This window comes from Brassica napus, chromosome C4 (genome assembly GCF_020379485.1).
Source record: "Brassica napus cultivar Da-Ae chromosome C4, Da-Ae, whole genome shotgun sequence".
Classification (NCBI taxonomy): domain Eukaryota; kingdom Viridiplantae; phylum Streptophyta; class Magnoliopsida; order Brassicales; family Brassicaceae; genus Brassica; species Brassica napus.
The window spans coordinates 26,686,790-26,753,102 of record NC_063447.1 but is presented as its reverse complement, the minus strand read 5'-3'; the positions used below and the strand labels follow the sequence as shown (position 1 = coordinate 26,753,102).

General features: G+C 34.2%; 3 protein-coding genes and 3 long non-coding RNA genes across 13 annotated transcripts; all 6 read left to right on the top strand.

Annotated features, from left to right (window-relative positions):
- The first annotated feature begins 974 nt into the window (after positions 1-974).
- Positions 975-1,970, top strand: LOC106391019. The gene is made up of 2 exons (XR_001278404.3): positions 975-1,469; positions 1,600-1,970. It is a non-coding gene; the product is annotated as an uncharacterized LOC106391019 (long non-coding RNA).
- A 15,810-nt stretch (positions 1,971-17,780) lies between these two features.
- LOC106393126 (subtilisin-like protease SBT2.4) lies at positions 17,781-22,353 on the top strand. Its single transcript, XM_048753778.1, has 10 exons — positions 17,781-18,047; positions 18,182-18,326; positions 18,623-19,035; positions 19,283-19,378; positions 19,483-19,552; positions 19,634-19,916; positions 20,447-20,790; positions 21,154-21,421; positions 21,495-21,767; positions 21,857-22,353. Exons 1-10 carry the CDS (start codon positions 17,806-17,808, stop codon positions 22,264-22,266), a joined length of 2,544 nt encoding a protein of 847 aa, XP_048609735.1. The 5' UTR covers positions 17,781-17,805; the 3' UTR covers positions 22,267-22,353.
- Positions 22,354-26,526: 4,173 nt separating this feature from the next.
- On the top strand, positions 26,527-28,387 carry LOC106440276. Of its 4 annotated transcripts, none has more exons than XR_007322114.1 (4): positions 26,527-26,951; positions 27,104-27,479; positions 27,557-27,992; positions 28,086-28,387. It is a non-coding gene; the product is annotated as an uncharacterized LOC106440276 (long non-coding RNA). The 4 variants fall into 4 exon arrangements; XR_001287651.3 differs by having other exon boundaries at positions 26,535-26,951; positions 27,149-27,479; XR_007322113.1 differs by having other exon boundaries at positions 26,546-26,951; positions 27,287-27,479.
- A 2,070-nt stretch (positions 28,388-30,457) lies between these two features.
- On the top strand, positions 30,458-33,657 carry LOC125585181. Of its 2 annotated transcripts, XR_007322112.1 has the most exons (3): positions 30,514-32,269; positions 32,767-33,165; positions 33,229-33,657. It is a non-coding gene; the product is annotated as an uncharacterized LOC125585181 (long non-coding RNA). The 2 variants fall into 2 exon arrangements; XR_007322111.1 differs by having other exon boundaries at positions 30,458-33,165.
- A 5,846-nt stretch (positions 33,658-39,503) lies between these two features.
- On the top strand, positions 39,504-43,474 carry LOC106396956 (K(+) efflux antiporter 5). 4 transcript variants are annotated; one of them, XM_013837466.3, is made up of 21 exons: positions 39,504-39,684; positions 39,781-39,994; positions 40,075-40,121; positions 40,191-40,258; positions 40,339-40,420; positions 40,516-40,577; positions 40,672-40,747; positions 40,827-40,901; positions 41,003-41,074; positions 41,175-41,258; positions 41,331-41,399; positions 41,493-41,570; positions 41,676-41,764; positions 41,845-41,941; positions 42,017-42,070; positions 42,220-42,315; positions 42,395-42,583; positions 42,670-42,747; positions 42,818-42,862; positions 42,946-43,041; positions 43,140-43,474. In XM_013837466.3, exons 1-21 carry the CDS (start codon positions 39,589-39,591, stop codon positions 43,179-43,181), a joined length of 1,809 nt encoding a protein of 602 aa, XP_013692920.2. In that variant the 5' UTR covers positions 39,504-39,588; the 3' UTR covers positions 43,182-43,474. The 4 variants fall into 4 exon arrangements, with proteins under 4 accessions (XP_013692920.2, XP_013692919.2, XP_048609734.1 ...); XM_013837465.3 differs by having other exon boundaries at positions 43,131-43,474; XM_048753777.1 differs by having other exon boundaries at positions 41,845-42,070.
- An 11,494-nt stretch (positions 43,475-54,968) lies between these two features.
- On the top strand, positions 54,969-58,134 carry LOC106391151 (CSC1-like protein At1g62320). The gene is made up of 7 exons (XM_048755675.1): positions 54,969-55,285; positions 56,029-56,184; positions 56,262-56,397; positions 56,497-56,583; positions 56,675-56,794; positions 56,868-56,948; positions 58,057-58,134. The coding sequence occupies exons 1-7, from the start codon at positions 54,969-54,971 to the stop codon at positions 58,132-58,134; spliced, it is 975 nt and encodes a 324-aa protein (XP_048611632.1).
- The last annotated feature ends 8,179 nt before the right edge of the window (positions 58,135-66,313 follow it).

Here is a 66,313-nt window from a genome sequence, read left to right as displayed (position 1 = left end):
TCTCCTTCAAACGAAATCAGAAGGATCTCCCATGCCTCTTTAGCTTTACACGTCTAGTGTTAACATCCTAACACACACTACTAAAAGATTCCTAAGCTACCCGCTTATGTCTCTTTTCCATCAAGTACTTCAGCCACTGATTCAGCACAACCCAAGAACACTTCCAAGAGCTTCTCTCTCTCTCACTATAAGATCAGCCTATGTGTCTTTATCTCTCTACAGACGACTCATATCTATCTTATAGTTACTCTCCATGTTCCCAAAACCCTAGTCTCCAAGGAAACATTGATATGAACATCTTCCATATGAATAAGTGCAACTTTCCTTTTCTTAGAATGCACTTATTCATATTCCCTTAAGTCATAAACTTGCTCCTCAAGTTTATTCTTCTTTCCTTATCTCCAAGATATTCTCTTTCTCTCCAAGTCTACACGACTCTAGCTCAGCACCTTTCATCCATGTGGTCTTCACTTCACCACTCAATACGACGCCTGCTTCAGCAACTACGCCAGTGACTATTTCAAGGCAGACATCTTACATCTTCATGATGCATCTGTCTTTTGTCGGCCGGGTCTGTGATTTACTCAGATGATTTCGTTTTGGGATTTTATCTATTACAAAAAAAAAACATAATAGGTCCATTTTTATCTATTACAAAAAAACATAATAGGTTCATTTCATTAATTACATGTTATTTACGTTAATCTATTAAATATATAACATTTCTAAAACTCTTAATTATTATAAAGATATTAATAATAAATCAACTTTAACAGTAAATTTAAATTTTACTTTTATTTATAAAAAAAAGTTGCAAACAAAATCTAACAAAATCTTACTAATAATTTAAAATATTTTTGTAATTAATGTATTGATTAATTTCATAATTTATAATATATTATTATTATAAATTAATATTAAATAAATTTTTAATATAAAAAAAACTATATATTATTTTATAATTTCATAATTTTAGTCTGATTGGTGGATTATTTGTAAGGACGTGGACAATATTCAAACGCTAGATGCAAAGCTGTTTTGATAACTTGATTTGCTAACACCACCGTCAGTTTATTCTTACCTTCATCACCTTATCTCTTAAGAGTTGCACATATTTTTTTTATTTCTTTCACTAGAGAAACAGATGCTTATCATTAATTTGTTCCTACTATTGACCACTCTCTTCTGTTTTTCATTGTTTAAGGTATGTGCAGGTTGCAGAGTTTAAACACCTCCTCCGTGTTAAGCTAACACCAAAGAATGAATACTTATGTTTACCTGTTCTAAGCCATGACAGAACTCTCAAGCTTCCAAAAGAATATGATACTACAACCGTTTGGTGTTTGTGCACCAGTATTGGAAGGATCCTCGGTCAGTCTTATATGCTTGCTCCAACAGGATTGTGCATCGGTGGCACAAATTACATGGTAATCCAGTGAGAGCCATATTCTGTCATTCGAGGGAAGAAGGTAACATAACTGATTATGATGAATCTCTTACCTTTTTTTTGGTAAAAATCTTTTGCCTTTTTGTTCCAAGGCAGTTGTTTTCAATGAATTAGTTCTACTTTTTGCTTCACAGGATCTGGTGGTGTTTCAGTCAAGAAGACCACCCAACCTTTTGGTCTTTTCTGTGACAAACCAATGACTCCTGGACAATGCAATATGGTTGTACAGAGGCTTGGTGACTACCTGATTGAATCAGGGCTCTGAAACTCAAGCTGCTGCTATGTTCATGTCACCAATATTGTCTTCATATTGAGAGGAAAACTATTTATATTATGAAATAGGATCGATCATTTTAATATTCCAACTGTGTCTTACTTTCTATCATATGATGGATCTCGGGATTGTATGATTCTAAAGCAGTCTGGTATTGTCTTCATTTGTGTCAAGTAGGAAATTGTAATTCATGGCAGTGTCGTACCACAGCTTTTTATAGAGTTTATGATTAGTTTTGGAGATTAATTTTTCTGTGATGTGTTCAAAGAAAAAAAAATATTTCTGTGAATCCCAATGTAGAATTGATTCACAAGATCATAGACACATGTAATTACATACAGCTAACAAGTAATCTTTTTTTTTTTTTTTTTTGACTAAAGGCATAACTAACAAGTAATATCTGTACATCAATCCACTAAAGAAAGAAATACAAAATCTTAACTGTACCAATTTCTAGACAAAACCATTGAAAAAAATATCTCACATTTTTCCTACTATTGTTACATACTTACATTCACCCTGAAAATTCGTCAAAATATGCAAAAAAGATATGCACTACAATAAATTAAATAATAAAAATAAAAATGTTAACCTAATAAAAGGTTTAGAACATTAGTTAGAAATTCAGTCTACAAATTTACCAAATTTCTAAAGTATTATTATCAACTATAAATAATGATATAGATTTTTTTGTAGATTACGCAAGTTTCTAAAACAAAATAAAACAATAAATGAGTTCAGTTTTGTTCCTTTTACCCAACTATTTTATAATCGGAGAAACATAAATTTCAAAATTATTTTGTAGAATTTTTTTATATAAAAAATAATTTATAACTAAAAATAATAAGAAACAAATTTATAAAACACAATCCGCACTACGCGCAGACAAGAGATCTATTGGTATTGCTTCGTCAGATGTTGGGACGGGTACGGTCGGCACTGCACATAAGAAGACGGATGTGGCATCGTCGAAGGTGGTCAAGAAGGCGTGTGTTGGTTGAGATGTAGCAACAATTAATTTATGATCAGACTCTCAGTTTTAATAATGTTTATGAACCTTTGTGTGCTTTCAAGTCTTTAGTTATTTATGTTTTGGATATTCCCAATTATATGGACAATTTAAGTTTGTTTCCGACTATCTTTATTCGACTATGAATATAAGTTTCTTAACCAATAGAATAGCTTTATCCTGACTACTACGAGTATTAGGTGCCATTAGTAATGCATCATTACATGCATATACATATATATATATTTAGCATTCCGGTATAAGTTTTTTGTTTTAATACACGTGTTTAGATCTTATAGTTTTAAGTTATGCGAAAATGAATTTCTGTTGTGATTTACGTAGCTAGCTATAGGCCTGGGACGGATCTGGATATCCGGGAAATTCGGGGTATCCGGATCCGTCGGATCCGTGAACTTAATATCCGGATCCGGATTCGTGGTTTCCGGATATCCGGATTTCGGATATCCGTCCCGATATTCTATTACCCGCGGATATCCGGATCCGGATCCGTAAAAATAATTAAAAATAATATAAAATACTAATTTTTTAATATAATATATAAATCAAATATTTATAAATATATTTATATATGTCTATAATATTGTAAAAACTAAAATATAATATTATAAGATTAATTCATGTATAAATATCAATATATCAAATATAAATATTAATGAAATTTAAAAATTTAATGTGTTTTAAAAATACGGATCCGGATCCGGATATCCGGACCTAAAAATTAAGATATCCGGATTCGGATTCGGTTTGGACGGATCCAAGATTTTACTATCCGGATTCGGATCCGGACACCCCAGATATCCTATTTTCGGAGCGGATCCGGAGTGGATCTCAGATCGAATCCGGATCTCGGATAATAAGTCTCAGGCCTAGCTAGCTATATAGTATGATGAGCGTCCTCGGTTCCACTAAAGGCGTTTAATATATCAAGAAATATTCTATATCACATAATCTCGAAACACACATATACCAAAAGGATATTATTACAATACTCATTGTCCATAATAGATCCTTTGGGCCGCTTAGTTATTATTGGTTAACATTGTGGCTCATCCAATATACAAGTAGACAATAAGCTTTTTATAAAGATCCATTTAGGAAAACATACACCTTTGAATTTCCTTTGAGTTTTGTTTATATATATATATATATATATATAAGTTGAAAAAATCAAGGATATTAGATTTTAAAGTTTATTTAGATTTATATAATATATAGTTTACTGTAAACGATATATTTATATATCGTTTATATAATATATAAACGATATATATAGATTTATATAATATATAGTTTATATATAGAAATAAAGTTTATTTCTACAATATATATAGATTTATATAATATATAGTTTATATATATTAAAAATATATTTTCCGTATGGTTTTAAAGTCATTTGTATTGATTTTTATAACAAAATACAAGGAATGATGTAAGGCCAAATTCAATTCTTAATGTATAACTAAAACATAGGTTACATATGAGTCTATATGAGTCTGTTTATGTTGATGACAAAAAAAAAAACTAAAGCATAGGTTACTTAACAAAAGAAACACATCTAAAATATTTTAACAACAAAAAAATAATTTCAAAAATGATAGGTAATATTAAGATTTAAAAAAAATAACTAAGTTTCCATAAAGCATTGTTTATTTAGTATTCAATCACAGTAACTATACAAAATGTAACTAATATGTATATTATTATATGAAAAATTTAATATTAAATATTTACTCTAATTGTTTAAATTATTTTAAATTTTATATTAAACATTTACTCTAATTGTTTAAATTATTTAAAATTTTAATAATTCATCGAAGATATTAATGAAAAATCAATTAAAACTATAACTCGAAAATCATTTGTGCGCAAACTGTAGAATTAAAAAAAAAAAATTGAAGAAGATTATTGTTTGATTATTTCATATTATAAATTCATTGTACTCAACTCGTTAATATGTTAGTATGTATAACAATTAATAACAAACTAAAATGTATAAAATAAATCATTATATATTAATAATGTCAAACATAGCCAATAAAATTATAGAGTTACACAATATAAAACACCAAAGTATAAAGTCATCCCTTTAAGAAGAGCCTTATCGCAAAAAGTCTCTTTGAATCATATTTTAAAAAATGCCATAATATCAAATTATATATTTACTAAATGAAAAGTTACCCTCACGGACGTGCGGATCTCTACTTTAAATTTAAATAAATTTATTGATTAAGAAATTAAAGGTTGATTTAAAATAAATTAAAATAGTAATTAAGATTTTTCTAAATACCATGAAAATTTGTAAATAAGAAATTTTTATTATAAAATATCCTACAACAAGATGTTTTTAACCCACACAAGCAAAATTTCGAAATAAGGAAAAAATTAATATTGTAAAACAAGATATTTCATACTAAATTATGTATTTCTTATTAATGAGTTATTAGATATTTTTATTATAAGATAACTGATTTAACCAACATGATTTTGGAAACAAAAACTATAAATTTTTAATCAAGTTGAGATTTGAAAAGAAAATTATTTTTTTATTTAACAACACGTTTTAAATAACAGAGAATTGATATATGTTTTGACATTAAATATATTTCTTTTTGATATAGGTTTAAAAAGTTTATATATATATATATATATTAATGCACTCGATTTGATAAAATTATGTGCAGGTCACGTGTTATTAAATTGGGTTAGAATAACAAGTTCACGAGTCTTCTCGGGACTGGGCAAAATCAAAATATGAAGAACTTAACCGAATCTGCTCTGAATAAGTAATATGGAACCCGAGTTGAAACTGGCAAATTATCTAAAATGATTTTAAACTTTGATATTTAGAGAATCGGAACCGAAACCGATTCGGATCAAAATATTTTGGGTATCCAAATATATCTGAATTTGATTTATATACTTAAATATATTCATTATTTTTAAATTTAATATCCAAAAATATCTAAAATATATAAAAAAATTTGAAGTTGTCCAAAGAAAAATTACCACAAATACCACATTCATAGTACCACTTTTCATGTTTACATTAATCACTTTTACCTTCAACTTTAATGAAGGATAAAAGACATTTATACCCTAAGGTTAACTAATCTAGATTAGGATTTCGAGTTGAGGGGTGTGGTAGATTTTTTGGAAAGTGAAATTCAGGATTCTAATAAATATATAATAAATACTTTAAAAAATATTAAAAAAATCTAAAAATAGCTTCAAACATAATTTTCAATTTTCAAAAAAGAAATTTTGAAAAAAAAAATTCTAAAAAAACAATCAAAAAACAATTTATCAAAATGTTTGAAATTTGATAAAGTATAATTCGAAAACATAAAAAAAATATTTTTTTATTTTTATTTATTTTTTATTTATTTAAATAATTACTTTTTATATATATAGAGAACAAGTGTATAAGAGTCTTTTGTCATTTAATGAAGAATGTATTTTTGAAAATGTCCATTTAGTGGTGATAAAGATGAATACTAGTACCATAAAAGTGGTAAATATGAAATTTCTCAATGTCGAAAATACTTGAAAACATATACAAATAGTAAAAAGTAAATATCTAAAATATTCAAACAATATTCACAACACCAAAAATACTTGAAATATTTATAAATCTCCATCCAAATATTCAATTAAAATCAATTTTATCTTAATTTATAGGTATTTTGGGATACATTACTCAAATTTATATGTTGTATATGATTTTTATGTTTCAATTTTGAGAAATTTTAAGTATATTTGAATTTTAAAATTTTAAAAATAATTTAAATGGGTTATCAAAACTCAAACCAAATCCGAACCAGATTTGTAAATACCTGAATGAAGCTAATATTATCAATTCCAAAAACCGAAAACTTTAATAGATCATAATCAAACACGAATGTGTATCCGAATGCCACCCCTAAGTCTTCTGCTGACTTCATCACCCACACAATCGATAGTCTCAAAAGTAAGGATGGGCACAAGTTAAGTACTCACCAATTTTCAGGTATTTGCTACTTTGCTTGGCTCGTTCAAGTAGTTTGATTAGCATTTGTACTATGTTTGTTCGAATCGAGTACTCGAAGAAAAAAATTAATACTTTCAAATTACTTAACTTGACTTGTTACTTGTCAAATCAAATACTTGTCTATAAAATACTTGATTACTTGCAAGTATTTGAATTTAAAATCCATCAAACACATACTTTTTACCGGGAAAGAAGTTTTTTCAACGAGTAACCGTTATTTTAACGAGTAACAAGTATTTTAACGAAGTTTAGTTTTTTTTTTTTTGTCAGCAACATAAACAGACTCATATAGACTCATATGTAACCTATGTTTTAGTTATACATTAAGAATTGAATTTGGCCTTACATCATTCCTTGTATTTAGTTACAAAAAAAAAAACAAGTATTTTAACGAGTAACTAGATGTTGATCCGCGCAACCGTGCGGATATTTTTTTCAATTTATATACATAGATATTTATTTTAGATCATTGGTGGTATACATTTTTAACGTTAATCATATATTTAAATATTTATATAACAATTCAAATACAATAATTTCATAGTTTATATGCCAGAATTAATCAATTTCTTAAAATCGCCACATGCATTTGTCGCTTCTTATTATATATTTATCTTATTGTATTTGCATTTAGTTACTGAAAAAATTAATATATGCATGAAACAACATATATGAAAATTATTTTGTGTTTAATTTATACTAAATTCTGATCCACCGTCTTTCAAAGCTGGATTTTCTTTTAGTAATATTTTTTACGTTTGTTCATTTTAGATAATATATTATTGTATATACAAAATTTTAAGATATGTAAAATTTTTATACATGTATTATATAGTTTGCGAATATTAAGCCGTTCTGTCATCGTATTATATTTTTAACATAAATATTTATATTTATGAAAATGAATTTATCAATTTAATATAATTTTTCATATTTAGTTCAATATAATAGTTTATTTTAACATGATTTATTATTATTATAAAATATATAAAAATAAAATTTTATTTTATTTTTCATTTTATAAACGACAACTGGATATATATCAAGGAAAATTTGCCAAATATGACTCAAAACTTGATTTTGATTGCAAAAGTATACCGGACATTTAAATACAATTTTTCACTTTTTCACACCGCCAATAATCTCTCCTCTTACGATGAATCTTTTTTCTCCTTCATGTCGTATAGTATTTTAGTAGTTTAAACTGACTATCCGCTTCCTTTTTTTAAGATTTGAAACTGCGTCTCGTTGAACTCCGCCGCGGGTAAGTTATTTCTCTTGTCATAAGGCGTTTAACCGCCGTAAAACTCTAAAAATTGTAGTCTTGATTCTTCTTTTCCCGTCGATATTTGCAGATCTGTAACCACTGGTGTCGTAGGAGACCATATCTTCTCCGACTGTAAGTCATTCATCTTTTAAAGAAACAATTTTTTCTATATATTAAGATCTGCATGCTTAACAAGATGTTGAGATCTGTAAAAGATGATTGTTGTAGTGTAATACTGAAAGATAACTCAGACGACTTCCAGGAAGTCTTTTACGAAGTCTTACACTCTGAAAGACTTCTGGAAGTCTTCCAGACGACTTAAGACTTCATAGAAGACTTCCTGGAAGTCTTACAGATAGTAAGACATCGTCGAAGACTTCCTGGAAGTCGTCTGAGTAGTCTTCTCAGTAAAATTTACATGCAAGTCTTCCAGTATTTGTAGTTATAATAGTGCACTTGTTATGTGTTTGAGATGCTTGTTTTTGATTGTTTTGTAGGACGAAAAATGGATTTACCAGAACTCCCACTGAGGATACATACATTAGGGGAAGAGCCCCATGCAGGCAAGAGCATTTCGTATCATACTGATGACTCGAAATTGTTTGATGCTCTAAGGCAAGCTCTACATGCTGACGAATATGAGGAGCTGAAGGAGTCAAAGTTGCGAGTGTTCATCAAGTTCAATGAGCTAAATTTTGGTTGGGCTTCAAGGCTGGTTCATTATATGCTCGGTTTACAGCTTGACATCAAGAAGAAGTATAAGCTGTGGAGTCTCGTTGGTCCACAACCGGTGAGGTTTTCACTGTTAGAGTTTGAACATCTCACTGGTCTGAACTGCGATTACATCGAGGACCTGGAAAATCCAAGGTGTGAGGTTACAAAGGAGATGGCTGCTTTCTGGGAGATGCTGGGTGTTGATGTCGATGCTGGGCCAACTACTGAACAGATGGTAACAGCATTTGGGAGATGCGAAGAGTGGACTCAGGATGATCGCATGCGGCTCGGATACCTTGCCATTTTTATTGGATTCATTAAAGGGAGAAAGTACTCAACCGCTACACGAGCTAGTCTTGCAAGGCTAGTGATGGATTTAGAAAAATTTGAGAATTATCCTTGGGGGAGAGTGGCGTTTAAGTTCTCTAGGTGTGGGCGTACTATGCTCTGCCAGAATTTGGTGCTAGTTATGGGAATCCCATACCAAACAGACCATCTACGATGTTGCTGGCTTACAAGGGTGGCAAAGGACACAAATATTTTAAAGAGGCCATCAGCAGACAGGTATTTAAACTTTACTCCCTAAGACTTCACAGAAGACTTTAAATTATGTCGGCTGGGTGACTTAATTATAAATCTTCTGCGACGTCTTTTCTGGAAGACTTTCCAGGTGACTTAATTTAAAGTCTTCTTTGAAGTCTTTTTTGGAAGACTTCAGTCTTTGCTAATCCGTCAAATATCTAGGTTGATATCTTTTATTTACTGCAGACTAGCGTGATCAACTTTGTTCAGAAGAACTTTGGTAAAATGTTTCCGCGATGGGACTTTGATATAGAGGACTCGGCCGCGGAGAACATAATCAAAGTCATGTTTAATGCGAAACCTAGATGGAAGTGGACCATGGATTGCTGGGAAGTCACCGGTACTAAGCCGAGTGTGAAGAAGGAAGTGAGTGCAGCGGAGACAGAGAGTGGTGTGACGGAAGAAAGTGGAAGAAAGCTCGTAAAGAGGCTCGTAAAGAGAAGTCCGTTGAGGCACGTGCAGAGGCTAGTAAATTGGCTCTTACAGAGGCTCGTTCAGAGGGTTCTACGACTGTTGGTGGGATGACCAAAGAGGTGATTGAAAAAAGCTTCAGGGACATAGCTGATGCCATGAGGGATGGGTTTGGGATGTGCCTTAAAGAGATCAAGTTGTTGGGGGATAGGATGGAAGCTGTGGAGAAGAAGGTGGGAATCACCAAAAAAGTGACTGCATCTAATGATCTTCAAATCACAGCTTCAAATCCGCCTAAACGTGGCCACGAAGCCGGGGTTAGTACCAAAACCTCTCCCAAAATCACAGAGAAGAGAATCACTAGGCAAAGTGTTAGGAATAAGGACTGATGTGCTTTGTTTCTTGTGTGTGCTTGGATGAACCATTGTATGTCAGAACATGTGTGAATTGGATCTTTGGTTATTATTTGATGTGTGAATTGGATCTTTGATTAATATTTGATTTGATGTGTGAATTGGATTTTTGGTTAATATTTTATAAACCAATCTCGTACATCAAAATTGCAGAGTGAAAGTGTGAATGGAGCGAAAGCAGGACATAATGACGCCCAAGAACCGAGTTCCTCGAAAGAGTTGAGTCTTGTGATAGCAAAGAAGCCCGAGGTGAAACCTCCAGAACATAGTGGTGAACCTAGCGTTCTTGTATTGGACAAAAGAGAACCCACTGTTTCAGATGTACAGCATGGGGAAGCTAGAAGGCAGACAAAGAAGGCTAAGCCTATGGAATTTTTCCGTGGAAAGAGTGAGCGAGAAAGGAAACTTGCTGACTCTCAGCAATCTCCTTTTAAGGGAAACAGCACTGCCAAACTGATCATTCCAAACAAAAGGGTTGGCCAAGGCTATGATCCTTTTGCACCCTTTGACAAGAAGATGTCGAATGTGCTCACTGACTGGGTGAAATTTGATCCGTAAGTGAGAGAATGTCCCATAATATCTTTCTTTAGTCTACAAAAAATGATTGCTTTTCTACGTTTTTTGTTTGTAGTTATTATAAAACACCTCTGGCCGAAAAACCACGTAGATGTCCAAGTCGGTTTTATCACATCCTTTGAACCCCCTTAGAATGGCTGAACGACGGGGTAAGTCTTCTGCTATTTACTTACTAGTAAATCTTTTGTTATGTCTTCTCTAGAAGACTTAACAGACGACTTACGGCTAAGTCGTCTCATAAGTCTTCTGATAAGACTCTTTGACTTGTATTGTTTTATATGCAACATATGGATGTTTTTATTAATTTATTGAGGTAACGGTACCAAGATAATCCAAAAAAATTTCGGAGCGAGAGAATGTGCTTTCTTGATCATGTATTTTCTCGGCAGTGGTCCCACAAGTACCCAGAATTTAAGAGCGACGAGGGCGATCTCAACGGTTAAGGAAGAAGACTCCCTGGTGGGGCGTGGAATTATCATGCATGCATAGTACCAACATTTTGCCAATCTATGAATGTTTTGGGGGTGGATGTGGATGATATTTATGCGCCAGTGAACTTCAGGAACGAGCATTGGATTGCTATATGGATCTCGATCCCTAAGAACCACATAGTCGTCTGGGACAACATTATATCACATATTAGCCGTGAAGATCTCGATGTGGTAATGGAGCCTTTTGTCACAAAGGTCCCTTATCTGCTTGTTGAGTGCGCTGGCTCTGACGAACAACGTGTCCAACACACACTGGAGCCATACACATATGAGAGAGTTACCGTTGGAGTACCTCATTGTCGAGCTGGTGATTGTGGCATGTTCACTCTGAAGTACATTGAATGTCATGCTCTTGGGATGTCATTTCCTCCAGAGTTTTGTAATAAGAACGTGAAGGCTATAAGGGAGAAGATGGCGTTGGATATATTTAAGGAGACTCCTGAATGCCATTCAAAAGAGAACGAAGACAATGATGAGAACATGAGAACTTATGACGAGCAAGGTTAATGATGTATAAGGGAGAAGATGATGTTTTATTTGTACTTGAACTGTGCTTTTGTATGAAAGATTAGGAAAGATGTTTTTTTTGTAACACGGTCAGGATAGGATGTAGTATTTTGTACCTATCCTCCTACCAAACTATCATTTCTTAGGAAATTAGTTTGGTAGTGCAGTAACCTTTCTAGAATAATCTAATCTAATGGTGGACACACTTGTTGTCTTTTTAAGTTGTAATTTCACAATTAAAATATAAACTTCATAACACAGATAAGTTCAAAACACATAAAAATTAAAATATAAACTTCATAACAGATAAGAAGATAGATGGCAAGAAGGTCGGCGACGAGTTAAGTCTTATGGACGACTAACATGAAGGTCGTCGAGGAGTTAAGTCTTCTAGACGACTAACAAGAAGGTCGACGAGGAGTTAAGTCTTCTGGACGACTAACAAGAAGGTCGTTCACGTCAGTTCTTACATTGTGGACGTGTATGGTCAGTTTCTTTGCAGACCGAGCACCTATAAATCATGTGTTGCTTCTAGTGTGTGCGTCCTCTCATCTTAGATAGCTCCAACCAAGATTGCCATCTTGATTTCTTCTGTCTCCCCGGACCATGCTTTACTTCCGGAGGAAAGCATGTGTGTGCCTCAACTTATTGTCCAACACAAGGATATATATTCTCTGAGTATCCTGCAAACAAAGTATCATTTGAGTAGACTGGACATACAAGTGTGGAGATATGCAAACCAGCATATGATCCAGCTGCTATAGCATGAGAGCAACGTATTTTCTTGACTGCATAGACACAATCACACTTTTGATGTTCCAAATCAACAACACACTCTTTTTTGCCACCATTCACAAAGAATCTCCATCCATCAATTAGTTGGATAGACATCGTATCCGCTATCTCTGATCGAACAGCAAGCAAGTATTCACCCCCCCCCCGACTATGTTGAGTTGTGAGACTCAAAGCTTCTTCTCTCCTTTTCCAAACCCGCCTTGATAGCTTGTCCCTTATGAACTCCAACATGAACTGAATCGGAAATCCTCTAGCTCGCTTCAGTGCGGAATTAATAGATTCAGCGATGTTGCTCGTTTTTATGTTGTACCGGTCTCCCTGACAATGAACCCTTGACCATAGGGTCACGTCAGCATCTCCAAATACGTTGCAAGTTTCGGGTTCGCACTCTTTATCTCATCCATGTACGGGTCAAAACCGTAAAGTGTATGAGCATAAGCAGCAGCACATTTCACCAAGTACAAGATATGCTTCCCTTTATACTTTTGGACAATGTTCTGTTGAAGGTGATAATAACATATTCCTCGGGTAGCCAAAGGAAACACCTTATCACACGCCTCTTAATGGACGCGTGCCGGTCGGAGACTATCACCAGAGTATACTCATCAGATACACAACTCGCCAATTTTGTGAAAAGCCATTCCCAAGATTCATCATTTTCACCATCTACAATCCCAAAAGCCAATGGAAATATCTGAAAATTACCATCTTGCGCGGCTGCAACTAACATAACACCTTCATACTTCCCACTTAGGTGAGTCCGATCCACCACAATGATCCTTCTCTGATACTGAAAACCTCGGATAGAAGCTCCAAAGGAGAGAAATAGATACTTAAATCTATTCAGAGAATCAAGTTCTATACCAGTGACTGAACCCAGATTCAATGCTTTGATTTGCTCCAAATATGAATGCAGTTGCTCAAACCCATCTTCCGCTGATCCTCTCACCAATTCTTGCGCATATAACAATGCTCTGTATGAAGTGGTGTAATCAAGTGTCATGCCAAAAAATTTCTTTATTGCATCTTTGATATGATGCGGATTCAACCCATCAATGATTCCAACACGATCTATGAAAAGCCTACCAATATACTTCGGAGTACAATGTTTCCGCTGAGCAATTTTGTCTGCTACCGAACATGTATGCGTTTCCACATACTTGGTTACCCAAAACGTGTTTGTCCCATGTTTCACACTCGCTCTAATCTTCCATCCACAACCATTAACACGACATGTTGCCACAAGGAGAGTATTCGTTGACTTGTATATTCTGAAGGAGAATTTACGCCTCACCGCTGTCAACCGCATCTCTGAAATCAGTGCATTCGTACTAGCAAAACTCTGGTTGACATAGATCTTGCTAGCATTCCATCTTCCTCCTTCACCACCATATGTCCCTTTGAAATCATCCTCATCTCTAACTTTTCCATACTCATTGTAATCCTCAGCATCATCAACCGCTTCAGCAACATCAGCATCCTCCTCCCCATCATGATTTTCATCTTCAGCCATATCATCATCATCTTCATCCCCTTCATCAGCTTCATCCCCTTCATCATCTTCAGCCACATCATCATCTTCATCCCCTTCCTTTGGAACAGTTCTCATCTTGCTAAGGCTTGATACACAAAGACGTACTTCATGCGTTTTAGTTATCTCGAGCAAGTTTGGAACTTGTCTATCACTTGTAACATGAATAGGATGGGTGTCTGGAGCCATCTGTTGCATCATTGCTTCTGGTAATAAGTAGGCTAACTCCACAGACTCGGTGTTCATGTCCAAGTTATAATCTTCCTGAGCCATTGCATCAAGTTCAGCATGTGTCGAACTTTCACTCAAAAAGAACAGTCTCGCTCCTTTGAACTTATCAACCAAAAAATTCCAACAACCATCTTTCAACAACTATTCTCCATACACTGCATGTAACTGACGATCCATCAGCAAAAATTCAAAATATAACACATTAGCAAACATAGAACATGTATGAGTTAAAAGAACATTAGCTAGAAACTTTAATTAACATAAATGTTGGTAACCTCGTAAATATCACCAATTAAGTTATAAATTTCATTCAGTAGCCCAAATATTGACTAATAAACATGAATTAACAAGAAAATGTTAAAAAGTCTTTATAGTTTTAGAGAAATTGCAAGTTTATTAAACATTGACAGAGATGACATCTACAGAGGTCTTTTGGTAGACTTTTGTAGAAGTCGTCCATTTAGGTCATTTTTGCAATTAAAATTTTAGAAACAACGACTTCCAGAGAAGTCGTCTCTACAGCAGACTTCTTTGGAAATCTTTCTTTGTAAATATTGGCATACTTTTGTTTTAAAAAAATCTCGAAAAAACCAGAGACGACTTCCATGTAAGTCGTCTAGGATAAACATGTTAGTTTTGCATTTGACCGGATTGTGTCAGAAATTTGACTTTTCCTGGACAACTTACTCATAAGTCGTCCGGTTGAAAACCAAAAAATATCATTATTTTATTATAACTAGACGACTTCCATGTAAGTCGTTTCAGGTTAGATTTGCAATTGGAAAATAAAACTTATATTCTAGACGACTTACTTGAAAGTCGTCCGATCGACGACTTATACAGAAGTCGTCCAAGATAAGCAAGGTTTGACCAGAATCTCGGGATAAAATCTTAGACGACTTTCGTGTAAGTCGTCTAGAATAAATTAAATATTTAAGTTTTATTTTCCAATTACAAAACTAACCTAAAACGACTTACTTAGATGTCGTCTAGTTATAATAAAATATTGATTTTTTGGTTTTCTACTGGACGACTTACTTGTAAGTCAAATTTCTGACACATTCAGGTCAAATGCAAAACTAACCTGTTTATCCTAGACGACTTACATGGAAGTCGTCTCTTGGTTCTTCGAGATTTTTTGTAAACAAACATAAATGGACGACTTCAGTATAAGTCATCTAAGAAAAACACATTTAAAAGTCAATTGCAAAACTAACCTCTGCATTGACTAGAAGACTTCCATGTAAGTCGTCTACAACCAGAAGACTTACCCGGAAGTTTTCTAGGCGAACATGTCTGGATAAAATCTTGATTTCATACCTTAAATTAGTGAGATAACTTCCTTAGCACACAGAAGTCTTCTCCAAGCACACATAAGCTCAAACGAAAGTAATACACCGAGAATCGTAACCTTCAATGGCTCTATGAACCATAAAAATGTTAGATTCAAAATCTTGGGGTTTTTTGGATGAATATGGAGAGAAAGTAAAGAGATGTTGTTTTTAATTCATAAGAATTGAGAATGAAAGAGTGTAAATCGATTTTTAGGTGCATTAAAAGCTTCAAATTAGTTGTTCATGGTGGTTGGTGTATTGATGGCAATGGCAATATTGTGAATCCTTGAGTAAGATGAGGGTGATAAAGTAAAATATGCATTTTCGAAAAAGAAAAAAAGTTATGGCATTTTCGTGAATAATCTGAACTTTGGGGGTGAAAGAGGCAAGTCAAAGTTCCCAAAAAAACATGAGTTAGTTTTGTGTTTGACTTCAAGTTATGAGTCATATTTGCAAAAAGCCCAACATAATTTCTGGTTTTATTTGTAATGCATAATCAATGCATGATAATAATTATATTTAAAATTAAACTATATCATTATTAATGTAGTTACAAAGATTTTGTATTATTAGCTTTAGTGAATATATTGAACTTACCAACATAATTTATGGTTTTATTTCTAAATTTAAAATTTATATATGAAAGTTAAATTAAATTGGATCTACATAATAGAGAACAAATATTTTGAGATACTGTTAAGAACAACAAAAAAAAATTTAAAAGAGAAACTATAATATATTGTACTTACAAACTAATTTTGTAGTAAATATTTTTATTTGAAACAGAAAGGATATTTCTCTCTACCAAAATCTTTTAAAAATCTTTATAAAATGCATTTTGAAAATTAATTAATTTAAATGGTTATTATCACTAAAATATAATTAAAATATTTATATGATTTTAATTTTCGTTCATCAATCAAAAATAAATTTAATTTGAAATTCTAATTATATTTTATGATAATTAAAATTTAAGTTAATTAATTTTCGAAAATAAATTTTATCCTGATTCTGAAAAGATTTTTTTAGAATTTTCTTAAAAAATATTTATTTGTATTTTAAATAAAAGATAAAGATAAAGATATTAAAAGATATGATGATTAAAAAAAAATCACACATGAACAAAGTCATTACTTATGTTTTAATATATAAGATAAGGATATCTAGTGGACAACAAGTAGTATCTTTAAAAACAAATAATGAGTAACATGACAAGTAGCAAAGCAAATATGAAAAAAAATGATTGATACTCGACCCGGAATTACAAGTAATAAATTTTGTTAACTTGGTATTTAACTTGATAACTTTAAATACTTGATTTTTTAAGACGGGTACAATGCAAGTAATGAATATAAGCCAAGTACCAAGTAATCATGTCCAGCCCTACTCAAAAGTATGTTCACTGTCAATGATAGACTACCGTGATTCTTGCAAATCTTCAAAGATTCACAAATCTTCGAAGAGACACTATGAAACTTACTACTATATTTGCTCATGCTTACACTGCTTTAAAGCTTTGCAGATGATTTCCATAAAGGTTGGGTAGATCTAGACTCATTGCTGGAAAGATTAAACCTTGATTGCTTGTTACAGAATACTCTTTAAAAAAACTGCATCTATGACCTTTACTAATAAATCTTTTAGAGATAGAGATAATATGCTCATGTAATTAATTTGACCAGTATTAAAAAATAAAATTCTAAGTTGCATTTTCCAAAATTCTAAATCTGAACCTCATGGTGTAAGAAACATAAATGAACAACCATGATATTGGGTCAACATAAACCATCCACTTCACCGCCCCCACTTTTACAAAACAAAAAAACATGACCCCCCACCCCCCACCCCCCCCCCCCCAAACAAAATAATAATAATCAATGCCACGTAAATTCAAGGATTAATACGAAAAGGCTAATTTTAATTTATTCAAGGAAAAAATAAAAGCAAAGAAAAAGGTTTAATTTTCTTGACAAAAAACAAAAAAAAGTTATTTTCTCTCTATTTTGGTCAGAACTATATTAAAGAAACTTCCTTATAAGCAAGATTCACACCTTACCAAATAGGAAAGTGGTAGTGATAATGATTTTAACGCACACAGCCTCTAATATAAAATGTTCACGTTGGTATTGTGTATCGTCCAAGAACATGACTCTCATTACCCTCGAAAATATATAAATGCATCTTAAACAAATGGAGAATGAGAATCTTAATAAAGATCTAATGGATACCAATCCAAGAAAACTAAGAGCCTATTGTTTCATATGGCTCATAGTATGTATACTTGTATTAATTGTTTGTGTAATATTATCTAGAGCAGAAGAAAAAGACGGAAACGATGATGATCATGTACCAAGGATCTACTCTGTTCTGGTTGAAGGTGAACCATTGGCCTTTCATGCGGCAACTAACATCAACAGGTTAAGATCAATTTGTGAATCTATTAGGTTTAATTCATCTATAAGTACCTATTTTCCCATCTTCCATGTTCTTTAGTATTCATATTTACAAACTAAAGTATTCATGTTTGATCACATTTGATGACGGAAACCAGCAAAGCTATGGCATATGAAGCAAAGAAGATAGAAGAGATTCATGAAGAAATACTTGGAAGCACACTTGAAAAAGGAAGTTATACAAAACTTTATAGCTTCAAACATATCATCAATGCTCTCGCTGTCCGTACTACTCCTTCTCAGGTCCTCCTCTTACCCACAAAAATGAAAGAAATAAATTTACTTTTGCCGGTTTGGTTTAGTGCAGACCGGTTTAGTGGAATTCCGGAGTCAAACAATGATGTTATATACTATGAACGTATTACAAATATAAATGGAAAACAAAACGTCATTAATATCTAATAATTTGAACCTACGTTTGATTTTTTTTGTTTTTTGTACAACTCTTTTGCAGAAAATCTTTTCAACTAAATCAGTAACGCAAATCTTGTAATATTTGGCTAATTTGGTTTGCTAAACCGCAAACACTAATCATGCAGGCCCAGAAACTGAAGAAGGCAAAAGGAGTGAAGGCAGTGGAAGAAGACAAAGGAGTGAAACTAATGACAACTTACACTCCCGATTTCTTGGAACTTCCTCGACAAGTCTGGCCTAAGATATCCAACCAAGGTGACAGACTTGCCGGAGAAGACATCGTAATCGGTTTCGTGGATACAGGAATTAGCCCTACTCACCCTAGCTTCGCCGCACTCGATCTCACCAACCCTTACTCAACGAATCTCTCGCGTTTAAATTTCTCCGGCGACTGTGAGACCGGTCCTCTCTTCCCCGCTGGTTCTTGTAATGGAAAAATCATCTCTGCAAGATTCTTTTCCGCTGGAGCTCGAGCTTCCGTCGCTTTCAACGGCTCCTTGGATATACTCTCTCCGTTCGATGCGTCCGGCCATGGAAGGTATAACCATGATTCTATTATTGTTATTCTCCTAATATTGTATTGTCCTTACCCTTTGGTCGACTATAAATATATGATTCTGTTTTTTCTTAACTATATGCAATATGTGATTATCAATATACATTAGTATTGTTTATAAAAAAAAAACAATATGTATACATTAGTATTGCCGACAAAAAAAAATACACATAATACATGTGATGAATAAATTATGTATAAGAGATTAACTTGGACGGTTTGGTTTTAGTCACGTGGCCTCCATCGCGGCCGGAAATTCAGGAGTTCCGGTGATCGTCGACGGATTCTCCTACGGCCGAGCCAGCGGAATGGCTCCAAGAGCACGGTACGTCATAAAACCATTATAAATACTGTTAGTTTTTATGAATTGACTAAATAATACTTCTTTTTGAAATTATTTACAAATGATATTATTATTCCGAGGGACAGAATAGCCGTTTACAAGGCAGTTTACCCATCAATTGGAACTCTTGTTGATGTAATTGCTGCCATCGACCAAGTAAAAGATACACAATACTGTTTCTTTTTTACTCAAAAGCATTAAACAAATTTCTTTACTTTCGAACTTAATTTGTCGCAGGCAATAATAGATGGTGTAGATGTGCTGACACTGTCCGTAGGACCGGACAAACCACCTGTAGATAAGCCTACAGTACTCGGGATTTTCGACCTGGCGATGCTATTGGCTAGAAAAGCAGGAGTCATTGTGGTGCAGGCAGCAGGGAATCATGGTCCCTTTCCGTCTTCCGTACTGTCTTATAGTCCGTGGGTCGTCGGTGTCGCTGCAGGAAGTACGGACCGGTCTTATCCGGCCTCTCTCATCCTAGACGGTGGCCAGACCGTTCAGGGCGTCGGACTTTCAGGTATATATCTAGCTAACTTCTTCAAATAAAAATTACTTGCATTCCATATAAAATCGAAGGAAAAAAACTTCATTCAAAAAAAATATTTGGCAAAGGTAAATACTTTTTTGATTAAATGCTTAGGTTGGATGGGTAATTAAGTTGCAACACTAGTAAACACTTAACAACAAATTAGTTTTTATCAAAACTATTGACACCACACGTTCATTTATTTACTTTTGAGATTATCTGTTTGAATATATATATATATATTATTTTAATATATTTTTAGTTGATAAGAAATACATTATGGTATTAATTGATATATTTGATAGTAAAGTGCCATTTTTTGCAAGATTTCTAAAACATTACTGTGATAAGTCATTTTCAACATTTAAGTCCTAATTATAATATAACCATATTTTTATTGAATTTCTAATCCATATGTTTTTACATACTCGTAACATTTTGGATCTATGTTTAAACTAGTTCTAATATTTTATGATGGAACAAAAAGGATAATTCCTTTTTTCTTCATTTTGAAATTAAAGGCCCAACTCTTGGAGCTCCTTTCCTTCGACACAGGCTAGTCTTAGCCAGAGACGCAGTTAGAACCAACGGCTCCGTTCCACGAACCATAACCGGAGACGTGGAAGAATGTCAGCGATCAGATAACTTTGATCCGGCGAAGGTTCTTGGAAGTATTGTGATTTGTACATTTTCGGAGGGCTTCTTCAATCAAATCTCGACAATTCGGGCCATCACCCAAACCGCCACGACCCTTGGTTTCATGGGTTTCATACTCATGGCCAACCCTAATTTCGGTGACTATGTTGCAGAACCTACGATATTTTCCTCACCTGGTATTCTAATCCCTAAAGTATTAGATTCCCAGGTAACTTTTATTGCTGATTCCATCAAATAATTGAAGAAATGACAATGTTTCGTTATATATTTGGATCAAAGCGCTACCAGGGGAAAATAACTCTGCGTAACATATCTATGAAAAATTGTAGACATAAATAGTTTAAAAACTCGACCAATTAATCGGATTAAACAGAAGTTTAGGTAACTGGCTTGTCAGAGTATATAGTTTAGCAAATATATATAGCATCAATTTGTGATCTTTGTGTGGATGACAATTAACGGGTTCAAAATTGTTTGTAGAAATAAAATTCAGTGATCACATAGGGACCATTTGGCATGAAAATATTTCAATGAAGTTTCACTACAAATATTAAGATTTTATTCATGTTAGCTTATTATGAGGTACTACGAAGAGAAAACTTACAGAGACAGAGGAGGGGTAGTAACACAATTCGGGGCACGAGCCAGGATCAACGAAGGCCGAAACTCGGTGTTCGCTGGAGAAGCACCGGTTGTGAGCAGATTCTCGTCGAGGGGCCCGGCTTTTATAGATGCAAATCAGAATCCTTTAGACGTCCTTAAGCCAGATATTCTTGCACCTGGTCACCAAATATGGGGAGCCTGGAGCCTTACTAGTGCCTTCGATCCTAATTTCACAGGTTTTTACTTTTACACCCTTCATGTTGGTGTTGGTATCCTATAAAATTTACTAATTAATTTTTTCGTGAGCAGGACGGAGGTTTGCAATATTGTCCGGAACGAGCATGGCGGCTCCTCATATAGCGGGGATATCTGCACTTATAAAGCAGCTTAATCCTTCTTGGACCCCGGCCATGATTGCCTCAGCCATTTCCACCACAGCCACAGGATACGACAGTTCAGGGGAAGTTATGTCAGCGGAGTCTTATGGAATCAGTGAACTGTTTCCATCTAATCATTTTGATAATGGCGCTGGCCATGTTAATCCCGCTAGAGCCATAGATCCAGGGCTGGTTTTACCCACAGGTAAATATTTTTATTTATCATGTGGGAGAGAATTGATAGTTAAAACTTTGGGGGTAGTTTTCATAATTATGTTCGGCATATTCGAACAGGTTTTGAAGACTACATCAGTTTCTTGTGTTCACTGCCAAGCATTAACCCGGACACAGTTCGATCCGCAACCGGAGCCTGGTGCACCACCAAGTTTAGCCACCCAGCGAATCTTAACCATCCATCAGTGACTATATCTGCTCTTAAAGGGCCACTTGTAGTGAGAAGAAGTTTCCAAAACGTCTCCAACAAAACCGAGAGATATCTTGGCTCAGTTTTACCTCCCAATGGTACAATCGTACGGTTAAACCCATCTTGGTTTACGATACGGGCACAGAGAATCCAAGATGTTGACATTGAGTTCAATGTTACAGAAGTCCTAAACCAGTTTACGTTTGGTGAAATTGTTCTTACCGGAAGCTTAAATCATATTGTAAGAATACCATTGACGGTCAAGACCACCCCGTTTTGAAAACATTGCTCTTGCTTTATTTATTAGTCCCTTACAAAAAAAAAAATATTATTATCTCCTATATATTAAAATAAAATCATTGTCATATCTAATGTGTTCACGTTATGTTTGCCACGTGGCAATTTCATATCGATTTAAGAATACTCACGTGTCACATGTAGAGAGCTTCTCAGCCAAACTCTACATAAATACGTTACATTATATATTATTTTACGTTTTTTTAAATATAAACCTCACGTGCACGTTCTTTGAACAAAATGTCTTTTAATGTTAATTACGGTATTCTTTATATATTTTTCAACCACCTTTATATATTTTTACATACACATACATGTAAGAATGGGCACGAATCGGATATTCGGGGTTTTGGAGGTATTTGTGATCCAATTTGTTTGGTCCGAATAAGTAATTATCCGATTTGATTTGATTCGTAGCCATCCGAATATGCAATGTCCCGGAAAAATTAGATTTTTAACCAGTTTGATCCGTAAAAATAAATAAAGTAAATTAAAATAAATAAAAAACTAAAATAATATATAAAAAATTTTACTTTTTTGAATACCAATACCTAATCTAATTAATTTAGTAAATAAAAATATTGTAAAACTTATATAGAATATATTATTCATATAACTTATATCCAATATCCGTTTTTAAGAATATTAGTATTTGTGATTTGCTTTGTTTTTACGGATATTGCATATTAGTATTTGTTTTTCTTTGTAGAGTTACAGATATCCAGACTTTTTGTTCGAATCGAAAAGGATAATGAATCAAATCAAAATTTACGGATATTTTGCCCAGCGTTACATACATGTGCACATTTACGTGAACACCTATATAACTAAATATTCACTACAATTGAGGATTCTAATTCTCTTAGAAGCTGAAATATTCTTTTTGTAATGTTTTCATTCACCACCAAATTATAATGAAATGATTTATCTTAATAATTTTCTTTTCTTTTTCTTTAATTATTATCTAGATTTGATTTGATTTTTCATGCATTTAGAAATTATAATATGAAACCGTTGGTTTGACATCAGGGCTGTCTAAAATTCATATAACATGAAACCAAACAAATAATAATAGTTTTTGGTTATCATTAAAAAATCTAAAAATCTCAAGCATTGTAACCGAATAAACAGAATAAATAATGATTTAGAATGGTAGTTATATTTTAATAAATTAAAAATGAAAAAATAACCTAAAACCGAACCGGTATCCTAATTAAACAGACCTAATATCTTCTTATCTTAAAAAATAAATTAATTAATAATTTCATTCCGCGCAAGGCGCGAGTTGTTACCTAGTCAATACTATTAAAAGAGAAGGAATCTTAACAAATCTACTTACAAAAGGTTGTTGGACCTATTTGTTAGAAACTTAACATGTCTTCTTTTATATAGTATCAATAATATTAACAGAGAATAAAACATTCATTAGTAGCAGAATATTCTTTTGGTTTTGGAGATTTAACTACATTTAAGCTAACAATAAAATCGACCAAATTAATTATACTCTGCCCCCACAATAATAGGTCAGTTTACCAAATACAAGAGCGGTTATTTTAATATTTATTCATTTCGAATTTTGAATCAAATCACATAGAATAAATATTTATTCTAAATGTACACTAAGTAAACATACTAAAAATGCACTAAGATTTTTATACTAATTAACAACTTATCTATGTTTTTTCTACAATTCAAAATCATTCAGAACTAAAAGAAATAAAAGGGTATAGATTAAAAAACAAAATAACATCTAATTATTAAAAAAAAAACTATGTATCAATATTCAAAATAAATCATTCAAATATTATGCATATATTCAATATAACTATTTTTTTCTAATATAAACTATAATACTATACCCTAAACCATATATCATATACATAGTTGAATATCATCAATTTTAATTTTCATCCATCATAAAAAAAAATCTTTGAATATTTCGTATAACCAAATTAAAATTTTACCTAAAAATTAACATAATAAATAATTAACGAAAAAAATATTATAAAATTAACTTTTAAACCTAAAAATGAAAACATAAACTTATACTAAGTTATTTATAACAAAAATAAACTAATACTGTTATATCAATAAATTTTGTTTTTTCTTTTAACATTTTTTCGAATGATATAATAAAATTTTAATCAAAAGCTAAGAGATCACAAATTTATTCGATTTTAGTTTTCTAAATATATGAAAAATTTGATCATGTTTTTTTGAGTTTATATGAGATCAATCGGTATCGTATTACGGGTTAATAGCAGATTTTTGGATTGTAATTAGGTTTATCAGATTTTTTATAAATGCGAACTGGATTATATTATGGGTCGTCGAGTCTACCGATGCGACCATGAGTCAGGGTTGGATATAAAAATGCTGCTTCAAACTTAAACATTATGATAAAAAAACTTAAAATGATTTATTTAATAAAAATTAAATTCAAGAAAATTTTATCAAAAAGATCAACAAAAAAATACCCGCGCTTTTGAAACGCGGGTCAAAATCTAGTGTATATTATTTCACAAACATTTCTTTACTTCTATTTAACATACATTTATTTTGTTCTTTTTCAACGAAATGGATTTGATACACTACAAGTTTGAAGTTCAATGTTATAAAACAAATATATATATTATTTATGCTGAGGTAAACAAAATTCATAGTTCACAAATCACAAATGAAAAGATCGATAGCCACAAAAGGGTGAAAAATAATTCCACTTATCTGCTCAATAGAACATTACAACTTTTTTTTTTTTGTTAAATAGAACATTACAACTTTGCAAGTACATAACTAAATTAATAAAGTGCAGACGTACCCTGTTACATTCCTTAGCTCTCATAATTCTTATAATAACATATCGCATGCATAGCTATGTTACAGAAACGGAAATATAATTTCTACACGCGTATGAAATCTTCAAGGTCAAAGATGTTGTAACAAAGCTAAGAATTAGATGATGATCCGAAAAGCATAGCTTATTCTACACATAAGGACATTTTTTTTGTCTTTCCTTTACATCGAGAGTCACTTCCCACACGTGAAGATACTTTCTAGTGGGGCCTAAGCGTGTTTTTGACAAATTATTCTTATGGAAAATGACGAGTTGTAGACGATGAATTGTGGATGACAAGTTGCGACGAATTGTGGATAACGAGTAACTTGTGGACATATGAATCAAAGAAATGCAAAGAATATGTATGATGGTTTACTTCTACTATTACAAATTTGAAATCTTATAGAAATTTGACAAGTACGCAAAATATGTAGATAAAAATAAAAAAATGAAATATATGGGTTAGTGAAAATGTGGACAAAGAAATGCGGGTCACTGAAAACGTGGACCTAGAAATGTGGATGGTATAAATATGGATACGAGTTCATGTGGACACTATTTTTCTATAATGTGAATAAAATTTCGTGGATGATTTTTCATCTTGCTAATCACCAATGTTCTTCAACTTAAAATATAATAATTTATGTATAAGAGATGTGAGATCACATCGTCTTGATGAGTTTGAACAGTGAACGACGAAGCTTGAAATCCTAAGCTCGACACAGTGAAGAAGAAGAACCGCGGCGGATTGGAGTGGTGAGCACGAGTTTCAGAGGACCGCCATCGTCACCACCACAATCGATTTATGGTTTCAACTCTCTAACGGTTTATCTTTCGTTCTGATGTACACCGATCTGCTGGAGACTTCTCCAATGACCACATCCAATCCAACACAACTAGCTCTTGATCTCCGATAAGACAGCTGTGATCGAGCTCCAATGGATAAGACAACTCTGATCGAGCTGTCTTATCGAAGATAGAGAGCTAGTTGTGTTTGATTGGATGTGGTCACGGAGAAAGTATCCACCAGATCGGTGTACAGCGGTTCGAAATATGAGATCTTTAGTGAGTTAGAACCGGAACTCGATTGTGGTGGTGATGTCGGCGGTGGGTGACAGTGGGAAATAACGGTGGAAACATGGTTTTGTGGGTTTCTCCTTTCTGAAGACTATAGCGAAGAATAAGCTTTTAAACGTATCAACCAACAACCTCCAACCTCCGTTTTAAGATGTTCATGTCCACATCTAATCTATAATTCTATTATCCACGTTTTGGTGTCCACGTCCACATTTAATTTTGTTTACACATTAATATCTATACTATATTAAAAGGGATATATGAGCTCCATTGAGCCTATCCACGTCAGCCAATTAAATCAACCAATCATATCATTTTAATGATCCACGTCATCATCCACACAACGCCAGCAAGTCATCTTCTCCATTTTTGTATATCGTGCACGACTTTTACACTCCTATTTACGACTTATTTCCTCCCTCCTCCTTTAATTAATCATCTGTCTCTGTGATCACTCACGCTTCAGCTTCTCCTCTATTCTATATACAAGCTGTATTTTTTCTTTTTGGTTCTGCGACACTGGTCCGTGGTCTCAACTTCACCCGCCTTCGTCTCCATGGATGGATCGAAGGAAACATCAACAAGCTATGTGATCAACTCAAGAAATCTTCTCCGATAAAAGTTGAATCTGGAAATTCCAACACGAAGAAGAGAAGATCTGATTACGATTCCCCCATGCGGCTCCTGTTGCCGTCAAAAGGTACACGATCTGAACGATGATATTGACGGAGGAAGACCTGATCGGGGGTGTTCAGGTATAAAGGATCTAAATTTCTGATTGAAAATGCTATAAAAAGGCTAGCTTTCTTCCTTTGAACATCATCTTCTCAACTGTGAAAACACCAAAGTTAATTCATTTTCTGTGAGATGTCAAAAAAAAAAAAATTTCATTTTCTGTGATTTGAAGGCTTGGTTATATATGTCTGTATCAAGACTCGGTTGATAAAACCAGGACCTTTGGAGAAGCGAATTCGAGGTTTAGATTTATGAGAGTGGCTTGGGATGTGACCAAGCGTCAGTAACAGATTCAGTTGCATTAAGACTAACAAGAAAGTGAAAAGCTAATGGCTTGGTCTCAACGAGTTTTCAGATTTGAGCCACGAAGGAGAGGTTACGGAGTGTTCCGATCATCATTAAGAAGAGATTATTGAGTTTGGGGCTCAAGACTGATGTAGAAAGAGCAAGAGTTCGCTTATAAGGACTTTGATGTGAGGCTTTGCCTAAATCTGTTGAGTGGAGAACGAAAGGAGCCGTGCACTATGTCATGAACCAAGGCTCTTGCGGTAAGCAAAAATCTTGGACTCTGATGTGTTATAGCTTTAATTTTTTATTTAGATTTTTTTTTTGAATTGTTATGCAGGAAGTTATTGGGCGTTTTTGGACAGTTGCTGCAGTGGAAGGTGTAAACAAGATTGTGACCGCAAACTTGACAGCATTGTCTGAACCATAACTCATAGATTGTAGTCTGTGACACAACTTACAACAATGGCTGCAACAGTGGTTTCATGGATTATGCTTTTGAGTACGTGGTGAATAACGTATTCGCAAGGAAGAGGATTATCCTTACTCTATGGAAGAAGGAACTTTCTAAATGCAAAAGGTTTTTGTGTAACTGCAAAAAAGGAATAAATTGGTCGTACTAATTCTCTTTGTTTTTAAACCAGATGAATCTGAAATGGTAACTATCAGCGGGCACCAAGATGCACGTAGAAATGATGAGAAAAATCTCTTGAAGGCATTGGCTCATCAATCTCTCAGTGTCGCTATTGATGCTTCTGCTAGAGACTTCCAGCGGTGTAAGTACATTATTAAATCCATGGAAAATGAATAATCTTCTTGATGTTTGAATTATTGTGTTTTGGTATGTGAAAAATGTCTTTGATGGGCAGTGTGGGGTCGATTTGGACCATGGTGTTACTGCAGTTGGGTATGGATCAAGCAAGGGTTCAGATTATATCATTGTGAAAAATTCTTGGGGACCAACATGGAGGGTGGGGAGAAAGGTTACATCAGGATGAACACTGGGAAACCAGGGGTGTCTGTGGAATCAATAAGATGCTTCCTTCCCCACCAAACCGAAGTGGTGATATCATTTTATCCTATATGCATTTGATCATTATCTTAATATCTTCATAACAACATGAATTTTGTCATGAAATTGTTATGTTAATGAATAGAAATGTTGTAAGTATGAGCAATAACAAAAAAAAAGATGATTGAAAAAACAGAGCATTATTATACTGAATAAAAACAGAGAACTAGATTGAACAGTTTCATAGGTAGAAAGTACATTAAGATAATAGAAGACAATACATTACACAGTTTCTTAGATTAGAAGTAATTGTAGGAAAAAAAAATATCAAAGACTAGAATATCAAAAAACAGACAGAAATACAGAAGTGACTTAGTTTGTCTACTAAACTTGAACTGAACATGAGTCTTTGTATCTCGATCATCATTGTGTCTGAAGCAAAGTGCTTGCCCAGGATTGCCTCTCAAAAAACAATTCAATTTATGAAAGAAATATATAACTAAGAGAGGAAACAGTGCCGTGCGAGGCTATCTAGAGGCCTAAGGCAATTTTAAAATATGGGGCCTTTCATATAACAAGTAAATATGTAATTAATATAGTTTTGATAGGATATAAATCATGAAAACAAAACCATAACATACTATATCAACAAAAGAGAAGAGGAAAAAGTACCAGTGTATAAACGAAGAGGGTGGTGGCATGGAGAAAAAAACGAGGTAGTGTAATGTATCAAAAGTTCTTTGAAAGGCGATACAATGATTAGAAATATATCTAATTCAAATTAAGATTTTTGATTTATAGTGTTTTTAGAAAACTTCCAGAAAAAATGTTATTTTAACCCATAAAACTTGACCTGATTCGTTTTTGATTTGCCATTCAGCTTTTTCTTATTGGTTTCCTTTTTCTTTCTATAAAAGATTATATTCCAAAATATATATACAATCAAAGATTCGAACACAGGTCACTAACTATGAGGGTTGAGAAACCTCAAGTCTAAATCACTACGAGAGGCTAAACTTTCAGAAATTTGGAGCCCCAAAAATTCTATATATACTAGATGTTTTGTCCGCACTTGCGGGCATAATCGTTTTACACATATATATATTAGTTTATATTTTATTAATTCAAAAATCAGCATGATAACTTATTATTTTTGTTTTAAAAAAATCAAACATCAAATTATATATATATAAATATATAACGTAAATTGAACTAAAATATATATGTTTATTATTATGCTGAAATTGTAAAAGAAAACATTCACATATTAAAAATATTTAAGTAAATATATTTATACAAATTTAGTTGATTAATGTTTAATTATAAATTTTTTATTTGTTATTTTCTAAATTTTATAATTGAAAATAAATTTTAAGATAACAACACAATATATAAGAATTAGCTTATTTAAGAAAATTAATATTATTAGTAAAAATTCGTTTGTAGTTATATAATTAATTACATATAAAATTCATTAAAGGTGACAATGACTTTAACTGCTTAATTATTATAAATAGTTTTATATCTTATTTTAAATTTTATAACTGAAAAATATGTTTTAAGATAACAACACAATGTAAAAATTATCTTTTTGAAAAGAAAATTAATATTATAAATAAAAATTCGTTTTTGATTATATAAAATATGTTTTAAGATAACAACACAATGTAAAATTTATCTTTTTGAAAAAAAAATTAATATTATAAATAAAAATTCGTTTTTGATTATATAGTTAATTATATACAAATTCATTAAGGGTAGTATAGCTATTAACCGCTTTAACTTTTAATGTGAGAGCTCCGTTGCAAAAATTTACTTCGCAAATAATAGTACAGATTCAAGAGTCTAAGGTAAATACCTTTTTGAATACACATCAAACACGGTTCTGAGAAAAAAATAACTTCATTTACTTAGTCCAATAGTCTGTAATTTTTTAAAAAGTTTGTTCTTTATTGATATAGTTAAACTAAGCAAACCACTAAATAGAAAGTAAATACTAACTTTTTAAAATTTTATTAGTTAGAAAATAATATAATTTCTAAAATGAATAGTAAAATAAATAGTTTTTTTTTGTCACTGAGTAAAATAAATAGTTAAAATTGTTGTAAAAAGTTATAAAAGTCAATGCTACTTTAAGTTAAAAATAAATTAATATTTTTAAAAATTGTATTATTAATTTATTTACTCGCCCGCCCGTAGGGCGGGTTTACCCTAGTATATATGAAAATAGATCTTAAAAGATAGAGAATTTTTTATATAATTTATTATGATAGTTATTTTTGTTTAATATATTTTAGAATTTGAGATAAAAGTAAATGAAAACATAAGGTGTGATAAGAAAAAAAATAAAGTGAAATAAAAGGAAGAGAGAGATTTGTGTGATGCAAAGAAATCGAAATGTTTTATTTTCTTTATTTTAGGGTCATAAGAGTTATTTCTACAAGAGAAAGTGTGTCCCAAGTGATAAGTGTCTTGTAGTGTAATTGATATGTGAGAAAGTGTCTCTAGAGTTAAAAGTCTCTTATTCTTATTGATTAGCCGGCTCTTAAATAACCTTTTAACATAAAACAAACTGCCTCCTACTTTCTCGGAGGACTTTAACAACTTGAAAAAAATTCTTTATTAGCTAAATGGCACTACTCCTATACAATAGGAACTTATTGCAACAACTACGACTGGCTCTATGACCACCACGTCTCCCATAATAAACCAACAAATGGATATTTTCTATACGCATACTTAACTAGACGAAGAAGTCATTCATGGCTATTAATATGGTATTCCAGGTGGATGCTGCAGACCGGAAGGTCTTGAAAACAAGGTAGCTCCGGGAGGTGGAGTTCCTGGAGGAGGCGGTGGAGAAGGAGGGCGAGGCTCAGGATGGGGTGGTCTTGGTGGTGGTGAGTGGTAGATAGGTGGAGGAAGAGGCTCATGAGGCGCTGGCCTTGGTGTCCGTGGGGACTAGGCACGTGAAGGAGGGCGAGGACCAGGATGACTAGGAGGAGACATTTTGATTTCGAGCTTTGTTATTGCAACATATATGTTGTGTACTTAGAGGTTGATTGTTTGTGTTTTTTAAAACAGTTTATGGTTTTTGATTTTCTAAAAACTATTTTTTTACCAATCAAGTTTCTTGGAAAATAGATTCCCTAAATTTGAGGGAAACCAGATTTTGAAAATAACTACTACTTCTTAACAAAAACCAAAATCTATGTTTCCTTGGTTTCTCTTCTATGTACATGAGTTTTTTTTCTTTTTTTTTTGTTAAAATATTCTTATATTAATGGTAATCTCTATAAAAATTAAACTGATTAGTTTATCTAAATCATTATAGTTGAACAAAAATAATTTATAGTAATTGTTCTAAATCATTTTAGTTGAATAAAAATAATTTATCTGACATCTAAAATATAATAGGAAAATGCATTTATTTTTATTAAACTTTGGAGCTTTCTTTAGATACATTATTTAACAATATTTTAACTAATATTTTACTATAGACCGTAATCGTAGAAAATTTATTAATTTTTTTATAAATACTATATATTTATTTCACTATATATCAACTTTATATTTTAAAACGTTACCTATTAATAATTTAATTTAGAACAAAAATAATAACTTAAAGATAGTCAAAATCCAAAAATTAAAAACTAAGTAAAATAAATATATAAGAACAAAGTTTTCATTACTTGTAAATTAAAGAATTTCAAAAAATCTTTCAAAAGGTAAAGAGGAAATTTTATTTATACACTTTATTTGATACCACTATTCAACTTTACCACCAACCAAAGGGCATTTTCATAAATACAAGAATTCATTAATGTGTAAAAGACTAAATTACTCTAACCTAATCTTCTTCTCCATCGCGTTTTTTCTTTCTCTCTGTCGAGACCCATCGCCCCTCTCCGGTCTCTTTCCGTCGATATCCATCTCTCTCCGTCGAGATCCGTCGTCCCTCTCTGTTGAGATCAGTCGTCCTTCTCCATCGAGTTCATCGTCAAAACCTTTGGCATCAGATCATCTTTGATCACTTCACAGGTTTGAGGAGATTGTAGAATCTGGGTTTTTACCATTCATATCTATTTCGGTTTATGGATTACGATTTGTTGCAACATTGAGATTCAGAATATTCATCAATCTGAAGAGGGTAAATGGTTGATTAGAGATGAGTATTCAATGTGATTTTGTGTTTTGAAATTTTATGAATTGTGTTTACGAGTTTATTAAAGACTCTGCATATTGAGACTTTAGTACTGAAATCATTTATAAGGATTTATTAGATAATTTATAAGGGTTTGTAAAATTCAATTGTTATTTTAGAGTCGAAGCTTAGTCTAAGTACTAGTCAAGAGAGAGAGATGACATAGTGATAGTGGTTGCTAGAGAATTGTATTGTCAAGATTCTCTTGCTATAATAGTGAACCGGTAATTTTCATTCTCTTTACAAAAAGCAAAGCTTTTGGATATTGTCTTAATCTGCCTCTCTTTACGGGTGGTTCCAAAAAAGTCATATTTGTCTGTACATTTCATGGCAGTTTATATCAATTGAGAAGAGACTACTGACTCATAAGGATTCGCATTGCAACGTAATGCCAAAAGTTTGATCTTTTGTAATGAAACTTGATAGATTCTTTGTTACCAAGTGTACTTTAGATATGAGCTCTGTTATTGTGCAGTCTTCAGAAGATTTGAAGAAGGAGATTGCTTCACTTGAGTTTGAGAGTCTGCGTATAGAATAGTATCTTCTCTCTCTTTACATGACATCTTTTGATGAACAAGTTACTTCATTCTTTCCACACACTGAAACAAGCTTAGTCTCACAATCAGACCTTACTGGTGTGCTCAGCTACCATTATCAAGCATCTCCTGTGTCTGAATGTTCCTCTTCATGTCCTTTGAGTTTCCAAGCCAGCTTAAAAGCCTTTTCTACAAAAGTAAGTAAAGCACATTGGTCTTCAGCATTTATCATATTTGTTTAACTGATTTGATGTTTGCAGGAGAATACAAGATATGTTTATGGTCATCACACTACCCTTGGAGATCTTCTAGGCTCATCTCACATCGTAGATGACATGGAAAACCCGAGTAGGTTCTCTGAAGAAATCTTGAGATGCATATCTTCAATGTATGTCACACTCTCAGGCAAAGCAAGAACCAGTTCTTATCTTCAGGCTTCACCTTCATCCAAAACCAGATTTGATAGCTGGAACCCATGCCTTGGGGATAGCAAAGAAGCAAACGCTCCACGTGGTGTTGTAATAGAGTCCCTGAAACTTCACCTGGATGATAGTTGTTTCAATATTTATGAACTCTTATAAATAATTTATAAGTCTTTATAATTTTTATAGCTAATTTATAAATCTTTATAAAATAAGTTATAAACTCTTAGAAATTGGTTTATAAATCATTTAATTGTTTCTTTTAAATTTAAATTACCCAAAATCTCCGGCATATGTGCAGATCCAAGCTATTTTTTACTTGCAATCAAACTCGTTTACAATTAGTTACACAATACATATACAACAGAAAAGAGAGAGAGGAAGATTGGCAGAAACATTACAGTTGTTTATAAATCATTTATAATTGTTTATTAATCATGAGTGGGTAGATAAAATCATAAGCTTTAAGATATTCTTATAACTAACTTATTAACATTTATAATTAATTTATAACCTCTTATATAAATATTTCTAAATTCTTATCATTTTCACGTAAAAATATTTATAAATTTTTTTATAAATGATTTTGTAAGTTAGAAATTTTTTTTATAAAACCTTAAAAACTCTTTTTTCTTACTAAAAACCTACCGGAGTGAAAGTTATAACGATTCTCATTTTATAAACCCTTATGAATCATTTTATAAGGTTTTTTATACATTAACTTAGAAACCTTAATAAATTAGTTTATAAACCTTAATAAATTAGTCTATAAACCTGTATATATAAGTTTACAAACCTTATAAATAATTTTATAAACCTTTATAAATTAGTTTTAACTGTTTCTTAATTAGTTTATAATCATTGTATAAGTCATTTATTGACTTTTATAAACCAGTTTTAAAATTCTTATAGATCAAAAGCCAATTTTAAAAAATTATAAATCAACTTATAAACCTTTGTTAAGTTAGATGATCTTCCAACCTAAAACCAATTGGTGATAAATGGATTGATCTATCTATATTATATATGGCTTAGATCTCTTACAAACTACATATGTGAGACACTTTGTGTCTTATGACCTTTAAATTAATTGGAGGTGTATAGAAAAATGGGTGTGCAAGCTGGGAAATTTTAATATTTTATAAATTAACAAATAAATCCTAATAAATTAGTTTATAAATTTTTATAAGTCATTTTAAAAACTCTCATAATCAACTTATAGACCCTTATAAATCATTTTATGTTTTAATAAATATTTATAAACTCTTATAAATAACATTTATAAACTCTTATAAATAACATTTATAAACTCTTATAAATAACATTTATAAACTCTTATAAATAACATTTATAAACTCTTATAAATCAAAAGTAAATTTATAAACATTGATAAATCAACTTATAAATATTTATAAATAAATTTATAAGCTTTTATAAGGGTTTATAAGAGTTTTTTTTGTTTTTCTCGATGGGTTTATGACGAGTTTATAGGAGTTCATAAATCATATATGAAAGTTTAAAAATCATTTTATAAAGTCTTATAAATCATTTATAAGAGTGTATAATTTTTTTTAAGGATTTCTAAAGCTACAAATCATTTATAAAAGTTTTAAACTGATGTATAAGAGTTTATAAGTGCTATTACAAAGTACATATGCAATCAATCTCACTTACTCAATATGTTTGAATTTATAAACCCTTATAGATTTATAAACCCTTATAAATACTACTAGATTCATAACCTCTTATAAATAAGATGATTATCTTTTTTTCACTACTTAATCGATTGTAGTTTGATAGAGGCTTGCTTGAGCAATTTCCTAAGACAAAATTTCCTAATATAAATGGTGTATGTAGTTTGTGGACATCTATCTAGAGGATACATGGTTGTTTGATTAAGAGTGGCATAGGGGTTTATAATTCAGTTATAAGAATATATAAAAATATTTATAAGGTTTTATAAAATCGTTTATAAGGATTTATAAAAAAATTTAAAGGTAACTCGTTTATAAGGTCTTAAAAACATTTTTCAAAAGCTTATAAATCATTTATAAGGATTTGTAGAAAACTTTTATCTAAAATATAAACTAGTTTTAAAGGGTTTATAAATCATTTATAAGAATATATAGAAATTTTCTATAAGGGTCTATAAATCATTTATAAGAATATTTAAAGTTATTTATAAGGGTTTATAAAATCATTTCTAAGGGTTTATAAAATTATTTATAAGGATTTGTAGAATTTCAAAAGGTAATTCATTTATGAAGTCTTAAAACATTTTATAAAGACTTATAAATTGTTTATAAATGTTTATTTACCATTTATAAAGGGTTTTTATACAATTTCTACACACAAGGATGGTTGATCCATCTTCAAACCCCCAGATGCAACGTTCAAGAGTTGTAGTTCATTTATAAGAGGCTATAAATCACTTGTAATGACTTCTAAATCATTTATAACAGTTAATAAATTATTTATAAGTGTTTATTTACCGTTTATAAGGGGTTTTTATATAATTTCTAAGAATTTATATGTTTATAAAGATTTATATATCATTGGAGTATCAAACACATGGATGGTTGATCCATATTAGCAACATTCAAGAGGTTGTAGGCATGAGTTATTGAGTTTATAAATGTTTTTGAATTATTTATGAAGATTTATAAATAATTATAAATTATTTATAAGGGTTTATAAATCATTTATAATATATATATATATATATAAACTATTTATAGGGGTTTATAATTCAATTGTAAGAATATATAAAAATATTTATAAGGTTTTATAAAATCGTTTATGAGGATTTATAAAAATTTCTAAAGGTAATTCATTTATAAGGTCTTAAAAAAAATTTTAAAAGCTTAGAAATCATTTATAAGGATTTGTAGAAAACTTTTTTCTAAATTAGAAACTAGTTTTTAAGGGATTATAAATCATTTATAAGAATATATAGAAATTTTTAATAGGGGTCTATAAATTATTTATAAGAATATTTAACGTTATTTATAAGGGTTTATAAAATCATTTATAAGGATTTGTAGAATTTCAAAAGGTAATTCATTTATGAAGTCTTAAAACATTTTATGAAGACTTATAAATTGTTTATAAATGTTTATTTACCATTTATAAAGAGTTTTTATATCATTTCTAAGAATTTATATATCATTGGAGTATTAACACACATGGTTGGTTGATCCATCTTCAAACCCCCAGATGCAAAGTTCAAGAGTTGAAGATCATTTATAAGAGGTTATAAATCACTTGTAATGGCTTCTAAATCATTTATAAGAGTTAATAAATTATTTATAAATGTTTATTTACCATTTATAAGGGGTTTTTATATAATTTCTAAGAATTTATATAACATTTATAAAGATTTATATCTCATTGGAGTATCAAACACATAGATGGTCGATCCATATTCAAAACCCCCATGTTCAAGAGGTTGTAGGCATGAGTTATTGAGTTTCATGTGCTTACCAAAAAATTGATCTCGTGAGTAAAAAAAGGCAGCAGAATATAATGTATAGCCTTTCCTCTCTATCACACCAACAACCAATAATATTTTGTATTTCCTAGTCATTTCGGCCAAACGTTCAACTTCAGAGCCTAAGATGGATCAAAATAAGATGCACAGATGCCAAATGAATGTACTTTATAGTTTACAAACACTAACTAGAGGCTGAAACTTAAGCCCGTTTATCTATTAACTTATTAAAAACTACATCTTTGATCTCATCAACAACTGTATAAAAACTACAAGTTTAAACTTTACTATGTTCCCTTCCCAGCTTCCTCAACGCCTTAGCTCCAAACTCAATCCCATGAACGAAGCTCTTATTCATGGGAAGCTTTTTTCCAACGGTTGGACTCTCCATTCCCAGAGGAGACATCCCTCTCTCTGACAACACCTATGGCTTCACGTGCTGTTGCTTCTTAACCCCATCAGCAAACTTTGCAAAAGAAGTAGGCAGCGAGTAACAGCTCGTAGGTGAATTAGGGATTGACTTTGTCTACCACAGAGAATAGGCAGAGGGGAAGAAGATTCGACTCTGTCTACATGAAGCTTATCGCTGAGAATCAAATCATCGTGCTCATCAGGGAGAGAGACGTAAGTGGCGTGTGAGGAGTCAGAGACTTTGAGATAAAAGCCTTGGTTTGGGAAAAGCTCACCTCCTGCTAGAGCAGGGACGATGCTAACGACTTGTAAGAGAGAGGACATGTGTTCTCCGGCGATTTGACGTCGGTGTTCATGTGCTTGAGGAGAACGCCAGGGACTAGATTCGCCATCACCGACGGATCTGATCGTCGTCCTTTACCGGAGCTCGCCGGATTCTCGCCTCACATATCCGATCGTCGTCCTTTGCCGGAGCTCACTGGATTCTCGCCTCACATATCCGATTTTCATCCTATGCCCGAGCTCGCCGGATTCTCACATCGAGGAAGAAGATATAGATGGGGTTTTTTTTTGATCGATGGTTTAGACAAAAGCTTTTAGTAATTGATTAGTTTAGGTTTAATATGGGACATAGTGGTCATTTTCCTATTAAAATCTGGTGGTATAGTTGGTTAGTGTATAATTGAAAAGTGGTATAAGGAAAATAGTATTTTTGGCAATTCCCTAAAGGTAAATATATTTTATAAGTTACTATTTAACTAATTGTTATATAAATATTTATAGAAATAAATAACCATAGAAAATATATGCCTAAACATTATTTTAGAAAAAAATTCATCAAATGTACGATATTAAATATTTCAATTTATAATACTTATTACTTTTATAATAGCATTTGAGATCAAATTATTAGATATTTATATGGGATTCACAATAGTTTTATTTTGTATTTTACAGTTTTTGTTTTAAAATAATTTTACTAGTTAAATTTATATGTGTTTTGATGAAAATATTTTTTTATCATCTGATGACAATATTTTATATTTGATTTTTTCATAATAAATATTTTACTACGAAAATAATTTTATTTTATTAATTTTTAAAGTAAAAACCAAAAACCAAAATCTAAAACAACCATTCATGATTTTCAAAAAAACTAAAATCTAATGCAAAATCAGAAACTGAAAATCAAAAACCATAATTCAAAAACCAAAAATCAAAAACTAAAATCTAAAAACCAAGAAAACAATCATCACCTTAGTTTATATAATATCAAGATTGAATATGGTTTTTACCTACGAGTCTTTGAAGTGCTAGAGAGTCCCAGTGGTCATTAGTAAGATGTTTGGCAAAATAGAATGGTAGTTATCTACCTAATCTTCATAATTCACATGCTGTTTCTAATCTTTTTCAAATTATCTTTTTCAAATTATTTAACCTAATTTTGTGCTATAATATAATTGTAGAGATATGTTGTTCAGTGTTACCTTCAAATTATGCTAAGTAGGCATACACATTTTACTCGAAATCCGAAACCTCTAACCCGATCCGAAAAATCTGAATTTGAATACGATCCGATCAATAAAAATATCCAAACGAGTATTGAGTTAGAGGAGATTAGATACATGAACCGATCGGGTAATATTCGATATCTGAAATGTCCAAAATATATATAGTAACCCTAAATTATTAATAGTGGATTAATGGTTCTGTCTTTAATTTATCCACACCTTTCAATTTTATCGGAAGATACATTTTTTTTCTAAGGTTGCTTTGGTGAAATATTGATCTTCATCATTGAGTACTTGATGCTCCGCTCTTTAATTAAAAACGCATTTTGTTGTTGTTTGCTTAATACTATACTTTCTATCTTATAACGTACACATTATTATTTGATTCAGATTTTTGTGTGCTTTGATTCATGAGTTATGTTTAATCCCACTCTTGTTTTTTTCAAAATAACTTTAAATAACCGAACCAGATCCGAATTACCTGAACCCAAAGTATAAATTTATTTGAACGGGTTTATATCCCTATGTTAAAATAGTGGAACGAATATCTGAATGCCCACCCCAATGCTAAGGATAGAAAGAATAAAAGTCAAAATTTGGCCATGGTATTGGTAGGAGAGTTTATGAAAGTGATAATGTTTTATTTAATCTAATAAAAGCTTATTGTAAAATTTTCTGATTAAAATGATTATATTTAATCATTTAAAGTTATAAACTTTTTGTTGTCAAAGAAAACAATTGGACTATCTGAAAACCAAATTGGATCTGAGAGAAAGAGAGCGAGAGATGGATCTCGACGAAGAAGCTCCGGTGCCTTCCGTATTGGCCGCCATGATCTCCGATGACCACAATCCACACGCTTCTCCTCACTTTCATCATTCTGTACGTCTTCAATTCGATTCTTTCAAAGTCAAACTTGAAATCGAATGAAATTGACCTGATTAGGGTTTTTGATATGGCTAAATTTACGAATGTTAGATATCAATGGCGAGGAGGAGATTCACAGTGATTGGATTCTCGTTCCTCCTTTTAGTTGGTACGACTTTATCAGCGAGATCTGATAAGGAAACCAGAGAGCGCTTCTACGGCAACGTTGTCAACTCCACGGCTCCGGGAAACGGCGAAGGGAGTATCGCTAAAATGTTCGATCGAGTTCTCGAGAAAGAGTTCTCCGAAAACGATCAGCCTGAAGGTTAGCTTCTGAGAAGGAAGAAAGACTATGCCTTTCGTCTGTTAACTTCACTAGCTTACATTCAAGTTTCCTTTGCTTAGGATCGGATGGAGGAGCCAGCTTTAACAGCAGTGTTGCTGATCAACAAGTAGGTTTTTGAACTTGTTTAGATCATTTTGCATTCAGATTTTGATGTTTATTGTTGTGTATTTTCCAGGCTGAAATAGAGACTGTAGCAAAAGTAACGCATGAGAAGGGCAAACGAAATGATACTCAAGAAAATAAGTACGGTAGAGCCAATGATATTATATGGTTTAATTGGCCAGTGGGAATTTAATTGTTTTTTTTCTCTCTTGTTTGCCCAGTGGTACGAGACCATTCCAACTTCAAGATGTGTTTTCCTTGGAAAATGAAGATTCTGATGATATGACTCTTATTGACAAAAAGGTTATTTTGGAATACTAAGCATGGTTTTGTATTCGCTTACTCACCATCTTTTTTTCTGTTTCAGCTAATGTTCTTTTCTTGTATTTTTTTCACAGAACAATGTTTTTGTCATGTCGAACAAAAAATCTAAGTATCCCATACTTCAAGTAGACCTGAGGTTTGTTCTCTCTCTGATTCCCTGAGGATTGGAGCATTTTATTACATGCCCTGTTTCAGGCTTTTGATGAAAACTTTATTGGCATTTCCTGCAGATTGATATCAGATTTGGTTGTCATTATTGTTTTTGCTGCGATTGGTGGCATTGTCTTCTCGTGTCTTGGACAACCGGTATGAAAGAGATCTTCTCTTCATATTGTGGTCAATAATCTATTCTGATGTTATCTTGCTCTATGGCTACGTGCCTTAGGTCATTGTTGGATATCTTCTGGCGGGGTCAATCATTGGGCCAGGAGGACTGAAATTCATCAGTGAAATGGTTCAGGTATTTATAATATTATAAAACGAACATTTGAGTAATTCATTCTCTGAAAGATTGTTCTGGTTTTCATGTTTTTTGTGTTTCTTCTTCTGATGCTATGGCAGGTTGAAACTGTGGCCCAGTTTGGTGTTGTTTTCCTCCTTTTTGCTTTGGGCTTGGAGTTCTCAATGACTAAGGTAGGCATCCGCTGGCTGTTGACTGTAACGAAAACGAATATTCGTGTGGACTTTACAATCTCAGTTGGATAATCTAATTGGTCTTGTGTTGATGCTGCAGCTGAAAGTTGTTGGCCCAGTTGCTGTCCTTGGAGGACTTTTTCAAATCGTATTACTGATGTTTCTGTGTGGTGTAACTGCATTGGTATGTGCAAAACAATCATGTATATTGGCAATTTGGAACGGCTATTATAATTGATCTGTCGGACATTTGCAGTTATGTGGAGCAAGGTTATCGGAGGGTATTTTTGTTGGTGCTTTTCTGTCTATGTCATCAACAGCAGTGGTATCTATTTTCTTCTCGAGTATTATACAAAAGCTAATCTTTTCCTATTTCATTTCTAAGTTGCTGTTTTTACGCGCTTGTCAATTTGATCAGGTGGTAAAGTTTTTAGTGGAACGGAACAGTACAAGTTCTCTCCATGGTCAAGTCACGATAGGGATACTTATCTTTCAGGTTTTGACTCGTGGCATTCTATATTCACAAATTCGAATAGTTCTTTTCATAATATTTTTGTTATCTTCAGCTATTCTCTTCCTTATTTCTGATTTTTTTTTTCAGGACTGTGTTGTTGGTTTATTATTCGCACTGCTTCCAGTTTTGGGTGGTAACAGTGGTTTACTACAAGGGATTATATCAATGGGAAAGCTGTAAGTGGTTTTGTAGCAAGAAGTTTGCCCATGAAATCTCATATAATCTGACCGGAAACATTTTCTTTGTCTAATTTTAGGCTCCTGATATTGTCAATATTTCTCACTGTTGCATCTCTACTAACGTGGTCATTTGTGCCTCGCTTTCTGAAGCTAATGATTCAGTTATCATCTCAAGTAAGTTTTAATGATTCAATTTCTTTTGAGTGGCATCCGAATTCTTGCCAATGTTTTTTTCATTATGTAATGCAGACAAATGAACTTTACCAATTAGCTGCTGTGGCGTTCTGCTTACTATCTGCATGGGTAAGTCTATAATCCATCATTCTTTTCTATGCATATTGTTATTTGGCTAGCTTTTTGATCCATGGGAAAACAATGATGTTTATTATAGACATTGGGTATAATTAGCATATCTAACTCAAAACTTTGGTTCCTTGCAAAACTTCTTTCAGTGCAGTGATAAGCTGGGTCTTAGTCTTGAGTTGGGATCATTTGTGGCTGGTGTTATGCTGTCCACAACTGAGTTTGCTCAACATACACTAGAGCAGGTAGGTACTGATAATAAAGTTTAGTAAATATGCACTGTGAGTACTTGGTATGTAAGACTCTAGTACTTGGTGATTGTAGGTGGAACCGATTCGTAATTTGTTTGCCGCTCTCTTCCTGTCAAGTATCGGTATGCTCATAAATGTGCACTTTCTATGGAACCACGTGGATATCCTTCTGGCATCTGTGATTCTAGTCATAGTTGTTAAGACAGCAATTGCAGCGATAGTGGTTAAGGCTTTTCGGTACAACATCAAGATATCTTTCCATGTAAGTTTGATTGACCTCTTCTGCTATGAGTTTCTTCATCATCCACAAATCACGTAATTGTTTTTTTTTGTCAATTAATGTAACAGGTGGGGGTACTTCTTGCTCAGATCGGCGAGTTTGCCTTTGTTCTGCTAAGCCGAGCATCAAACCTGCACGTTATCGAGGTGAAACCTTATTTTGATTCTTGTAATTTTAGCTTGTTACTAAAATTTGTGACTTTGGGTTATAATGTAGGGGAAAATGTATCTCCTCCTATTGGGAACAACAGCTCTGAGTCTCGTAAGTTATACCTCAACAGACCAAACAAGCCTTTTAAATGATAAACAGATATATACACGTATGAAAATGTTGTACTGTTACAGGTGACGACTCCATTGTTGTTCAAGTTGATACCGAGTGCAATGAACCTGGGTGTCATCCTTCGATGGTTTCCTTCTGAGAATAGCTCCCCGAACGAGGTCCTTCTCTTCTCTTTTCTCACCTCTTTTGTTTAGTTATATTAAGGAGTTTGAAATAGTTCCGACTTATGATAGACTGTTGTTTTTAGAGTATGCAGGAGAAAGCATCGATGATAGAAATACATAACAGAACCAACTGACATCTCCTTTGTACATATAGTCTGAAGATTACAAGACAGCTTTTTGATCCGACGAAACTGGACCATGCCACCAATTTACAATTGACCAGATCAGTCTTTACCAAGACCTGCCTTTGTTTTTCTTAATGTTATCTTTTGTGGTAAATCGTATATAATTAGTTTACACTAGCTATAGCCATCCGTGTAGTCCAAGCGGCTTTAGCTTATTATTTGGTGTAACGATACTAATCCAGGTCTCTTATTGTATTGAATCTCATAACCATTACAGGTATTGACGTTTTGTTTACTACATAGATCTTTGGTTTTATTTTTAAAACATTTTCGCGCAGAAGAGTCTTTTTGTTGAGAGAAGGATTTCTTGTTTTCTGGTGCTCCACCATGTCACGATATTGCTAGTGAAACTCTTGATCTAAGAGCTGTTGACGAATCACCTGAGCCAATTTTTTTTTTGCGATAGTGGAAGTAGATTGTTACATTCCTTGCAGATTTGGCTCATTGTATGTTCCAATTCTCAGCATAGGATTTAGGTGGTTCAAAAGATCTTGAGAAACTCCCATTGAGCACACTGAGTCGAGATTACTTGAACCAGAAGTATCAGCGTTGCCCATTGAGTATCCATAGGGGAAAAAATGCCACCTGTCATCTCTAAAAATTATGTTGGGTTGTAGTATGTTTTACAAATCTTTAGGCTGGACTACATGGGTTTTACAATTGGAGGCCCGCTCCGAATCTCGAAATCACTAACAACACATGTTTGTTCTATCGCTCAAAAAGAATAAAAAGTTTGACGTTATTTTTTTTTCCATCGACTATCAATGGCGGTGAGTAAACCATTTCCCTTACATTCAGTAGCCTCATGTAATGATCGCAATCACTACAAGAAAACACGCCGAATTCCGACGGACTTCAATGTCGTCGGACGTTTATGACGGATTTCCGACTAATTTCCGACGAAAACCAAAAAATTGAAGTCGTCGGAATTCCGTCGGCCATTTCCGACGGAATTCCGACGAAACATGGCTCGTCGGAATTTTCCAATGACTTTTCGACGACATTCCGATAAAACATAACCGTTGTAGTCGTCGGAAATTCGTCGAAATATACCGACGAACTTCCGACGACATTCCGATTAACAGATATAACTGTTACCGTCGTCGGTATTCCGTCGGAATTTTCCGACGAACCATGTGACCGTTGCCGACAAATATATATGACCGTTTTATAGCCGTTTGAGATTGGAAAATACTGACGGTATTCCGACGGACTGCTTTACCTCCGTTGGAATTTTGTCGGAAAGTCGTCGGATGGCCGTAAGCAATTTCCTATAAATGCAACCCCTCCTTATTCAACTCATTAATACTCCATTCTCTCTTCATTCTCTTTAGTCATAACAATTCCGTGAAAATCATGTCTTCAGGAGCTTATTATCGTTCGTGGATGGATAAACCTCATTTGGATCCCAACACCAATTTGCTTACGAAAGAATACGTTCAAGGGATTAGAGAATTCATGAGGCTTGTTCAACAGCAACCGGATGCAAAAAGTGGTATGTTAAGATGTCCATGCTCTACTTGCAATAATAATAAGGTTATAAAAGAATTTGATGTTTGGACTCATTTGTATATGAAAGGGTTTTCACGTAATTATAAAGTTTGATACCTTCATGGGGAAACTGGTTATGAATATGGTAGTACTAGCGAACCTCAGCCTGTTAGTGAACTTCAGCCTGATATTAGGTTAGAAGAATCTAGAACGGATATAGATTATGGTGTAGGTACTGAGCAGATGGTACATGATCATTATAGAGGGGAAGAACCAAATCCCGAATCTAGGAGATTTTTTGACATGTTGGATGCAGGAAAACAGCCTTTGTATCAAAATTGTAGAGATGGTCATTCAGCCTTATCATCTGCAACTAGATTAATGGGTATTAAGACAGACTATAATTTGGCTGAAGAATGTATGGATGCGATTACTGATTTTGTCAAAGGTATTCTACCTGAGGATAACCTTGCACCGGGTTCATACTACGAGGTTCAGAAACTTGTTGCCGGTCTTGAACTACCGTACGAAGTGATAGATGTATGTATTGACAACTGCATGATCTACTAGAGAGCGGATGAGACAAGGAATGTATGCAAATTTTGTGGGAAACCTCGTTATCAGGAGACGAGGGGAAGAGTTCCGATCCCGTTCAAAAGAATGTGGTATTTGCCTTTAACGGAAAGATTGAAGAGGTTGTATCAGTGTGAGCGCACAGCAAAAGCAATGAGATGGCATGCAGAACATTCCACAAATTGTGAGATTAGACATCCTTCAGATGCGAAGGATTGGAAACATTTCCAGTCAACATATCCAGAATTTGCGGAAGAGAGAAGAAATGTTTATCTTGGATTATCTACTGATGGTTTTAGCCCATTTGGAAAGCATGGAAGACAATATTCTCTATGGCCAGTTATTGTGACACCGTACAACTTACGGCCGAGCTTGTGCATACGACGAGAGTTTTTGTTTCTCTCAATTCTCGTCCCCGGGCCAGATCATCCTAAAAGATCACTAGATGTGTTTCTTCAACCACTGATATATGAGTTGCAACAACTATGGGCGCATGGTTTTGAGACATACGATGTTTCGTGCAAAGAAAACTTTCTGATGCGGACATTACTTATGTGAACAATAAGTGACTTTCCAGCATATGGTATGTTATCTGGATGGACAACACATGAGAGGCTATCATGTCCATATTGTCAAGATGACACAGATGCTTTCCAACTAAAGAACATAAGGAAAACGTGTTGGTTTGACTGTCACAGACGATTTCTACCACCTGATCATCCATACCGCAGGAGTAAGACTTCGTTTACGAAGAACAAGCAGGTGTTTGATGGTCCACCTGAGAAAGTTAGTGGGAAAGATTTGTTGAAGCAGTTTAGGTATTTTGATGCAGAAAGGACGCCAGATGTAGGTGGACATGAAAACATTCGAGTCAGTGCGGTTGGAGAGCTACATAACTGGCGCAAAAAGAGTATTTTCTAGGATTTGTCATATTGGGAGAGTCATCTATTGCGGCATAATTTAGATGTTATGCATATTGAGAAGAACTTCTTCGACAATCTGATGAACACAGTCCTTAACATCCAAGGTAAAACGAAGAATAATTTGAAGTCAAGGTTGGATTTAGTCGATATCTGTGATCGTTCTGAACTTCACGTTGATGAGAACGGTATGGCCCCTTTTCCCATTTATCGGCTGGATGGTGCTAGAAAAGAAGAGTTCTTTGATTGGATTACAGATAAAGTGAAATTCTCTAACGGATATGCATCAAATTTGTGGAACTGCGTTGATAGAAGCGAAGGAAAGTTTACTCGCTTGAAGAGTCATGATTGTCATGTAATTATGCAGCGCCTCCTTCCGTTTGCTTTTTCAGCATTATTGCCACGTAATGTTCATGAAGCAATTGCAGGTATCTTATATTTTTACAATTTAATTTATTTTTATATTTAACAATTATGCTTATATAAACTTAATACTTATGAAAATTATGTCTTTTATCTATGTAGTGATAAGTGTTTTCTTCCGCGACTTATGCAGCAGAGTAGTGATTGAAGAGGGTATTAATAATTTGAACACAAACGCACCAGTCAGCATATGCAACCTTGAGAAGATATTTCCTCCGTCATTTTTTGATGTAATGGAACATCTTGCTATTCATCTCGCAAGAGAATTGGAACTTGGTGGTCCTGTGTAGTACAGATGGATGTATATTTTTGAGTGTTATATGCATCATCTGAAGAAGATGGTCAAAAATCAAATCAGGGTGGAAGGATCTATAGTGGCACAGGTGATCAATGAAGAAACTGCAATCTTTGCTGAAAATTATTTTCCACCAGAAGTGCATACAAAACACCGAAGACCTGCTCGACATGATGACAGAGGGGAGAGAGCAACATATCATGTTACTGTCTCAAGCATGTTCAAGGAAATAGGATGACTTAGTGGAAAATTCACGAAGCGGAGACTTACGGACACTGAGCATGCTCATTTGCAAACATATTTGCTCACCAACTGTGAAGATGTTCTACAATATGAGAGGTAAAAATATTTATTCATTTATTGTTAGATTAATATTCAATAAATTTATTTCATATTGATAATATTTTTGTATATAGTGTATATATGGCGGAGTTGCGTATGACTCACAGGCATGCAACATAAGATGAGCTTCAACAACTTAGAGATAACGGATTTGCTGCTTGGCTTCGTAGTTATGTGAGTCATATATCATATTACCCTATGCAAATGAGTAGTTTAAATTTAATATAAACTAATTAACTTTTCAATCATATATGTTTTTAATTTATAGGTGAATGATGGTTTCGCCAGAGGTTTTGTGTTCGATGATTGGATACGCGAATTTGTGCAGGAACCAAATTATGTGGTCAAATCATATCCAAAATTTTGTACGTGAGGATATGCATTCACAAGGAAAGGTCATTCTAAGACAACATATGATGCTGGTGTTTCATCTTCTTCCGGTGACGATGTCTACTACGGCAACATAAAAGAAATATTGGAAATCCAATTTTCTGGAATGGTTGGATTGCGTTGTGTAGTATTCTATTGTGATTGGTATGAAACCACCCCAGATAGAGGAGTGAAGATTGATGCGTTTGGTGTTACATCAGTTCATTCGCGGCGGAAACTTCAATATTATGATCCATTCATTCTTGGTTCGCAAGATGATCAGGTATGTCAATCTATTCATAATTTTTTACCAATATAATTAATTAATGTTATATATTTTACTAATACCTGTATAATTGATATGTATAGGTGTGCTACATCAGTTACCCTCGGGTGACGTACAGAGACGATCCATGGGTTACTGTAACGCAAATCAACCCAAGAGGACGAGTGGATGGAACTTCTGATGATGATGAATCATTGCAACCAGAGTCTACCAGCAACGCCCAGGCAGTTGAAGATTTGGCAAATGTTGAACTCGTTGAGAATTTGACTGTGTTTGGACTTGATGTTGTTGTACATTCGGAGCCAGAAGCTGAGGTTGGGGAGTATGATGAAGATTCAGAAGATTCTGATTAGTTTTTTTTTATTATTATTGGTCCGTCGGAAATCCCTCGCAAAATACCGACGACATAGCGACGACCAAGGGTTTCATTGAAGTTTGAAAATGTCCTCGGTAATTCGTCGGAATATACCGACGACATTCCGACGATACATTCCGACGAACTTGTCTAGTTCATTGGAATGTCGTCGGTATATTCCGACGAATTACCGAGGACATGTGTTTCTAAAAAATTTCAAACATAAAAATCTATAAATTTAGATGCCAAAACTATGAAAATAACACATAATAAGTGTTTGGTATAGTATTATATCGCAACCGTTCAAATATAACAACTCATTAAAATATTTATGTATGCATATCATTGTTTCCATACCATCTCATCTTAACACTCATGTACTTGTACAATCATATTCATCTAATTTTACACTACAAAAAATGTTGTCGTGTAAAATCGTGTTATAAAATCATTTTTATTGTTAAATTTTTATGCAAATACTATATATATTATCAAAGATTTGGATTTTGCATTTAGAAACTTGTAATCAACACCCTAAACACTAAGTCGTCGGAATTCCGTCGGAAAAGGTCGTCAGTATTCCGTCGGAATATACTGACGGACACCAATTCCGTCGGAATTTCAATTTACCCGGGAAAACCAAACCGCGTGAAAATTTTCGCGAATCGCCAATTGGTATATATTTAATTATACCGACGGAATACTAACGAACCTGTGTCCGTCGGAAACGTTAAATATAATTACCCTTCTTCTTCCTTCTTCATTATTTCCGTCTCTCTCTCAATCCTCTCCGCGATTTCTCTCTCTCTCTCACGGCGATTCCGGCCATTCTCGACCTCCCATCACCGGTGAATCCTCTTCTCACCCTCATATCTCTTCCCCAAACCCCAAATCATGTAAGAATCATCCCAACCTTGTTTTATCTCAATTGTTTAGGGTTTTGGAAGTTAGATCTCGGATTTTAGGTTGTTTGATTGAAAATTTTAGGATTGAATGGATAGTTTAGGATATATAAGTTAGGATTGTTGTTTGGATTGTTGTTTTAGTTTTTTTGGAAATATTTTTTGTTTTTGTTAAAATTCAAAACGTTTTACTATTTTTAAAACGTTTTTTTTGATTTTTCAAAACTTTTTTCAAGTTTCCAGTAATAAACTATGTATAATAAAATGTTTTTAAAAATTTTTAAAAATATTTAACAACATTTTTCTATATTTATAAATTTTTTATAATTTTGTATACATATATATATATATAAATCATGTATAATAATTTTTTTAAAAATTTTTATAATTTTTTATAAGTTTCCAGTAATAAACTATGTATAATAAAATGTTTAATAGTTCTTTTTAAAACGTTTATAAAACCTTTTGTAAATATATAAATGAAAACATTAAAAATAGAAATGATTTGAAAAGATTTTTGATGTATTATTTTTTTTTTAGGTCCGAGGATGAACCCCGCCCCGCAGCCCTTCTTCGACGTAGTTCGGTGAGCAGTTCCCGTGCATCGGGATCGTCTCACGAACAAAACTCGGTTCCCGCATATATTCCCGCTCAAGCTCCCGCTCAAGCTCCCGCTCCAGCTCCCGCTCCAGCTCCCGCTCCCGCTCCAGCTCCCGCTCCAGCTCCCGCTCCCGCTCCAGCTCCCGCTCCCGCTCCAGCTCCCGCTCCAGCTCCCGCTCCAGCTCCCGCTCCAGCTCCCGCTCCAGCTCCCGCTCCAGCTCCCGCTGCCCCTCCCGCTGCTGCTCAACAGGATCCGGGGGTCATGCCAGTTGAACTATTGGTTCAACAACTAGGTCGAGAGCATCTCCCGGTTCTCCAACCCAACCCACGACGAGGACATAGCACTTGGTTAGTATTTTTTTTATTTGTAGCATTATGTTTTTTTCCATTAATTAACTTGCTAACTTGTATTTTTTTTAAAGGTTCACCAAATCGAGAAATGGCATTAGCAGGAGCATCAACCAGATGATGTACCCCATGCTCCGTTTTGGATATTCAAAGTGGAGTGTGATCCCTTCCGACGAACGAGAGTTGTGGTTTCGTCAGTTTGCGGTAGTAACTCTTCATTTTTTAAAGTATTTACATTTTTTTTAATATATTTAGTTATTAAATTATGTTTGTTTTGTAGCAAGAGTTCAACTGGCACTCCGATCTCACGGAAACAGTCCGTAAGAAATTCAACGAAAAGGCCATGGACTCTTATACGAAGCAGATGAACGCGTGGAAGACAGTTTGGCAGAAGAACAAGAGGCCACGGTTCATCAACGGGACGGTGTGGGAGCAGTTGATAGCTCATTGGGAGAAGGAAGAAACTGCAGAGACGTCTTCTAGGAACTCCAAGAACCGGAAGGGCGATCGTGGCGGGAAAGGTATGTATGTGCACAACCTCGGCGCTTGCTCTATGTCTACTAAGGAGGATGAACTTGTAAGTTTTTTATTATTATTTATCTTTATATTTTTTAAATAAATATTTTATATATTCCTTGGCTAATAATGGTGGTTTTTTAGATCGAAGCAAATGACGGTAATCCCGTTGATCGTCTCCAACTCATTAAGGTGGCTCACACTAACAAGAATACGGGTCAAATTCAGGACCTCGTGATCAAAGGTGTCGTTGATTTGGTGGAAGCTGAAATAGCATCTCAATCTCAGTCTCTGATGACGGCGATTCTACGGGAGCTTCAACCAACTTGTCCCTATTGCAAATAAATGAGATGGTTGAAAAGGTAATTTTTTTATTAATATATTTTTTTTATAATGTCGATTACTAACTTGTCCCTATTTACTAACTTTAAATATTTTTGTAGGCGGTTCCTAAAGGGAAAGGAGGCCGTTTAGTTGGGTTGGCCCGCCGTGCTTCTTCGTATCCGACATCTTCTTCGCAAGCTCCGTATGCCGATCCCATGATTCTCGAGGAGCTACATGACAAAGATGAACGGATTGGGGCATTGGAGGAGCAGAACACCACTATCCTTTATGAGAATGCCACGATCCGTTCGGAGAATGCCACTATCCTTGCTAAGCTGGCATCCGAGAAGAAGTTTAACGCCGAGATAATGCAGAAGCTAGATTGTTTGATGTTTTCGAGTTCTTAGTTTTTTTCTGCTTTTTAAAACTTTCTGAATGTTTTTTTTTCTATTTCGGTTTGTATGAATTTTAAACTTTCTGAATGTTTTTTCTATTTCGGTTTGTATGAATTTAAATTCTATAATATTATTAGTTTTAAATTTCAGATTTTATTTATTTATTAATTAATTTTTAATATAAAAAATATATAAAAATGCAAAATTAATTCGTTTCTAAAATTGATATATTCCGACGAATTGTGGGCGTCGGACTATACCGACGGACTATGGTTCGTCGGAAAATACCGACGGAGAGGGTTCCTCGAAATATTCCGACGAACCATTGTCCGTCGGTATCTTCTGACGCCCCATAGTCCATCGGTATTTTCCGAGGACTACGTTCGTCGGTATAATCCGAGGAACGTTCTCCATCGGTATATAGTTTTTCCGATGAACTCTGGTCACGTGTGTCCGCATCGGAATATCGTCGGAAGTTCGTCAGAATAACGTTTCTCGGTATTCGTCAGAAAGTCGTCGGAAGGTCTGACGAAATTCCGACGAATATTTTTTTTCCGACAAAATGGTACCGACGAATTGGTTCGTCAGAAATTCGTCGGAATCGGTCTATTCCGACGAATTTCTGACGATTTCGGCCATCAGAATCCCCCTGTTTTCTTGTAGTGAATAGTAGCCATTAAACCACTCTCTCCACTTTTCCCCATTGATTTTTTCACAGACCCTTCCATGCTAACGTATGAAACCTATGACTATAAATTGCGTAGGAGGAAGGACATGATAATCATTTCTCCAACAAAAAAATCGATACTTTTTCTTTCAAAATCATCTATCTCGGATGGCGACTTCACCCCTCCTTCTGATTGAATTGAAAGCCGGTCGCTGTGCTAAGAAAGTTGAGGTGCGTCTACTCCGATTTTGGGAGGCCCTTAATATAAAGAAAGGATGAGAGCTTATGGGGTTGACATGCTATTCCTCGATGAGAAGGTAACGTCTGTTTAAATTTTGACTGTTAATGTTCTCTGATTTTTTTATATAACTCCCTCGGACTAACGATACGGTTGATCTCCTGACACAGTCATCCAGGGCTCCGTTAACGCCCATCGTCTCAACACGTTCAGACACCTGTTCAGTGAAGGTTCACTCTATTCGATAAGTGGGTTCGAAGTTACATCGAGCAACAACAACTTCGAACTCTCTAACTCCCCTCTCGCTATCCGTTGCGTTTCATCTGTTGACGGAACCAGTTAATCCAATAACTGACGAACTGTTCATGTTTTGCAAATATGACCATCTACTAGCATTGGCTAACACAAGCCAAGGGATGTCGTAACTACCATGCTGAACAATTATAATTAGACCATGTGTTATTTTGCTCTTAGTAGTGTCCTAAGGTTTCACTAATGGTTGGCTCATTTTGGGTGTGTTGCAAGGAGCCTTATGCACACTTTCTTATTATGTAAAAGGTTCCTTAAGCGTAAGGAGCTGAAACTTTGGTTGTAGTGCCTTGAGTTTTTTTATTACTGCAATTTCTTCTTGACTTTACATTATGTGCTTGATCCCAAGTTACCGGGAGTTCCTATTTGGAGTTATTAGCATACATGTTGTTTTATTGATTTTTGATGATAACATACTTTGATCTGTTCATTCAAAATATACTTTATTTTCTCATTTACCATCTCGTCAAGATTTCTATGCTCACAGCGAAGTTGTTTTCTTTTGTAGGCAAAATGGCTTATGGAATCATGGACGGTCCCTCGAAAGATTTTCCAAGAACGTTGTGAGGTAACATTATGTTCCATCCGGCCAATGAATAATCAGGAAGATGCCCAACAAACAGTGTAATACGAAGAAATTTTTGTAGTAATGGTACTTATAAATGATATATAACTTTGAGTAGTTTCTTAATCAAGGCCCCTCTATTTCCCTCACAACTTTTACTCAATTATTTATAACTCCCTCACTGATACCCTCATATAGATATAGGAATTGCATATGCACAGGATACAAACAGTTACAAGAACAAGTTTGGAATTAATTTGATGATGTTTTGCAGCAGGAGTACTCAAGACCATCCATATTATAATGCTATCATATGGACTTCTTGATTTTTATGGACCCATCCACTTACTCACAACATATACACATGACAACTAAAGCTCAAAAAAATACAACACCAATTTAAGGCTTCATCATTTCAAATTGGTTTGAAAAGATTTGTATCTAAACACCTTTTACAAATCCACGCGTGTAATTTTAATATGTTCTATAAAATTGGTTTTTAAAGATTTGTATCAAATTGTTATTAAAGTAATTTTCAATGTTCTATAAAATCACAGATTTCTATCAAATTGGCTTTTAAAGTAATTTTCAAATATTATATAAAATTAAAGTACTATATTTTAACATTAAATAGTTTTCTTGTAAACACACCAATCCCTAGTCCTTCACGTAAATAGTTTTCTTGTAAACACACCAATCCCTAGTCCTTCACGTAAAAAGGACATTCATTTAGCAGCACGACATTGACGAGAGAGTCTAGTAAAGTAGTCTCAAATGAGAATCTAGACGGGCTTGAGTACTCCTGCTGCAAAACATCATCAAATTAAGATGAAAACTTGTATACATGATTGATAACTGCAGTCACTTTCTCATTAGTTTTCTATCAGTTCTGCAAATAATATTTTCTTTAAAATTGCAAATCACAGTTGTGGCGATAGTGACAAGAAACAGTTGAATATAAAAACAGGTTTATGTGTTTCCTTCTATAAATATAAATTCAAATGACTTACCCAATTAAATTACTCTTGGTTATAATTTTATAACTCTCGAGACAGAGTCTACGAATAGTGGCCGACCACCTCTAGCAACCGCATGAGGTATTCTTCTTCTTCTTCGACGTTGTATTTACAGATTTTGTATCAGCCAAAAACGGCATGACGTTCCTTTCTTTATCTTCCCAATTTGTATGTTGTTAAAACAGAACCGAACCGGTCTCTCTGTTTCTATACTCTGTTCTTTCTTTTCTCTGTTTCTGTTTTTCTTTTTAACATTGTGTCAAAGGAAGGAGAAGTAAACTGCAAAAGTAAAACATCGAAAGCTAAAGAAGGGTTTAGCTTCTGCAATGTTTTTTATTGGAGAAATATTATTTTCGGTCAACGAGAGGGATATAATTTTCTGGCAAATAGGTTTCCTAAGGTGAGATTTTTGATTTAATCGGTTCTGCAAAGTGTCAAACTTCTTTGATACTTCACAAAATCTGAAAGAAAAAAATTTGTCAGTAGCGGAAAATTTGATTTTAATCTCCCATAAACGAGAGTCCGTCTTTAGATTTTTTTTTTTTTCCCAAAAGTCCGTCTTTAGATATTTCAATTTACAAAAATAATGTTCGTACCATATGTCAAATTTGGAAGCTTATTAATCTTTGATTTATTAAATCTTTTCAAGATCCGGAATCAGTCTTAAAATTTCTGATTTAGAATAATATTTCATACTATCTGTCAAAATCTGAAAACTTAATCTTTTGAATGTTTAGTCTAAACCCTCGTGATTTTGCAGGTGAAGAGAAAAGATTTAAGGATTTATTAAAGTTTTAAGGAGATGGCGACACTAGCAGATATTGGAGTAGCAGCTGGGATTAACATTCTAACTGCTTTGATATTCCTTTTGCTATTTGCAATCTTGAGGATCCAACCATTCAATGATAGGGTTTATTTCCCCAAGTGGTACTTGAAAGGTCTTAGAAGCAGCCCTCTTGTGAACCCTGGTGCTTTAGTGAGCAAAATTGTGAACTTGGATTTTCGTTCTTACATTCGGTTCTTGAGCTGGATGCCCGCTGCGCTAAAGATGCCAGAGTCTGAACTTATTGATCATGCTGGTTTTGATTCTGCTGTCTACTTGAGGATTTACTTGATTGGGTAATCAACATATAGTTACATGAATGGTTGATTTTATTTCATTTCTTTAATTTCATATATTTTAAATTTAACCTAACCAGTTATGATCATTTTATTTATAAAAATTAATCTACATCAGAACTCTACCGACTTTTACTAGTCATTATGTAGTTTTTTTTTCTAAAGATACAACCCCAAATAAACCTTTTTCTATGTGTATTAACCAAAAATCATATATCTATGTTATTTAAACGGTAGAATCTGTAAAATATTTTTTTACTATACTTTTAAAATTGTATAAATAAATTTATTTACTTTTGAATAACTTAAATGTTATTTACATATTACAGTAAGTAATAGGAAACTTGATAATTTATATTTTGTTTATTAATATAATTAACCCAACTAATCAAAAATAATTGTTTTAGATATAAATACATATATATTTTATTTTAAAATATTTACAACAAAAAAAAAAACTTAAAACTACAACCAACATATCAAAAATTTCTGCCAAAAAAATCTTCAACAATAAATTTACATCTACGACCAATTCACCTCTACATTACATTTTTTTTACGGATGCAGTACAACCAATCATCCAACAATGTGTTTTACGAATTACAAGTTTGTTGAGCTTTGTTTTTTGAAACCGAAATGAACTGATTACAAGCAAAGAAACCCTAGATAGTGTGGCATCAATCGTCCCCAAATCTCCTCTCGTTGTTGAGCTTTGTTTCTAATGTTTTTCTACTATTTTGCAGACTTAAGATTTTTGTCCCAATCGCATTACTTTCATGGTCGATTCTGGTTCCCGTCAACTGGACCAGCAATGGATTGCAGCTAGCAAAACTTCATGATGTAAAATCAAGCAACATCGATAAGCTTTCGATATCAAATGTCGAGCGTGGATCAGACAGGTTCGTTAGAGAAAGAAAATGTGTAGCTTGCTACGTATTATTACCCTAGCGGTTAAAGCATGTTGGTTTTGGTAAAGGTTTTGGGCTCATCTCATGTTGGAGTACGCATTTACATTCTGGACTTGCTATGTTCTATTGAAGGAATATGAGAAAATAGCTTCAATGCGGTTAGCATTTCTCCAATCCGAGGAGCGACGGGCGGATGAATTCACGGTATAAATGTTTCTTATCAGTTGTCTATTTGGTCTTCACAATATATATAAGAAAATTTTGGTTTTTAGTATTGGTTGCATTATGACAGGTCCTGGTTAGGAATATACCACCTCACACGAGTTAGTGAGTGAGAACGTGGAGCAATTCTTTATGGTTAACCACCCGGATCATTATCTTATGAATCAGGTTGGCTTATTTTCCTAAAGGAATCAATCTTTAATTTGGTCTATATCGCTACTTTCTTGTTTAAGGTAAGCCCCTTTTTATTATATATTAGGTGGTTTACAATGCAAATAAATTGGCTGGACTAGTAGCAGAGAAGAAAAAAATGCAGAACTGGTTTGATTACTACCATTTGAAGTATACAAGAGACAAGGAACAAAGACCAAGGGTTAAGGTAAAATATTAGGAGAAACCCGAAAGCACATGTATAGGTAAAATACGATATGTCTAAATCATTTTCATCGCAGTTAGGCTTTCTCGGGCTATGGGGAAAGAAAGTAGATGCAATGGACCATTTCACAGCTGAGATCGAGAAACTAAGCGACCAAGTAAGTATTTTTTTTTTCTAGAGGTTCCTTATTGATGTAGCGGAAGCTTTATAGGATAAAACTAGAGATCCATTGATTCTTAGAATACCCGGAAAACTAGGATAATCGCAAAGATCTTATTTAGTCTAAGAATACTTAAGATCAATGTCTTCTTAAATTCGTTTAGATCACCAATGATCTACCGAAAATAAAAAATAAAAGAGAAAACTCTCAATTTTTATTAATCAAATCATGAAACTGAATACAAACTTAAGCTTCAATGGTTATGTAAGTATTCTTTTTGTATTATCTAATAAATCATAAAAACCCTATCTAAATTTAAAATAATCAATAAAGTAAATAATAAGATATTTGGAAATATTTCAAATACTTATCTACATCATTTTCTCAGAGTTGGAGAAGATTCGCCCTCGAATCTTGTTCTTATGTAGGTATTCTTTTTGTATTATCTTCTCTGATTGTTGACCTCACATGTGATACATCTTTGAATTATTTATCTTCAATAATTCTCCAGTAATAACATTGAAGAATTTTTCCAAATCTACCGTGTACTCGTATATCTCCTGGCTTGTTAATGCATTGATCAATGAGCAGCCACACAATTCTCAACCTTAGTCCTATTGTTTTCGTCACTATTAGATCTCAGTGTTTCACTTTTGATAGAACCCCTGAAATCTCTCAAGTATGCATGCATAGTCTTGAATGCATCCTTTTTGAATACATAATCGATTGGCTCGACAATCATAACATCTTCACCATATGTATCAAAAATCGCAGGACCCGTAATTTCTTTGTATACTCCATACGTGTCCTCCGTCGAACTAAACGGATATTCATCACAATGATAAGAACACCCAAGCGACATAGTTAAGAAAACATAATCAAACTTCGATTAAGAAATCAAAGTGTTGGCTCTGATACCAACTGATGGTATCGAGGGAATGGTGAATCATTCGAAACATCTACGCTGGGTGTGGATGCTTGCGCTTGTGTAGGTAGTTGTATTTTTGCAACACGCCATTCTTCTTCTTAGCGAGTTGCATGACTAACAGTATCCGGGGGGAGGACTTCCTTACCGTTAAAGATTCTTTCGTTTCGCGCTTTCCAGATGAACCACAGAATCCATGGAAAGCGAGCCAGCGCAGTAGTAGGGGTTCCTAGCTTTTGTGCTCGGAGGAGTAGATAGTCGAAGTTGTCTACACGAGAAAGGCTCGGGAATGCGCCCGGAGATGGTGGAATGTCCGATAGGGCCCATGTTTGTAGTGCAGGAGGGCACTGGAACAGGCAGTGATTGATAGTTTCTTCTTCGGTTCCGCACCTTGGGCATATGCGATCGGTTCCACAGTGACGGTCGCTAAGCAATCTGATAGTGCTTGCCACAAGAAGTGTTTGATCTTTCGAGTTGTCTTCAACTTCCATATCATGGCTTTGAGGGAGGTCGTGCTTGGTTCGGTGACTTGATATGCAAGCTTTTCTTCCTTTAGTTGTAAGGCAAGCTCATATCCGGACTTTACAATATATTGACCTGATTTCGTATAAGTCCAGCAGAAGCCATCTGCTTTACCATTAAACCTTGGTCGTATACTCCGTATTAACGGGATGTCACTTGGGTCTATCAAAGCCTCAAGGATGTCCATTCTCCATTGCTTCGAGGTCTCGTCTAAGAGATGACTAACCAGAAGATCTTGGTCTCGATAAACCCATGTATCTAGAGCTGGTCGTGCCGGGAATGACGGAATCCACGGGTCTAGCCACACCCGTGTGCTACAACCTGTTCCTATCGTCTTTTTCAGGCCTTCTCGCAGAAGATCTTGTGCTGCTAATATACTTCTCCATCCATAGGATGGGGAGTTTGACGACTTGACCTCCATGGGACTGCAATGTCGGAAATATCATCCTTTTAGTACCCGAGCCAGTAGCGAATCAAGATGGTGTAAGAGCCTCCAAAGTTGCTTGGCAAGCAAAGCCAGATTAAAGTCATGTAAGTCTCTAAAGCCTAACCCCCCTTTATCGAAACGTAGACATATTTTATCCCAGGCTATCCAGTGAAGACCTCTATTATTTGCTTTTGTGCTCCACCAAAACTTCGCTATTGCACCTTTCAGCTTATTTATGATTTCCTTCGGCAGGAGGAAGAAAGACATTACGTATGTCGGTAAGGCTTGGGAAACTGATTTTAAAAGCACTTCTTTACCACCTTTGGATAATAGTCTGGCCGACCATGAGTTGATTCGGTCATTTAGGCGGTCTCTGATGAAAGGAAACACTTAAAGGAAACACTTGGCGTTTGGATCCACAAATATTTTCCGGTAGCTCGAGATACATTCCCATACCACCTTCCTTTTGAATACCTAGGGTTTGCTTGAGAGCTCTTTTCAGGTCCTGGTCTACTTTACTACCAAACAAGATAGATGATTTTCCTGGGTTTAGTTGCTGCCCCGATGCTCTCCCATATAGCTTGATAATCCTCATTAACTCAGCACACTGCTGGACGTCCGCTTTACAGAAAAAAAGACTGTCGTCTGCAAATAGGAGATGTGAAACAGCGGGACTATCCCTAGCGATTTTGAGACCCGTTAGTCGTCCCTCCTCCTCTGCTCTTTGCAGCTGCGAAATAAGAGCTTCAATCAATAAAATAAAGAGAAACGGTGAGAGGGGATCTCTCTGATGTAAGCCGCGAGATGGTTGTATGTTCCCTTTTGGTTCGCCATTGACCAGAATCTGATAAGAAACCGAGGATACACACCATTGAATCCATGAGACCCAAGTTTCCGCAAAACTCATATTCAATAATAGAGCTTCAAGGAAGCTCCATTCAACCCAGTCATAAGCTTTACTCATATTTGTCTTGATTGCTACAAATTTCGCCTTGCACATAGGATTTGTGCGAAGACCATGGAAAGCTTCTTGCGCCAGCAAAATATTATCAGATATGAGTCTCTTCGCCACAAAGGCGGATTGGGTCTCCGATATCAGCTTCGGGAGGATTTTTTTTAGCCGGGAACATAGGATCTTTGAGATTATCTTATAACTGACATTGCATAAGCTGATGGGCCGGAACTCCGTCATTTCGCGTGGTCTCTCAGTTTTAAGTTAAGGCAAATATTCGTCTGGTTTAGCCGAGGGTCGAAAGAACTGGTGTCAAAGAAGTTTCTAACCATCGAAATGATGTCTTTCGCTGTAACCTCCCAGAAGCTCTGATAGAATAGACTTGTCATACCATCCGGTCCCGGCGCCTTGTCTGGGTTTATGTTATCGATGGCTTTCTTGATCTCTACATCTGATGGGTTCCTTCTTAGTATCGCGTTCATGGCCGGAGTAACTTTCACGAGAATATACCGGAGTTCTTCTTCAAAATCACTTGTTGCCGAGGAAGAGAAGAGGTTTTGGAAGTCAGTAGCAACCTCCTCGATCTTTTCTTCACTTTCTGCCCATCCACCACCCAGTTGTTTCAGTTTTGTTATACGGTTACGAGCTCGTCGTTGTTTAGTAATCGCATTAAAGAACTTCATGTTCCTGTCTCCATCTTTTAACCATAGACCGCGGCTCTTCTGTCTCCAATAAAGTTCCTCTTCACGAAAAGCTGTGCAGAGATTCCACTTGAGGTTTAAGAGCTCTTCACTCGTAACGGTATCATCGGTGTTGACCCTCTCAAGTTGCTCCTTGATGATCTCGATCTTTTTTTGTGTATTTGATGAGTTCAATTTTTTCCACCTTGAAATGGCATGACGCACATCACATAATTTGATATGGAGGATGTGGTTTCCTTCGGTTTCATCTTGTCCCCATCCTTCTTCAATTGCTTCTTTTAGGCCATCCTTGCTGAGCCATCGTCTGTCAAACTTGAAGCTCCTCCGTAACCTCACTTCTCGTGATTGGACACGGGTTAGAATAGGTCGATGGTCCGAACCCCATAGCTTTAGATACTCCACATTAGTGTGGAAAAAGATATGGTGCCATTCTTCGTTGCCTACAGACCTATCCAAACGGCATTGGACTTTGCCTGAGCTTCAGAATCCCATCCAGGACATCGGGTTACCTTTGTAAGGGAACTCCACCATTCCACAGTCGGCTAGCATGGACTTGAATGCTAAGAAAGACGTCTCTGGCCTCTTCCTACCCCCCTTTCTTCTCATGGTTACCGGTGATCTCATTAAAATCTCCACTCATTAGCCATGCACCAGTTCTATTAGTACTCATACGGGTCAGCCTTTCCCATACATAGTCTCGGCACTCAACGACCGGATCACCATAGACAAGGTCATATAAAATCTGTGTCCCTCTATGGTAGCTGCAATATCAATCATACGTTTATCGAAATAGAGAATCGACACATCATAAGAATCCATATAAAAAAGTGCTAGTCCACCGCTTCTACCTTCCGGTTCCACGGTGAATAATTTATTATAACCAAAAGAAACTTGAAAGTCTTGCAAAAAAGAACGATTGTTTTTTGTTTCAGAAAGAAAAAGAAAAGATGGTGCAAAAAAACGATGTAGCTCCCGGAGATGTCTCTTGGTCAAGTAGGCTCCGGCCCATTGACAGTTCCAGGAAATTGTATTCATATCTTCTTACTGGGTGGTTTCTGGGACCCCACCGAACCTGAAACAAAAGACATAATCGTACTTTTAGCAGATTTAGGCACCTCATGACGAGGGACAGCAAGAGAACTGGTTTTTTTTTGTTACCCGAGGCTTTCTTCCTCGGAGATGGGCGTCCTCGTAAAGCATTCAGCTTCTTTGAGGCTTGTGCTCCCTTCAGTTCTGTGTTTTGGGAACTTTTCTTCCTATCTGCCGTGACCCCTATCCTGTTCTGACCCGTGCCTGATGGAGGGAGCCTCTCGGAACCCGCACTTTTCTTCTTCATTTGCTGTGCATTGCTCTGCTCTGGTTCCTTTGGAGCTTCAGATACTGCTCTGGTTTGTTTATTCACAGCATTCGCTGGAGAGAGTTGTGAGATAGCATCTATAATCTCTGCATCCTGCCCTGGCTCGTCAACCAGGAGATCATCATTTTGGAGCGTATTCGCATCCATAACTACATCACCGAAATCTTCCACAAGCTTATCGACTTCTGCTTCTTCTTCCCTAGCCAAAACCATCTAATCTATTTGCTTCGAGTTCATCAGGTTCGCTAGTTCTAAGCTTGGATCCTCAGTTTCATCTCTAAGTCTAAATGGGGAAGATACCAACCTGGGAGCAGACGGAGGCGTACGAAGTCCTCCTTCCCTGATAACCACTGTACCTCTGTCCCTAGTTAGCATCGCCTGAGGAAACCGTTGATTGGTTGAGCCAGGAGTTTTTCCGGCTGGATCCTCTAGCATGATTGATTTTCCTTTGAGGCGTCTCAGCTTCTCCTCCAAGGTTTCATTCTTATGCACCACTAGGACCCCACTGCCTTGACCACCCAAGCCACTACGATCCTGTAAGCCTCCCGAAATGGTTTGTTGTGATTCTGCTTTCTCAGGGGTTAAGGCTCTTGGGTGCTTTGGGTTCGTGACTGTTCTGGAAGGGCTGCAGCTTTTTCCTTCAGTTAGCTGGGCCCGTGGTCTCCACGCTTGGTGGGAAGCTTGTGAATGGTGGGAGTAATGCCGTTCCTTAGGTCTGTACGGGTCTCTTCCTCTCTGGAGCTCTGCAGGATTCAGTCTCGGCCTCCAGTTGAGAGCCGCTTGTTTCTTCATGTCCTGTCCACCTGTCCGGTCGTCCAGTCGGTTCCAAACCGTTGGTTTCTGCTGGTGCCGAGTATGTCGCTCTTCTCTCTCTTCCCTTCTTCTCTCCATCATCTTTGGAGGAGCATCACGGCTCGAAAAGCCTTTTGTTTTCCAATAGCTTTCTGATTCCTTATGACGTTTTTCACCTCTGGATTGCCCAGGAATTCCTGCCCGTGTTGGTGATCTTTGATAGACATCACCACTGGGAGATCGTGGTCTCTTATTATTCCGAGCAGTACCTTTGTAGTTCTCTAGCTGACCAGATAGAGCATGGCTCATAGGCCCTTGTGGTCCTGACTCGTTTGCTTCCCGAAGTTCTTTGATCTTCTTCTCCCGCTCTTCCGACGTCAAGTCCAAACATGAGTAAATGTCATGAGATAAACGTTTGCACCCAAAACAGTAACGATTCAGCCCCTCATATGTCATAGACACTTTCCCAAAATCCCCATTAGGGAATTCTATCCTTGCTTCCATCTTAAGAGGACGGTCAGCATCGACTGAGACTTGGATGCGTGCATTCTTGGCATCAATATCCTCCTTCTTCCCCAGTGCTTTCGCTATTGCAGTGAAAGTATCATCATTCCAAAAGTGCACTGGAACTCCCGTTATTTTGATCGAAAAAGGAATCGTATTGGGGAAGTTTTCACTTGTTGACGGTTCCCAGCGCTCCAAGGCAAAGATCCAATGGTTGAAATGGCATGACCTCTTGCTTAAGACCATAATGAGATCTTCTTCCTTATCAAAATCAAAACGGAAGCGACCATTACCCAGATTCGCTCCTCGGGCTCGCCCTTCCACGTTCCAGATACGTGATCTCGGGAGGAGTGCAATCATCGCTTCCACACTACGTCCCCCTCTATGCAGGACTCTTCCAATCAAGGTTATTTTGAAGCGTTCAGACGCCTCAGTCAGATCGCATGCTGGGATGCGGATGATCTCGTCCTCCGCTGCCAGATCCAGCTGCCGTTGCGCAGAGGAGTTGCCCCCACGACGGATTGGGTTTGACTGTGAACTCATAGTTTCCAGTTAGGGTAGTCACACACGCTTAGCACAAGGCTAGAAAGATTGAAGATAAACCTTTAGGGTTTCTTGAGAGAAAGGGACGTTCCTTTGGGATGTGAAAACAAAGTCTCGTAGTAAAAACTAGAATTGGCTTTGTTATATAACCTTACGGGGCCTAGCAAGAAGTGTGGAATAGTCTTCCTTGCGTAGGAGGTAAAGTTACGGTGAAGTTTGTCGTCGAGCGCCGTCAGAATTTTTGGATCTGAAAATCGCCTACTTTGTCGCCCAAAACCCTAGCCATTGATTCCAATTGAATGTATATTTTGTATGTTTGTCATTGTTTTGTTTGCCTTTGTTGTCATTACCAATACATGATTGTATAAAACAAATTTGACCAATTTTGTAAAAAAGAAATGTGAACAGAAGTTGAAATCTTATTTGGAATATCAAATATAAAAAATGTTATGGCAATATCTTATTGATCTTTTTCTGACAACAATGAACGATAAATAAAGATCTAATCTATAAAGGATGCCAATTCTGAAACCTAAACTGGAGTATAAGAGGCAAGACCTTATTGATTACAAAAATATAAACATGTATTATGGAAGTCAGAGTTTTTAAATTGATTAAGTTTAACTTTTTTGAAGTTAGGTGGAAAAGAAAATCAGTCTGATATAATGTAATTTATTAGGTGGTTTCCTATATGTGCATAAGAAAAAAAAATATAGATATTTTAAGTAAAAATGAAAATCCAAATTTTACTAATATTAAAATATTCAGAGGTTTCAATAGTAAATACTAAAATCACAAAATAAGTATTAATTATTAATATTTCGCTTTTCTTAAAAATAGGCAAGACCTTATTGATTACAAAAATATAAACATGTATTATGGAAGTCAGCGTTTTTAAATTGATTAAGTTTAACTTTTTTGAAGTTAGGTGGAAAAGAAAATCAGTATGATATAATGTAATTTATTAGGTGGTTTCCTATATGTGCATAAGAAAAAAAATATAGATATTTTAATTAAAAATGAAAATCCAAATTTACTAATATTAAAATATTCAGAGATTTCAATAGTAAATACTAAAATCACAAAATAAGTATTAATTATTAATATTTCGCTTTCCATAAAAATATTTTATTTTTTATATATCTAAATGTTAGTAAAAATAAAGATAAAAATATTTATCCTATATGTGATGACTATATTTATAGAAAATATGTATACACAAATTACATTTTCAAGTATATTTTTGATATCTGTGATGACACAAAAAAAAAAGAAGAAAAAGATATCTGTTTTTTGGTTAAATATATTCATTTGATTTAATTTATTTGTGTACTTCGTTTGATAAAATAACTGTCTATAATATAATATAAACTAGGTGTGTATTTGTGCGGACTAATATATAAATATATATATATAGTAAATTTTATTAAATTAGATACAAATATAAATTAAAATTTTAATTTATCTAACTTTAATATCTATATAGATAATTGATTTATTAAATTTTTTATTTTTTTATTTAAAGGGTTATATTTTAGATCAAAATATTTTCTATTAATAACCAAACCATCAGACGACTTAGATTTGAAAAATCAAACAATTATTATTATTGTGTATTGAAAAAATATCATTAGCACTGAAAGCACTAAAAACATTCACAGCCCAAAAAACATCAATATAATAATAAAAAAAAAACATCATATATTATCAGTAATTTAAATCTTATAAACTGCAAAACAAAATTATAAATTATATAACATTAGCTCTGTATTTTTGCACACTAACAATTCGAGAAAACATACAACAAAAGATGCCTCACTAAATTAGAAAAAAAGTTATGATACTTGCTGATCACCAGAATTACAAGTTAAACACATATCACTGAATATTGTGAATTCGAATCAGTATCATGCCACAAAATAACACAATATAGTATTAAATGCAGAATTAAACATATGCTATGCCACCAAAAGTTAATTCTGACTAAACTGAAGTTTGTTTTTCACCGTAAGATCTTTTAGAGATTAACATTCACAACTTAACCAACAAAGTCTAAAACAAAAAGAACGTTATAATAGATAACTGATGAGCAAAGATATTTTTTTATTCAATCACAGTACGATCTAGAACCTCACAGACTAAGAGTGGTTTTAATTGTTCTATATAAATTTATCCTAAAAGTTAGATGATTTATTCTATATTATATGGTATAGTCAGGACGGTAAAGTTACTCAAAAAACCTCCGATAACTTAGTCAAAAATTACGAAGAAAATGTTCATCAGCAGAGGCATAAATCCTCATCTCCTGGAAAATTAAATTAATTAACACCAAATTATATAATTAATAAAATCAATAAGATGATAAAATGTTATACTTACAACGGTACGTACCAATACCAGTTCAATCCAAAGTGTTTTTGTATTTTTCATTTTTTTCAAAATTTCAACACCTTGACTTTAATTTTGTAACAATCTTTAGTCGGATCAATTTTGTCAATAAGAATCACATAAACTGGATTCCTCTACAAAATGACAATATTGTAGAAGAATATTAATATTCCTCTACAAAATGACTTTAATATCAATATTGTATATAGTATAATGATAAATATATTAAGATAGAGTTCGTTTAATATTAC

Coding starts and splice junctions, on each gene's coding strand:
- LOC106391151 (XM_048755675.1), top strand. CDS start 54,969: ATGGCGACACTAGCAGATATTGGAGTAGCAGCTGGGATTAACATTCTA. Junction 56,185..56,261: donor GTCGAGCGTGGATCAGACAG/GTTCGTTAGAGA, acceptor GTTTTGGTAAAG/GTTTTGGGCTCATCTCATGT. Junction 56,584..56,674: donor ATCATTATCTTATGAATCAG/GTTGGCTTATTT, acceptor ATTATATATTAG/GTGGTTTACAATGCAAATAA.
- LOC106393126 (XM_048753778.1), top strand. CDS start 17,806: ATGCATCTTAAACAAATGGAGAATGAGAATCTTAATAAAGATCTAATG. Junction 19,036..19,282: donor GATGCGTCCGGCCATGGAAG/GTATAACCATGA, acceptor GTTTGGTTTTAG/TCACGTGGCCTCCATCGCGG. Junction 21,768..21,856: donor AGGGCTGGTTTTACCCACAG/GTAAATATTTTT, acceptor ATATTCGAACAG/GTTTTGAAGACTACATCAGT.
- LOC106396956 (XM_048753776.1), top strand. CDS start 39,589: ATGGATCTCGACGAAGAAGCTCCGGTGCCTTCCGTATTGGCCGCCATG. Junction 40,748..40,826: donor TCTCGTGTCTTGGACAACCG/GTATGAAAGAGA, acceptor TACGTGCCTTAG/GTCATTGTTGGATATCTTCT. Junction 42,584..42,669: donor ACATCAAGATATCTTTCCAT/GTAAGTTTGATT, acceptor TTAATGTAACAG/GTGGGGGTACTTCTTGCTCA.